Raw genomic sequence first — 72,089 nt, 5'->3', positions numbered from 1 at the left:
CCTTTCTGTTATGTGGAGAGCACTGTCGCCACCTAAGGGTTCTGTAAAATAGGTTAGACACATCCAATAGCTCTCATATTGTAAGAGGCGATGTAAGAGGCTTAGATCGACACCCCACCGTCAAAAAACGCAATTGACGAACATGTCCGTCCTTGGCACTCTACGTTACTATTTGAAATGACGAACATGTCCGTCCATGGCACTCAATGAGTTAAGGACTGGTGAATTTTAGCATATCTGTCAGTGGAATGGTAGATGTTTACGCATGACTGGAGAATGTTATTTGCTTACTTTTGTGATAATAAACTAAACGGAGAAAAGACGGCCGTGTGGTGTTGTTGTTACATAATCTGCTGGTCTTGAGGCACGATTGGGTAAAATGATAAGATGATGTAAATTCATAAAGATGTTTATGTCAGAGATGAATCTGCGAAAGGGAGCTGCCTGGAGCCCAGAGGACGTCAACGGAGAAGAGGAAAATCACCCTTTAGGTTACACCATGCAGCATTTGGATATAATCTAGTATTGGCTCCCATGCCGTTAGTTTGTTTACCCCCTATCTAAAGAAAGTACAAGTGCAAAATCTTAAGCTATGTTCTATCGATAAACCAATTTCTCGAGTAACATCCTGTTATCCTGAGATCTTTAATCTCGCCTGTATAACATAATATGTCACTCGGACACCAACGTGAGTTAACGTGGTTTATTAAACAGCAGCAAACATTCCAATCATAGCAGAATACACTTCAGCTAGCAGTAGGGACAATACATCACACTGATCTTTGCAGTTCTGTGTTGATTAGCTAATATTTCAGTGGCATTTTGATTAACGTTATGATTTATTTCTATTTGGAACAAAAATGATGGTTTAACAGATTGCATGTTTACTGGGCTGTGGTGAGAAGGGCTTTGTGTTTGTGTGACTTGCGTGAATGGCTACTGCTAGCCATTCACTAGCCTACAGCTAGCTGATGGCTGCTATGTTCTCCCAGCCTAGCAACCGTCTGAAGGCTATCTCCCCAAATTCTACAACAATGTCTTGTTTACTAACGTTCATAGTTGATAACGTTACAGCAATACAGTTACGGTTTCGTACTCACTGTAAGATCAAGTGTTTAACGTTTATGTTAGCTTATTGTTTTGAATAGAATGTTTGACTAGCTCACTGGAGCTAGCCTCGGTAGCCGCCGCCATGTTGAATAGTGAAAGAACTACAAACGTCCAGCGCCTCTCGGTGGCGTCACATCCGGTCTCGCAAAGCCCGCCCTTAGCTCACGCTGATTGGTGCGCCTGGGTGGCGGCCGGTTTGAATGCCTCTCTGAGGCCAGGGCCAGACTGAGGTGGATTGTGAATTTGTGGAACAATGCCGCCCCCGTCTGGTGGAGTCAGGCTAGGAAAATAGGGGAGAAGAGGAGAAGTAGCAGAGGGGGGGAGAAGGAGGAGAGAGCAGGAGAAGGGAGGGGGGGCGGTGGGATGTGGGGGAGGAAAGAGCATGGAAAGAGAGGAGGTGGGGGGGGGAGTGGGAAATGTGGGAGAGGGGAGAACAGGAAGGGGGAAGAAGGGAAGAAGCGGGGGAAGGGGGAAAGAGAAAGAGAGGGGGGGGGAGAAGATCAGACAACTGACTACTCTAAGCATTAACCAGAGCTAACTGGGACATAGTATCTAGCTAATCTACAGCCTAATCTGGCCTATCCTACTCTGCTCTAGTCTGATCTTTGCCTGAACAGGTCAGCCTTAGGCTGTAGCTAATCTATCGCCTACCTAAGCTGTTCTAAACCAACCGGCAGCCCTCGACCAGTGATGAAGAGCACTGATGCCCCCCGCCCCGGCCCCCGCCCACATAAGGCGTGGGAGGGAAGGCCAGGCCGGGACACAGCGGCGTCCCCTCACCCCCAGTGAACGCAAGAAAACCTTTCCACCATATGGTGGCAATCCACACATGGATCGCCACATGGATTGCCTCAGTGACTTGGCTGAGGAGGAACCTTGTGAGGTCGTTGTGCTTTAGGGGCCCATTGCTGCGGCCCGGGCGGACCCAGCCCCCACGCGACCCGCTCCCCCAGCCCCCAGCCACCAGCATAGTGACTGAGAACAGGTCTGAGAGCAGGCCACGCGGGGGACAGGCCCACCCAGGCCACAGCAACGGACCCCCATCCGGGGACTCCCCTCCGAGACAGGCCGAGAGATGCCGGGCTAAACCATGTACAGAGTTTCCGATAATGAAACTCTGTGAATGGTTTATTATGGAAATAAAATTTACAAGAGAACAGAAAATTGAAAATGTAAAAAGGAGTCCAAAAGAAGGGATATAAAAATGTAGTTTTTAAATTATCCTAAGATCAGGGAAGGGAGTTGAAAATCTAAAAAGTAGAGTCCAAAAAGAAATAGAAAATGTAGTCTTTAAGTGTTCGTAGGTTTAGAGAATACTAGTTAATTAGCTAGGTGAAAAAGGGGTAACAAGTTGCTGTTGGGCCTTTTTGACAACCGTGGCGGTGTGGCTTTACTTTACTTTACTTTACTTTATTGCATTTAGCAGACGCTTTTATCCAACGCGACGTACAGAACATGATAAGAACATAGAGTAAAAGAACATAGTCAATATAAAAGTGCATAACAGTATACAAAACACGGTGTGCAAACTGCATTAAAATTCAACTATCAAGCCGCACATTCAGCAACATCCAAACAATAACAATGTATAAAAAGTCAGCATCAAGCCATTCATTCCACATCATACAGCGATAACATTCAACCATAACTAATATAATTTCCATTCACATCCTTCTTAATCATCAATTTGATAGTGAACATAAAAGAGATGGGTCTTGAGTCTTTTTTTGAAGATGGGGAACGATTCTGCGGAACGGATGGAGTGGGGCAAATCGTTCCACCACCGGGGAACCACAGAGGAGAACAGACCGCTCCGTGACATGGGACTAGTTGGAGGGGGTAGTACCAGGAGTCTTTCATTAGCGGAGCGAAGTGAGCGGGATGGGGTGTAGAGATGGATGAGTGAGCTCAGGTAGGCAGGTGCTGTATTTGTTGCAATTTTGAAGGCGAGTGTAGAACTTTCCAGTGGGTGAAGATATTGCTCTGTATATATATTATTATGAGTGTTAATGTCATAATTATGTTCTTAATTATTAGTATTGTTTTCTCATATTGATCTATGCAAAAGGCTGGGATATGAGTGTGTTGGGACTGTGTGTGGAGCATGCGCAGTTCGTCACGAAGTGTAGCCACGTTGGGGGCGTAACCCTCTGTTTCATTTTCGTTTCAACTATTGTCAGGACTGGTACGCCTTGTCGGTAAGTGAAGAGCTAAAGTTGCTAATATCTCAAAACTTCGATAAATGTCACATGAATCAGTGCTGTACCAATTTGTGGTTAATGTGGGGCTATGTTTTGTGTTTTTTCTTTCAGGTTTACAACCTAACTAGAGTTACAGCTAGCGTAGCGTAGCTGTGTGAATGTTTACTGTGTGAGAACGTGCAATAAACTTCAAAGAACTCAAGTTGTTTCCGCCGTACTTGTCCTGGTAACCCTTCCTGAGGGGAGTTTACTAAGCTGTAGCAGGCAGTTTAGTGAAGATCTGGACAGTTGTAAACCGCTGCCGGAGCCGTACCTGGAGGTAGACGGGCGCCGAGCGGAGGACAACGCCAGGGATCAGAGGCTGGAAGTCGGGGACGAACGCGCCGACACGGCCGCTGACATCACCACGGCAACGGAGAAGCCGGAGCCAAGAGCTAACGGGGCCGTCAAAGGGCAGTGAGTCACACAAAAAGCAGGATATATTCCACAGTCGTAGATAAGGCTGTGTGGATTGCCCAAGAGCTACAGAGCGAATGAAACGACCGTTTCTGTGCAGGAATGATGCTCAGGAAGGCTATAAGCTAACTCGCTAAGCTAAGCTCACTTGCTATACCAGAAGCTAACGTTGCTACTGAAGAGGCTTATAGACTGTGACATTGCACCTAATGTTGATTAAAGCTATCACGGACAGAACTGTAACTTTGTATCTATAGCAACCAGCTATAGCAACCAGCCAAAGACGTTAATACCAAGTGATGTGGTGTTCGTGGACGAATCTTTCGTTTTGAACGGCTCTTGTGCTGATGTGGTGTTCGTGAACGAATCTTTAGTTGTGAACAACTCTTGTGAAGACCGTGAACGAATCGTTCATTTTGAACAACTCTTTTACTGAACTATTTCTGAAATGACGGACGACAAGCCAGATCTGGAGAGCCTAAGGAAGAGGCGCGCCAATGCGCAACGGGCCTTTACAACGCGAATAAACCGCCTTAATGTCAAGGCTGGCCGTTTACGTGAAGTTGATTTAGCAGAAGAGTTAACAAGATTGAGAGATGATTATAATAGTCTCCTTGATGCCAGTAATGATTATATTGATGCACAGAGGCAAATAGACTCGACAGGCGATGACAGTGAGTTGCAGGACGCCCTGGTGAAGAGAGACACCAATGAGCAAAAATTCCTTGAACTCGAGGACGAGATCTTGGGTATGCTGTGGTCCAAGTATGCAGCGCCGGACATAGATGCCCTTGTTACGCAGTTCAAGTCCACGTTTGATCGGGTTGAGGAACTCGGGAAAGATAAAGTAGTGCCATGGGCGCAGCAAGGGGTCGAGACCAGTAAACTGGATAGAAAACTCCAGGAACTCAGAAGCGCTGTGTATCCTTGGAGAGACTATCGGCCGCACGGAAAGGACAAATGGACACTCCTTTCATCACTGAAAGAGGACAAGGAGCAACTGATGGATGAATGGACGTGCCGACGCGATAATGAGCACATGAGAAGGGACGACAGAGAGAACAATGACAATGATGACGATGACGGAGGTGAGGAGGAAGAAGCGGAAGGTGGTAACGGTGACGGTGGGCCTGTCACACCAGCTAGTGACAGCCTTACGTCCACTGATAACATCACTTTTACCCAAACTGAAACCCTTGCTAGTTCTACCCCACCTGTCAACGTCCAGTCAGCTGGTGTCACTCCGCCCGTTGACGGGCAGGGAATTGTGTACGTCACGAGCCCTCCCCCGTTCATTCCCGCTGACAGGGCAAGCATCATTACCAGCACTCCTCAAATTGCTACCGTCAGTAGTCCACCTCCGAGCAGTTATGTAGCAGCTGCTGTACCCAGTGCATCCCAACAGTCATTACAGCCCACCCTGCGGTCACGACAGCCTGAAGGTGGGCCCATGGTCAGTTTTGCTTGGCCTCCGACCCACGCCAGCACGCCACAACCGCTGGGCGTTCATGCTGCTCTGCCCGCCAACCTCAGCATGGGACAAAGGAGTAACATGCCTTATACCGGCTCCGGTGCGTATGCCAGGGGGGATAACAGCTCTCAGTGGGCCCGACCCAAAATAAGGCTCACACCCATAAGTTTGCCTAAGTTCTCCGGGGATAGGAGAGACTATTGGTGCTGGAAGGCTGAATGGGAGAGTATCCAGGCGCAAGCGGAACCAACAGGGTCACGAGAATGCAAGAAACTTCATCTACTAGATAGCATAGATGAAGCCGTGAAAAATGAACTCAGACTGTTGCGTTGCAGAGATGCAAACGATATCTTCAGAGAACTGGAAAACCGTTATGGTGATAAAGCACAAACAGCAGAAGAGATCGTGTTGGAGCTACAGGCAAGACCTGCTGTAAGGAATTACCAGCCAAGAGAGACGTTAGAGTTGATCCTAGCAGTGGAGAGGGCTGCGTTGGATCTCACGGACCTGGGGTGTGTAGACGCTATACAAAACCAGCTGGTGATTCGGTCTTTAGAAAGCAAACTCCCTGACGTTATGAAAAGAGAGTGGCTCATGTATGTAAGGAACCCCGGCAACAGTGTCCTCCCAGGAAACCGTTTGGACAGTCTCTTGCTGTTCCTGGAGGACCAAAAGTCATTGCTCGTGAGGTTAGAGCAGTTGCTTCCCAGCAAGCCATGGCCTGCTAATGCTCCCGAGAGACCAAGCTACCGGGAGAAGCCGAGCGACAGGTGGAAGGAAAAGAAATCGTTCACCAAGACTACAGCAAGTGAAGTCAAAAGAGACTCCCAGCAGATACCTTGTGCCGTGTGTGGTGGTGGAGAACACGGAGGAAAGCTGTTTCGCTGTAAAACTTTCCGGAAAGCCAACCTGGCGGAGAAGAAAGTTCAGGTGAAAAAGGCAAAGGCATGTATGAAGTGCCTGGATGTTCACGGGGTCGACGGCGCTTGCACTCCAAGATTCCTCTGTCGGAAGGAGGAGTGTAAGAAAGGTGATGCTCCGGCAGATCACCACTATTTCCTCTGCCCTAAGGCACCAACGAAAAAGGATGCTACTAAGAGGGAAGACAAAGCAGAGGGGAAGAAGGGTCCGCGTGGTCCGACAGAGGAGCAAGAGGCTGTGTTCGCCGAGCTGACTTCTCAACAGCTGGAAGCTGTCCGCAGAGCATGCACAAACAAGGCTACGTCGAAAGTGTGTTCCGGCGAGAGTCTGATAGAACGGAGCAGCTTAAAAGAGCACCCAGTCCTCATGATGCTTGTACCTGTCACGACAAAGAGGGGTGACAGCCTTGGAGCCTTGGTTGATCTTGCCTCTGATACCTAACTACATCACGCACCAAGCCGCAGAGAGTCTCGGACTGACCGGTGAACCGATCTCACTTGTCGTGTATGGTGTTGGCAGGATGAGGGTGAAAGTCGATACCAAAAGGTATCTTGTGACGATAAAGGTGTGGACCTCCCGAGGGACCTTGAGGTTCCACGAGATGATCTGCTACGGGATGGAAGACATCGCCAAAGTGGATCGTGTGGCAACATCGGAACGGCTGGAGCAGTTTTTCCCGGAAGTTGAGCCGGGAGAACTGGCCCGCCCAGAGAAGATCGATCTACTCATAAGTACTCGAGAAGGTCGCTTGGCCCCACAAAGACTGCAAAGAGTCGGTGACCTGGTGCTGTGGGACGGTCCTCTGGGCAAGACCGTGAGTGGGGTGCATCCTGACCTCTTTGAGGAAGTAGAGGTGACCACACAACACTCGAAGACGCATTTTCCACGTTCTATGAGGATGGTAGCCGTCAAGGTCGAAGAGCACTTCATGGGGAAAACGGGAGGCCTCTTGGAGCATGAAGGCAGCGTGTAACACAGCGGTCCTCGAGTGGCTAAAATGGGACAGCATTGGAGCTGCTTGTGACCCCGCTTGCGGAGGATGTCGCTGCGGAAAGTGCTCACCGGGGGGAAAGGAGATGTCCCTGGTTGACGAGAAGGAGCTGGAGATAATAAGGGCAGGCCTGACCTTCAGAGAGTGATACTCACAGCAACCAGCCACACTGGGATGCGAAGTACCCCTGGAAGGAGGACCCGGCCTCTCTTCCCGACAATCGGAAAGCTGTGGAAGCAACGTTCCTGAGGATGGAGAAGCGGCTTATGAGAGACCCCATGTGGAAAGAGGCCTACATGAGACAAGTCCACGAGATGGTAGGGAGGGGGGCCGCTGTTAAGCTCACCAAGGACATGATGGCCAGCTGGAAGGGAGCCGCGTGGTGGGTGAGTCACCTAACGGCACCGAACCCCCACTCAGTAACTACGCCGGTGCGCCTCGTCTGGAATAGCAGCCAAGAGTTCAGAGGGGTGAGCATGAACAGCATTTTGCTCAAAGGCCCAGACGTTCTCAATCCCATCAGAGCGGTGCTCCTCAGGTTCCGGGAAGGGGAACATGCAGCCATCGGAGACATCACTAAGATGTATAATTCGGTGTGGCTGGAGGAGCAAGAAGTCCATGTGCATCGTTTCCTGTGGAGAGACTCACCAGAAGCGGAGATGGAAGATTACGCAGTCGTGAGAGTGAACATGGGGACAAACCAGCGGGGTGCATCGCGCAGGTTGCCATGCGGGAAACCGCGAAGTTGCCCCAGTTCTCTGACATGAAGGAGGAGAGAAGAGTCATCGAGGAAGACTCCTATGTCGATGACCTCCTTACATCCCACAACGACCCACAGTACCTGGGCAAGATCCTAGAAGGAGTGGAGAAGATACTGAAGACGGGAGGCTTCTACCTTAAGCCCTGGGTCCGGTCCGGTCAAAGTGGGAGGCGGGACGGGACAGAGTCCAAGCCAGTGACGTTGGTGTTGCCCAACCAGCTGGGGGAGGAAGACAACAAAGCTCTGGGGGTTGGCTACCTCGTGCAAGAGGACAAACTCTTTGTGATGGTCTCCATCAACTTCTCCAAAAGGAAGAAGAACATGAGAACTGAGGTTGACCTCACAGAAGAGGAAGTGGAAGTCAAGACACCAAACCCACTGACTCGTCGTGTTCTACTGAGCCAGATCGCCGGCCTGTATGACCCAATCGGTTTAGCAACACCAGTGAAGCAGAAAGGAGTGGTCCTTGTGAGAAGAGCCTTCCAGGAAGCTGGCAAGCTGACTAAAGACACCTGGGATGAGCCCTTGTCTGATGAGCTCCGTGGAAAGACAATTGGGCTGTTCAAGGAGTACGCCCATCTGAGCAGCATCAAGTTCCACAGAAGCCTCACGCCCTCTGGTTGGAAGGGTAAGCCCTGGGGAATCACGTTTTCTGACGGGAGCTGTGAGTCGTATGGTGCTGTGCTGTACTTGCGGTGGGAGACGTCAGATGGTGTGGTTATCCGGCTGGTGGAGTCTAAGGCCAAGTTGACTCCTCTTGACCAGAAAGGCGACGCGGTCAAGGCTGAGGTCTGCGGGGCTGTCTTCGCAACACGCCTAAAGGGGTATGTGCTGAAGCACGGATGATTGGACGTGGAGAAGTGGTTCCACTTCATTGACAGTCAGACAGTACTGGGAGCCATCCAGAGAGAGAGCTATGGTTTCCAGACGTTCTTTGCAAACAGGGTCGGAGAGATCCAGAAGGCGGGGCCCGTGACTGACTGGTGGTGGATCCCAGGAGAGATCCACATTGCTGATCTAGTCACGAGGGGGTGCTCTCCTGAACGGTTGGATGAAAACTCTGTGTGGCAAAAGGGTCCCGAATTCCTGTCTGGTCCAGTCGAGGAGTGGCCTATGAAGTCCGCCTCAGAAGTGGCAGCCGATGCTAGAGAGACAGTGGGTAAACTCCAGAGAAAGGCCTTCTCAGCTGTCCTCACCAGAGCCCGAGCCAAGGAGGCGTTAACCTGCGGCAGTCTTGATGGTGAAGGTCCAGTAGCCACGGATGGAGGTGGCGGGGCTCCAGGGTCCTTGGGAGATGGGACAAAATTAACCTCAGCTGAGACCAAGGAAACAGAGACGCTGTGGGGAGCCACACTCATAGACCAAGTGGAACCGACAAGGTACAGCTCTCTAGCTAAGCTCTGTGGAGTAGTCGGCTATGTTCGCAGAGCTGTGAAGAAGTGGTTGGCCCGGATAGGAAGGGCCTCTGTGCCAGCAAAGTGGGAGGCAGTGCTGACAGTGAAAGAACTCGAAACAGCGTTCCAAGACCTGTGCCTGGCCACCCAGAAGGGAGTTACGTTTCCTGTAACAACACTGAACAGACTCGTTGTCAGCAGGGATCAAAAATCAGGGCTCCTGCGATGCCATGGTAGGGTCCAGGCCGCTACCCAGGGAGAGACCGGAGTGCCGCTGGTCCCCTACAAAGCGTGGGTCGGCACCCTTCTCGCAAGGGAAGCCCATGAAGCTAACCACGAAGGTGTCGCTGGCACCCTCCTCCGGATGAGGTCTAAGGCATGGGTGATGCAGGGACCAAGGATCGCCAGAAATTAGGGGTGTCACAATATATCGTCCCACGAAATTTCGCGATAGTAAAACGTCACGATATGTATCGTTGAGATGAAATCTCATATCGTGAATTTTTTTTTTTTTTTTTTTTTTTTTTTTTCAAAAGTAGACAAAGAAACGTCTTTGTTTGTTGAAGTTCAATGTGTGGAAAGTAGTTCAGTTGAACAAGTCTCTGAAGAGACACATGAGAAGTTATACAGGAGAGAAACCATTCAATTGAGTTTCTGGCAAAACTGTTTACTTGACAGGAAAAACTGAAGATGCATAAAAAATAGACTAAGAAAAGTCTTGTTGTTTGAGTTTGAAGAAAAACTGAAGATGCATAATGAGAATTTATACTGCTGAGAAACCTTTTAGTTCAAAGTAAATCTAAGTGACGGTGTAACTCATTCTATTTCAAGATAAGCCTTATCTCCAATCTCATGTTTTTTCTAGTTGTTATTGTAATAACAATTTCCCACAACAGCATGTTTTGTATTTGTGCATTTCAAATAAAATACTACTTTTCCAGTCATATATTGTCATTATTCAAGTTTAAAAAAATATTGTTAAAATCGTATCGTATCGTATCGTTATCGTGAACCCAGTATCGTGATACGTATCGTATCGTGAACTGAGTGTATCGTGACACCCCTACCAGAAATGTATGCACTGCCGAAAGACCAGAGCGAGAATGTGTAACCAAGTGATGAGTGAGCTTCCCCTCGAACGCACTGAACCAGCCGTACCCTTTAAGTTTACGGCACTGGACCTCTTCGGCCCCTACGTCATTAGAGACACTGTAAGACGAAGAACGAAGATGAAAGTCTGGGGTGTGGTGTTCAGCTGTATGGCTTCGAGAGCAGTGCATGCAGATATCGTGGAAGACCTGTCGACGGAAGGATTCCTGAAAACGTACCAGCGCTTCACAGCTCTCAGGGGTCACCCGATAAAGCTTTGGTCGGATCAAGGGACCAACTTTGTGGGTGCCAGGCCGGTGTTACAAGAACTTTATGAGTTCCTAGGAAGCATTGACAAGGGTCAGGTCCAGCAAAAGGCGGCAGCAACAGGAAGTGACTGGACATGGGTGTTTCACCCAGCAGACTCTCCCCACCGAAATGGGGCAGCTGAAGCGGCGGTCCGTGTGCTCAAGAGGGCGCTAAGCAGCGTTGGTGAAGAAGGTAACTTGACAGCATTGGAGTTCCAGACCCTCCTCTACCTAGCTGCTAACCTGTCGAACGAGAGGCCTATTGGGGCCAGGGCCCAAGTACAAGACGAGACCGTTGAAGTCATCACTCCCAACTCCCTGCTGCTTGGTCGTGCAGGACCCAGCGGAGACACCCGAGGGTTCGAGTATCCAACCTACCCCGTCGTGCATCTGAGAGCGATCCAGATCGAGGTCGACAAATTCTGGAAGCGGTGGAGCCAGCTGGCGGGTCCGGGCCTTTTCGTCCGACAGAAGTGGTACGCGCCTGCTAGAAACGTCGCGGCAGGAGACCTGGTGTGGTTGGCTGACCAGAACGCGCCGAGAGGCCGGTTTAGGCTGGGTCGAGTCGTGGAGGTGTGTTCTGACGATAAGGGCGTAGTGCGAGACGTGAGGGTGAGGACATGCCTTCCCGTTTTCAGTGGGCAGGCCAAGAGGAGTCAGGGTGCTGAGAAATGCCCCTCCACCACCCTCCACAGGGACGTTAGGAGGCTGGTGGTTCTCCTACCAGTGGAGGAACAATGAAAGACCCTCCCCACCATGGTGTGTTTCGGTAATGGAGTCCCCACCATGGTGTGTTTCGGGTTTGGATCCCCACCACATGGCGTGTTTCGGTTGGGAAAGGACGGTAAGGGATTCCCCGCCATGTGGTGTGTTTCGGAAATGGATCAAGACCCCCCGCCACCATCCTCCTCGGAGGTTGGTGGTGTGTTTCGGTGAAAGATGTTGCAATGTCACCAAGGGGCGATGTGTGGTATTGTGGTCATTAAAACTGTCTAGAACCTATGTTGTTTATATTGTAGGACTTAGCACTTTAATGTTATGTACCTGGTTGTGGGGTGGATTTCATATATACAGTTCTAGCTCTTGAACGGGTTTTGGTGGTCTACTTTGATTTAAGAAATCAGTAGACCAAGTGGGAGGTGTAGAACTTTCCAGTGGGTGAAGATATTGCTCTGTATATATATTATTATGAGTGTTAATGTCATAATTAATTATTAGTATTGTTTTCTCATATTGATCTATGCAAAAGGCTGGGATATGAGTGTGTTGGGACTGTGTGTGGAGCATGCGCAGTTCATCACGAAGTGTAGCCACGTTGGGGGCGTAACCCTCTGTTTCATTTTCGTTTCAACTATTGTCAGGACTGGTACGCCTTGTCGGTAAGTGAAGAGCTAAAGTTGCTAATATCTCAAAACTTCGATAAATGTCACATGAATCAGTGCTGTACCAATTTGTGGTTAATGTGGGGCTATGTTTTGTGTTTTTTCTTTCAGGTTTACAACCTAACTAGAGTTACAGCTAGCGTAGCGTAGCTGTGTGAATGTTTACTGTGTGAGAATGTGCAATAAACTTCAAAGAACTCGAGTTGTTTCCGCCGTACTTGTCCTGGTAACCCTTCTAGAGGGGAGTTTACTAAGCTGTAGCAGGCAGTTTAGTGAAGATCTGGACAGCGAGTGACAGGGCTTTAAATTTGATGCGGGCAGCTACGGGGAGCCAGTGGAGGGAAATGAGCAGGGGTGTGATGTGTGCTCTTTTGGGTTGGTTGAAAACAGTTCGAGCTGCCGTATTTTGGATCAACTGAAGGGGTTTGAATGTACTTGCGGGGAGGCCAGCCAGAAGGGCGTTACAGTAGTCAATACGAGAAAAAACCAGTGCCTGAACCAGAAGTTGACAGGTGTGAATGGATAAATAAGGTCTAATTTTCCTGATATTGTAGAGGGTGAATCTGCATGACCGAGCGATTGAGGCGACATGAGTTTTATGGGAGAGTTGGTTATCGATTATGACACCTAGGTTTCTGGCAGAGTATACAGGTACAAGTTGAGTTGGTCCGAGATTGATGTTGAGTTGCTGATGTATGGAGTGATTGACTGGGATGATGATGAGTTCTGTCTTAGCAAGGTTGAGTTGGAGATGGCGTTTACTCATCCAAGCGGAGATGTCAGCAAGGCAATCAGAGATACGTGTTGAGGCTGTAGGGTCATTGGGTGGAAAGGATAGGAAGAGCTGGGTGTCGTCAGCATAGGAGTGGTAATGGAAACCATGGGAATGGATGATGGAGCTGAGGAAGATGGTGTAAACTGCAAACAGAGGAGGGCCGAGGACTGAGCCTTGAGGTACTCCTGTGTATAAGTCATGGAGTTTGGACATGTCTCCCCTCCAGGAGACTCTAAAGGATCTCCAGGAGAGATATGACTCAAACCAGGAGAGCGCCGCTCCTGAGATGCCAAGCTCTGTCAGTGTGGAGATGAGGAGTTGGTGGTTGACCGTGTCAAATGCTGCCGACAGATCAAGCAGCAGTAATGCTGAGGACTGCCCGGCAGCTCTAGCCAGGCGCAATGATTCTGTGACTGTTAATAGTGCGGTTTCTGTGGAGTGCCCTTGTTTAAATCCCGACTGGTTTGGGTCGTGTAAGTTATTGTCGGAGAGGAATTTGGAGAGCTGGGTGGAGACAGCTCGTTCAAGGACTTTTGATAAAAAGGGCAGTTGACATGGCTGGCCCACGTCAGGTCCTGGTGGATGTTGACTCCCACGTACAGTACTTTAAGCTGTCCACTCTTTCCACCACTGTGCCATTGATGGTGACTGGGGGAGTGGAACAAGGTATTAACTTCAGTTCTTAATAATTCAAGTTCTTTGGCTCAGAATTGTCAAAGTACTGTGATGATTGACACAGACAGCAACCAATTAGTTGGGTCTGAAAAATACATCACAGAATCAGTGGCGGATAGCAGAGCGTCCAGAACCTAATGAAGGATTCATTGGGGCTGCTTACCAGGCTAATGCTCACCTCTATTTCGGTCAAGGCAGCCAGTCCAGCTCTCTCTCCATGCAGGCATGCACTTCGCATCCACAACAAAACAACCTTTCCAGCACCGATTTTTTATTTGTTTTGTTTTCTCCACTAGATAGTCCCCGACCGTAGATCCTGCTTTACAACATGCTTCCTCTAACTTGACCCAGTTGTCGTTGTGGCATTATTGGCCGCTGGTAGGCTTATTGCGAAGTTGGAGCAGCACTCCGCACCGGGCTCGTCGTCCACAACGAGTTGAGAAGTAGATAGTATCACCCAGGGGACGGTAGTACCAGCAAGGCATTGGGTAAGTGGCCTTATGTCATCATTTTGCCAAACTGGGAAAATAAATCTATTTCTGGTTCAAACAGATTGAATGAAGTCTGCAGATTAGATATACTATTTTGTCATCATATTGTATATTTCCACAAATTAAATAATTAAATTCTTGATAGCTTATTAATATTTAAATTATAAAATTTTATTAGTAGGCAACTTCACCCTAGGTCTGATGCAAAAAAGAATCTGGACACCCACGTGAGGGTGCAAAACGAAGGGTTAAGGGCTAAGTGGTAGGGCCAAGGGGGTGAATTAGGATTGGGCCGTAGTGTCGTCTCTCAACCGAGAGAGGCGGGTTCGCCTCCCGACGTTTTAGAGTTTTAACCCCGACCCAACATAACTAAGTTGTTTTAGTTGTCTAACCTTAAAGGGACAGCTCACCCTAAAATCCAAAATACATATTTTTCCTCTCACCTGTATTGCTATTTATCCATCTATCGTTTTGGGATAGTTGCCTGAGTTTTGGAGATATCGGCCGCGGAGATGTCTGCCTTCTCTTGAATACAATGGAACTGGATTGGCTTGTCGTGCTCGAAGCACCAAAAAAATCCATTTGAAAAACTCAACAGCATTGTCTATTTCCAGAAATCACGACCCGGTTACTCAAAATAATGCACAGACTTTGTTGTGAGCAGTTTCATGTACAGGTAGGAACTATTTTCTTTTGCGGTCTCATGTAGGAACCAGCTAGCGGCTGTAGTTCGGTCAAAAGAAAATAGTTCCTCCAGGAAACTGCTCATAATAAGGTCTGTGGATTATTATCTTGAGTAATGGGGTCATGCTTTCTGGAAAGAGACATTTTGTTGAGTTTTTCAAATGTATTTATTTGGCACTTTGAGCACCACAAGCCGAGTGCCATCCAGTTCCATTGTATAGGAGAGAAGGCAGAAACTCTGCGGCCGATATCTACAAAACTCAGGCAACTAACACAAAACGCTATAGATGGATAAATAGTACAGGTGAGAGGGAATATATCTATTTTGGATTTTAGGGTGAGCTGTTCCTTTAACCAAACTGTTTTAGTTGCCTAACCTTAACCGCCAACTTGCTCGCCGATGAGTGGTGGAGAGTCGAGCCATGGCTCGAACCGCTCGGAACCCCTGCAGCACGAAGTAGCCGGGGCGCATCCAATTCCGGTCATATTAAGTCATTTGCATTTCACACATTTTGGAGTCAGTGTAGATGGACTTATTCTGTTGTTTCGGTATGAGGATGTGTTGTTCAAGTACATAGCAGAGGGTGGTGGTCACCTGGAGGATAGAGAAACAGGCTTACGACCAGAAAGCTGCCAGTTTGAATCTCAGGACCAGCTGGGAAAATGTAGGTGGGGAGAGAATGAGTAACTCTCTCCTTTCCCCTAACAGCTACTGTCACATTGCCTTTGAGCAAGACACTGAAGCCCTGACTGCTGCATTGGAGCTGCTCCAGGTTCCATGCGTCTCATATGAACTTATAGACATTATGCTGATATTGACATTTACCACCAGCTGTAAACCAGTGGATTTATACACAGGAGGACCTCACATATTGCCCACGCAAGATCCTAGAAGACTATTATCTCTCCACCATTTGTGAACACAATGTTGTGGGCAAAAGGCAAGGGCCTGGCAGGGGGCGGTGCCCCTATATGCCAAAGCAGGGAGCGTGCCACTTCAGATGTATCTCTCTTCTCACTGCTCTGACCGCACTCTTACTGTCTGACTGTCCTCAGGAGGCTTCTTACTGTCTGACTGTCCTCAGGAGGCTTCTTACTGTCTGACTGTCCTCAGGAGGCTTCTTTGAGTCTGCCGGGCGCTACTGTGAGTTTGCAGCTTTACTACACCTCCTTTCTCACGGGAGGACTATCCCTGCGGAGGGTTCTGAGTGGACTGCTTTCCTAGCGGAAAACTTTAAGCGCCAATTCATGGAAGGAACCATACCTTTCAAAGTTGGAGCGGATTTTCTCCAAGGGGAAAATCCAAAACGCCGAATTGATAAGGGGATCCTCCTTACCCCACTTTATCGTTTCGAAAAAGCTAAAGTAAGCCATGTCCTTATCGACATTTTTAGTACTTTTAGAACGAGTGACGCTAACACATCACTCGTTCGAATTATCGTGTCTGAAGTCCCTCACTCACGAAAATGGCAGAAGCACCGGCGAAAATGAGGAGAAATTAGGCTAAATTAGCGGTCCTTGATATGGAGAAAAAAAAGTGAGAATCACTGCTACAAACAGCTACATTCATATGGAATAAGACTAATAAATAGATCATACATAGATCCATTCAATGTAAGTCAAACTCCTCTCCTCTGCATCTCTCTCTCCCCCCCTCTATCCTGCATCCTTGTCTCCTGAATTTCACCACTGCTCCTGCTGGGACAATCAATCCTTAATCACCCCTCCCCGCGGCCGCCAGCGAGACAACTCAATCGGCGCTAAGATATGCTAATCTTATTCCTCAGATGATTACGCCGTGGAGTCAACATTGATCTTCCATGACCTCCGAAAAACACAGGCCCTCGCGTCAGAAAGACTGATGGTGATGTGGGACAAGGGCGGTGGGGGTTTAACACTGTGGACCACTCTACCACACATCACTGTGTCTTAACACTGTGGACCACTCTACCACAGATCACTGTGTGTTTTAACACTGTGGACCACTCTACCACAGATCACTGTGTTTTAACACTGTGGACCACTCTACCACAGATCACTGTGTTTTAACACTGTGGACCACACTACCACAGATCACTGTGTGTTTTAACACTGTGGACCACTCTACCACAGATCACTGTGTTTTAACACTGTGGACCACTCTACCACACATCACTGTGTCTTAACACTGTGGACCACTCTACCACAGATCACTGTGTTTTAACACTGTGGACCACTCTACCACACATCACTGTGTTTTAACACTGTGTACCACTCTACCACACATCACTGTGTTTTAACACTGTGGACCACTCTACCACACATCACTGTGTCTTAACACTGTGGACCACTCTACCACAGATCACTGTGTGTTTTAACACTGTGGACCACTCTACCACAGATCACTGTGTTTTAACACTGTGGACCACTCTACCACACATCACTGTGTCTTAACACTGTGGACCACTCTACCACAGATCACTGTGTTTTAACACTGTAAACCACTCTACCACATATCACTGTGTTTTAACACTGTGGACCACTCTACCACAGATCACTGTGTTTTAACACTGTGGACCGCTCTACCACAGATCACTGTGTTTTAACACTGTGGACCGCTCTACCACAGATCACTGTATTTTAACACTGTGGACCGCTCTACCACAGATCACTGTGTTTTAACACTGTGGACCACTCCACCACAGATCACTGTGTTTTAACACTGTGGACCACTCTACCACAGATCACTGTGTGTTTTAACACTGTGGACCACTCTACCACAGATCACTGTGTTTTAACACTGTGGACCGCTCTACCACAGATCACTGTGTTTTAACACTGTGGACCACTCTACCACAGATCAATGTGTGTTTTAACACTGTGGACCACTCTACCACAGATCACTGTGTTTTAACACTGTGGACCACTCCACCACAGATCACTGTGTGTTTTAACACTGTGGACCACTCTACCACAGATCACTGTGTTTTAACACTGTGGACCACTCCACCACAGATCACTGTGTTTTAACACTGTGGACCGCTCTACCACAGATCACTGTGTTTTAACACTGTGGACCACTCTACCACAGATCACTGTGTGTTTTAACACTGTGGACCACTCTACCACAGATCACTGTGTTTTAACACTGTGGACCACTCCACCACAGATCACTGTGTGTTTTAACACTGTGGACCGCTCTACCACAGATCACTGTGTTTTAACACTGTGGACCACTCCACCACAGATCACTGTGTTTTAACACTGTGGACCGCTCTACCACAGATCACTGTGTTTTAACACTGTGGACCACTCCACCCCAGATCACTGTGTGTTTTAACACTGTGGACCACTCTACCACAGATCACTGTGTGTTTTAACACTGTGGACCACTCTACCACAGATCACTGTGTTTTAACACTGTGGACCGCTCTACCACAGATCACTGTGTTTTAACACTGTGGACCACTCTACCACAGATCACTGTGTTTTAACACTGTGGACCACTCCACCACAGATCACTGTGTGTTTTAACACTGTGGACCACTCTACCACAGATCACTGTGTTTTAACACTGTGGACCACTCCACCACAGATCACTGTGTTTTAACACTGTGGACCGCTCTACCACAGATCACTGTGTTTTAACACTGTGGACCACTCTACCACAGATCACTGTGTGTTTTAACACTGTGGACCACTCTACCACAGATCACTGTGTTTTAACACTGTGGACCACTCCACCACAGATCACTGTGTGTTTTAACACTGTGGACCACTCTACCACAGATCACTGTGTTTTAACACTGTGGACCACTCCACCACAGATCACTGTGTTTTAACACTGTGGACCGCTCTACCACAGATCACTGTGTTTTAACACTGTGGACCACTCTACCACAGATCACTGTGTTTTAACACTGTGGACCACTCTACCACAGATCACTGTGTGTTTTAACACTGTGGACCACTCTACCACAGATCACTGTGTTTTAACACTGTGGACCACTCTACCACAGATCACTGTGTGTTTTAACACTGTGGACCACTCTACCACAGATCACTGTGTTTTAACACTGTGGACCACTCTACCACAGATCACTGTGTTTAAACACTGTGGATCACTCTACCACACATCACTGTGTTTTAACACTGTGGACCACTCTACCACACATCACTGTGTTTTAACACTGTGGACCACTCTACCACACATCACTGTGTTTTAACACTGTGGACCACTCTACCACAGATCACTGTGTTTTAACACTGTGGACCACTCTACCACAGATCACTGTGTGTTTTAACACTGTGGACCACTCTACCACAGATCACTGTGTGTTTTAACACTGTGGACCACTCTACCACAGATCACTGTGTGTTTTAACACTGTGGACCACTCTACCACAGATCACTGTGTTTTAACACTGTGGACCACTCTACCACAAATCACTGTGTTTTAACACTGTGGACCACTCCACCACAGATCACTGTGTGTTTTAACACTGTGGACCACTCTACCACAGATCACTGTGTTTTAACACTGTGGACCACTCTACCACAGATCACTGTGTGTTTTGGGGTGGCTGAGATGTGCTTCGGAGGAATGATGACGCACCGGACAGGCATGTTGTAGCATTAACAAAGATGTGTCTGTGTATACTAGGGTTCGAATGACATGGAATCTTTAAGGTAGACACCGGTAATTTAGCATTGAAGCTGCCAATGTCATGCCAATCTTTAAATGCGGTCATTTTCATGCCGTATTCACTGTTTTTCTAAACTGATGCTGCCAGATGGTTTGTTTCACAGAACCATCTGGGAGGTTGATCTCGGAAAATTGGCACTTTCAAAAAAATACTTGGTAGGTGATTGGATGAACAATCTGTCCCTCACCGTCTATTCACCTTATTCACCACGCCCACTTTTTCTCTCTTCCGCGTTCAACGCAAACGTATTTGTTCTTCCGGTTCAGCGCTAGTTGCCTTCTGTGGCTAATATTAGCCACTAGTTAGTTATGTTATATGGCAGTAAAATGCCACTGAATGACCAAATTGATATAACTTTTAACCATTTCGAGTAACACTGTTTCCATACGGATCACCAGCGTTAGTTTGTTGTTTATAACGTGGCTATATTCATAACGTTTCTATCTCGGATGCGTTATTTCGAATCGCACATAGGTTATTATGCCAAACCACATGTAACGGCGTTGTGTAGGTGGTACTTGCAGCAACCCATGTTAAGGGCTTGTCCAGGGGTGGATTCGAACTGCCGACCTTCGGCTTGGGAGTCCAGCGTGTTAACCGCAACACCAAGAGAGCTAGCTCCCTTGGCGGAGCTGGTTAACATGCCTTTATACCTGGGGAGTGAGTTTAACCAATCCACTCGCTACCACTCGGGACTCACGAGGAATCCGCGCTGATTCAACTCGGTTACACTCACCCCACACCCACTGGACATCCGGGTTCACGGCATCAATGTAACGGCGTTGTGTAGGTGGTACTTGCAGCAACCCATGTTAAGGGCTTGTCCAGGGGTGGATTCGAACTGCCGACCTTCGGCTTGGGAGTCCAGCGTGTTAACCGCAACACCAAGAGAGCTAGCTCCCTTGGCGGAGCTGGTTAACATGTATGGAGACAGATTTATATCAAAATGGCACGAGCGTATTATATTGTTTCACACGCGCAAATGCATACTCACACTCGCGCAATCTGACATCCCGCGCGCACAAACACTGTACGAGCGAGGACAGAAAAGCATAGAGCGTATTTTGCTGAGCTCTGCGCGCGCAGACCCTCTCTCTCTCCGCCCCCGTGGTCAAGTTCTACGCGCTCGCATTGGAGTAAACTCCAACACGAGCGCGTAGACTGCTGTTGCCCCCCCCCCCTGGTTGTTTTCTACGAGCTCGCGTTGGACTTTTGACAATTGTGGGCGGAAACCAAGGCAGGCCTCTGGCCCTCTAATGATTGGCCACTTTCAACGCCGACCCACCCCCTTAAAAAAAAAACTTTATTGCACCAAGGAGCCTTACACTAGCCTGACTCCACCAGACGGGGGCGGCATTGTTCCACAAATTCACAATCCACCTTGTGAAACAAATGTGAACGAACTTACATCCATCTGGCAGCGTCAGGTTAGCCTTACACTGGTATCACAATCACAAACATGCCAGGGGGATTAATGGTTGATAATAATGACAAAAATAAAGAAAATTAATTGTTATCTTGTAAACACGGACCTCCTCCGGCCTTGATGACAGCTTCCATCAGACAGGAAGCTTGGAGAGTCTGATCTTTATAGTCTTATAAAGTTTCTTAAGCACATGTTACAGTTTCTAATTCATCCAGTAGGCTACAGTAGTTAGAAAGTATTTAGATATGTATTCTGTATGAACTCATCTAAAGTGACTATGCCTTAAAAAGCATACCAATTAGATTGAAAGGCTAGCAATACCTGAAGTACCATTCCAATAGTAGCCTACCTCCTCAAAACCTAAGAATACAGTATTCCCCTTTTTTGCTGGGGACCCCTAGAACATCCTCAATGACCCCCTGGGAGCCTCCTGACCCCAATTTGAGAACCACTGCCCTAACAAATAAAATTGGGATCAACAAATCTGTGTTGCAGATCCCAGTAATGTGACCATCACCATGCCAACGGTTAAGGGCAGTTTGTAGTAAAGCAATTTATGATAGTAGCCACTTGCAATGTTCATGTTCTGTCGTCGTTCCAGCAGGTTAATATACATCCAGCGACAGGTGATGTGTCATCATTGCATTGTCTGATAAAAAAAAGTTAGTTAAATGAACAGACAAGACAACGTTAGGCTGCTGCATTGACTCATAGGAAAAATGTATTTGTATTTTTATACATGAGAGCCATTAGACATTACAATTCACCCTTCGCTAAGTCCTGCTCCCTTGGTTAGTTGCTATGGAAGGCAAGCCACACGTAAAAAAAAATGCCGTTCACAACAATATGAGGTGAGAGACATTCCCAAATAAATAATGGCCAATTTCTAGAGTAACAGCTCCAAATATCGGACAGAAGTATACAGAAACGAGTACAATATGCTTGTGACAGCTACAGTATCACACAATATAATTTGTTGGCTAGACAATACTGTGAATGAAGACAAGATATCATTAAACTTGAAGGAATAGCTATCTGCAAGATAGCTACAAGATGCTCGTCTCGATGTACAACACGTGTGAAATTCTTGAGCTGTGTTGTGTTCCATTACATATCGTCATCATCTGATTTATCCGTAGTCAGACATATTGTTGTGTTAAGTGTTATACAGGGGAAATTATCTGATGAACCGATCTTTGCACCTCTGTGTTGATTAGCTAATGTTTCTGTGGCATTTTAATTAACGTTACGATTTAATTCCTTTTGGAACAAATTATGGTTCAACAGATGAAATTGATTGATTGAAAAGTTTATTTCTATAGGGACAGATACATAAACATAGAGCATTCACAGGAAACATTCTTTGTTATCCATGTACATAGATGTTATAATCTAACTGAAGCATAGCATAGCATTTACTGCACAGCCTGGGTATACTAACGTTAGTCTGACATGCCTTCTTGTTTATGCTGACAGCTAACCTGCTGCCACCTACTGTCATTGTTGGGTATTGTACCAAAATGACACTTCCTCAAAGACAAACAAATTTATAACTCAGCAATTTAAGATTGTTTGTTCCATATGCCAAACAAGAGATGACACTATCTGATGTAAAATAGTTTCAAGAGTCCCGAATGGGACTCCAACATAACAGACTGCATGATTTACAGTATGTTGTAATGGCAGTTGGATCAAAAATTGCAGTTTTAATGGGACATTTTTGTTCTCTTAAATGTCTGAGTGTTTCAAAATTAAAATAAAAAATACATGTCCTTGATAATATATATATATACTGTATATAATGTTATTTATTTTGTAGATGGGTAGCACTTAGAAATGGCTCAGGGCCCACGGGTCCTTGAAACTTTTTGAATTTGAGGAAGAGAAAATTAAGGCCTTGAAAGTTTTTGACAATTAGACATGGGTCATTTGCTTAACAAATCATCAAACATCTGACAAAGCAGCTTCCACATATTCACGACATAGGAGGTAAAGGTTCCTGGTGTCAGCGTCTGCATCATTTTGCTCAATCAGCAACTAAACCTCTGCTAGCTGTTGTTCGTTCAATGGACCGTCAAATTCAGGGACCACCAGCACACCATGTCAGCTGCAACGTCCATCGTTGCTCCACGTCACCATCTTCTCCAGTCAGCTGCAACGTCAACGCCCCAGTCGATGTCCGGCTCGTGAATATCCTGACAGTTAACAAGACAGTAAAATACCACTTTTAGTCATCATTCCATATTTATAGCATATCATGTGATGTAATTGTCACGGGGTGACAAGGGAGATGTGGTGTGCTCCATGAAGCCGTGCAGTTTGTTTATTATTTTGTGTGACTCGGTATTGTGTGCTGTTTCATATAATCTTATGGTGTTCTGTGTATTATTTAAGGCAATTGTGTGCTGTGCCTTATCAAGTTTGACTTTGTTTCTACTATGCGCCAAACCTGTTTAGTGCGGCCACTGGAGGAACGGAGACGGCGATGTGATACGCTTTAAAACGATAAGTAAAAGGAACGTAACCCAGCCGTTCACATCTGTATGAATAGGTTGTTGACTGACGACAAGCCGGACGGTGATTGTGTGTGCGCCTCTGTGCTCTTCTCCACTTAGCGTGACGGTGTCTCCACCTCCACCTGCCGTGAGGACCGTGGGAGGACAGACGAGACGGCGATGTGATACGCTCTAAAACGATAAGTAAAAGGAAGGTAACCCAGCCGTCCACATCTGTATGAATGGTATGTTGACTGCTGACAAGCCGGACGGTGATTGTGTGTGCGCCTCTGTGCTCTCCTCCACTCAGCGTGACGGCGTCTCCACCTCCACCTGCCGTGAGGACCGTGGGCGGACTGTCATAGCCCCTGCCGGGAGGATTGTGGAGGGACAGACGGGACGATGAGACGGCGGCTTGGTACGCGCAGAGAACTGCACGGAGCGGTGGCAGCGAGCCACGGGCGGAGCGACAGGGTCACGGAGGGACCTTGCCCTTTCCCCAGACTCAGACTGGAGCGAGCCCATCGACTGTGCCTGAGGGGGAGAAACCACTCAGCTGCTCAATAGGCTTTTTAACCCTTTTTATCTTTAACTACTGACTGGCCAGTAGCAGGTTTTAATTATTGTTTTTGTACACCCTTTTAGATTATTTTGTAATAAATCATTTTATACCTTAAAGTTACCTGCCTCTTGTGTCTGTGTTGTTGTGGCCCGGGGATTCCTGATACAAACCTGTGATGTAATTTGGCGTTGGTCGGCAGGATCCCTTTACCACACTTCACAGTGCAAGATGGCAGATACTGAGCAAGAGAACGAAGGCTTAGCTGGGCCAGCTGTTGCCCCCACGATGGCCATGCCATGGTTCATGGCTTTACCTTTTATACCAAAATTTTCAGGAAAAGATGGTGATTTCAAATTTGGAGTATGGGTGGAACAAATGGAGTCTATGCTGAGGGCACAGGGCCTAGACACCCAGCAAAAAGTTGATTTTCTGCTTTGGGGATCACAAAAAGAAAAGTGATGCTACTAGAACCAAACCAGCGGGGGTCCTCTACAGCCATTTTAAAATGATTTATTACAAAATAATCTAAAAGGGTGTACAAAAACAATAATTAAAACCTGCTACTGGCCAGTCAGTAGTTAAAGATAAAAAGGGTTAAAAAGCCTATTGAGCAGCTGAGTGGTTTCTCCCCCTCAGGCACAGTCGATGGGCTCGCTCCAGTCTGAGTCTGGGGAAAGGGCAAGGTCCCTCCGTGACCCTGTAGCTCCGCCCGTGGCTCGCTGCCACCGCTCCGTGCAGTTCTCTGCGCGTACCAAGCCGCCGTCTCGTCGTCCCGTCTGTCCTTCCACAATCCTCCCGGCAGGGGCTATGACAGTCCGCCCACGGTCCTCACGGCAGGTGGAGGTGGAGACGCCGTCACGCTGAGTGGAGGAGAGCACAGAGGCGCACACACAATCACCGTCCGGCTTGTCAGCAGTCAACAACCCATTCATACAGATGTGGACGGCTGGGTTACCTTCCTTTTACTTATCGTTTTAGAGCGTATCACATCGCCGTCTCGTCTCGTCTGTCCTCCCACGGTCCTCACGGCAGGTGGAGGTGGAGACACCGTCACGCTAAGTGGAGAAGAGCACAGAGGCGCACACACAATCACCGTCCGGCTTGTCGTCAGTCAACAACCCATTCAAACTGCACGGCTTCATGGAGCACACCACATCTCCCTTGTCACCCCGTGACATAATCAGTTCTTCCAAAAGGTTTTGGCTTTCAGCATTAGATGAATATATCAACCTATGTTTTTTATGCAATGAACAGAGTGCAATGGACTATATTAACATTTTCATCAATTATTGTTTCACCAGTTGAAGATGCATGTTACACTGCCTACAACAGAGGTGCCCAAATTCCTTTCTATGAAGGGCACAAAAATGATCTGGATGGCCAAAAATAAAAGTTGTGTGAAATTACATTACATTAGATAGATTATATTTTAGGGGCGTCCGGGTAGTGTATTGATAGATTTTTCCTGTCTACCAACACGATTGATTGGCTGTGTTTCAACCTCTTGGTAACATGACTAAATATTGGTATGTCATCTTACAAGCAATAGATCCCTTTATTAGCTTGGTAAATTAGATTAGATTAGATTTATTATTGTCCTTTCGGAAATTATTTTAGCATCTGTTGCAGTCATACAAAATATATACAATACATAATACAAAATACAATACAATACAATGTTTGCTCCCAAAGTGTTTCACACCAACCCTGCTGATAAAAAATATTAAATTTAGCAGAGCTATGCTGGATTGTATAAAAGATGTCTGGGCACAGGAGGTCTGCAAGGGTGGTACCCTGTGGGTGAGGGGGGTCCGCAGCAGACACAGGCTGTCATCTGTAGCAGCTCCCGAAACATGTAGGCTATCCATGAATTTGTCTAAAAAATATTTCCACAAGAGTTTCCTCTGTCCTGTTTATAACTACAGTTTTTATTCTTGCTGTGCTGCTCGACATAATGATTTATCAATGTACCTTTATATCAGCCTGGCACAGCTGGTACCTGTTGACTGCTCTCTGTGTTGGCTGGAGAGGAAGCCGTGCCCTCCAGCCCTCTGTGAATCCGTGATAATTATGATAAGCCTGAATTGTGTTATTCGACTGGACTGTCTGCCCTCTGAGCACCGGGTGGTCTGACGAGCAAAGACAGAGAAAGTATGTATGTTGTTAGTTAGATAGTTTGTTCACCCATCACCTTATAACATTTTCATACATCATGTATACTTGTAAACCAGTCATGTTGTCTAGCAGAGGTTCCCAAACTTTTCAGACCAAGTACACTATCAAACCAAATTTCCAAAGTACCACTTAGCACTGCGGCTACCAACTTTTACCCCCATAAAGAATAATTGATTTAACCATGCAATAGCATCAGAAAGGCTAAACAGTAGTAGGCTACTGTTGCGAGTCAGACCCCAAATAACCAACACATAAACAGATGCATGTAAACATCTTATTTGCTGATAGGCAATGGGAATAAATCTGATTGAAACAAACACCAACACATTAGCTAGTTGCTTAACGTTAAGTTAGGTTAGCCGCTTGGAAGCGAGTTGGTACGTTAGCTGAACTTATAGCTACAGAACCAGACTGATAACTTTTCTCTGAAACACGCTGTGATGGAGGAGGCATCACAGTTAGTATAACCTTAGATATAGAAAATGAACATAACAAGCAACCAACCTGGCTTGCATCAGCCAGTTATAGAGCTAAAATAACGTTAGCTAACTTATCCGAGAGCAGAGATATGGTTAACGTTAGCTAAGCTAACGTTAACGTTAGCTACATTAAGTTAGCAGTTTTCAACAGCTAGCCTAACATTAGTTGCATGCAAACCAATATGCAATGTTAAAACAACCTAACATCATCTCGCAAATATAATTTTGTTCACTTAGCGTACCCCATGAATGCTGCTCCAGCTCCCTCTTCAATCGGTTGCTCTCTGACCTATGATGCTCAGACTCTCCAAGCTTCCTGTCTGTGATGGAAGCTGTCATCAAGGCCGGAGGATGTCCGTGTTTACAAGATAACAATTAATTTTCTTTATTTTTGTCGTCATTATTATCAACCATTAATCCCCCTGGCATGTTTGTGATTGTGAAAATTTAGATTAAACTGGTAGCCTAATAGCCAAAGTATTCTTGCTACCAGTGTAAGGCTCCTTGGTACAATAAAGTTTTTTTTTTTTTTTTAAGGGGGTGGGTCGGCGTTGAAAGTGGCCAATCATTAGAGGGCCAGAGGCCTGCCTTGGTTTCCGCCCACAATTGTCAAAAGTCCAAGGCGAGCTCGTAGAAAACAACCAGGGGGGGGGGGGCAACAGCAGTCTACGCGCTCGTGTTGGAGTTTACTCCAATGCGAGCGCGTAGAACTTGACCACGGGGGCGGAGAGAGAGAGAGAGAGAGAGAGAGAGGGTCTGCGCGCGCAGAGCTCAGCAAAATACGCTCTATGCTTTTCTGTCCTCGCTCGTGCAGTGTTTGTGTGCGCGGGATGTCAGATTGCGCGAGTGTGAGTATGTATTTGCGCGTGTGAAACAATATAATACGCTCGTGCCATTTTGATATAAGTCTGTCTCCATAAACATGCCTTTATACCTGGGGAGTGAGTTTAACCAATCCACTCGCTACCACTCGGGACTCACGAGGAATCCGTGCTGATTCAACTCGGTTACACACACATAGGTTACGCCTCGAATGTGGGTTTCAGGACGCAACAGCCTCGACTCCACTAACGTCATCTTTAGAGCACAATATTCCTGGAATGCAAGTTTAACTAAACAGTTACATGTCCTCTGCATTCTACATAAAATTAAGATATTACGGGTTGTTTTATTTTGTATGTTACATACGTATTGGCCAAGATATGTTAGTTTATGGGGGAGTAATTTTGTCACTTTAGGAGCGGAGTGTGCGCGGCCATTTTGCCTGCGGGGTTTTTGGCAAGTCAAAACGGAAATACTATTACGAAATGACGTAATGCGGAAGCGTCCATGTGTGGGCAAAGAATAAGGTGAATATCACAAGCTAACTTCAACGACTTAGGACGGCCCCCTCCTTACTCGGATGCTGATTGCGAACCGATAGATTGGAGCATGACAAGATGGATTTGTCGCGTGATTGTGATCTCATTTTTGCATGATCCAGCTGCCTCACAAGGTTAGTGTTTCCCCCCCTTCTTGTCAGGATGGAAAATCAACTGAAACCACATTCAGACCATTATGGGACACTAAAACGCTCCCCTGAAACATAGACTCATGTGCACGTTTGAGCGGGTGGAAAATATGAGCCGGGGCTTCTGTCTAATATTAAAAGCATATTACAATGCATATAGCAAGACAATCAAACTCATTATATCCACCAATACCAAGAATGGCACATCTTGCATGACATGACCTACTTTAATTCACCAGGTTACCAAACAGCTGCAAACATTTCTCTTCCATAAATTGCATTTCACATAGCTTAGCTCCATGGCCTACAGGGAGCTATATTGGTTTAGCAGCTAAATCAACCCCTGGATGAATTAGTTCTACAATCTATTAAGCGTAAGGGTCCTGGGCTGTCTGTATGAGGGCGGTTGGGATTCCTCAAGCAGCACACGGGGTGCGGTTGTGAACAAGCCTCGGATCCTGTTGCTCCCCATAACAGCCTGCTCCGATTCCGGTAAAACCTTTGAACATGTTCTTATGGGTCCGGACAAGCCTGGTCTTCAGCCGCCCAGCACCGCTCCTTGTGCTGAGGTCGCTCCTGCTTCATGTGTTGGAGTCAAAATAGAATCTAATGATCGGCCCAAAAAGACTAATAGCCTGGTTTGTTTTTTCCATCCACTCTGTGTGTGCGGTATTGCATGCGGCCCAGCACCTGATGATGCCAGAGCCGCCACTAGATGGCAGTATGACTCAAGCCTCCGCTCACCCAACCTTGTCCACCTCTGCTGCTCCCGCTCCAGCCGGGCTCTCCTCCATGTGGAAGCTGCAACCCTCAGCCTCTTTAATGGAATGTGAAGAAATGGCAGCCCGTGTGCTGCGCTGTTTGAAATACTGAGTGACTTTAAACATCCTGCTTCCCCCCCTCCTTGTTCAAAAGCGGCGGCGTCCGTGCGATTGCGAGGGTGTTCCCGGTTCACTTTTAACAACTCCGCCGAACTGCCCCCGAGGCGGTTTTGCAGCGTTGCCGGAGAGAGCGCTGCAACAATTTCCACTCCTCTGCAAGGGGGATGACAAGCGGGATATTCCCTGGAAATATTCGGTGGAGTTAGGGCTTAAGTGGCCATGCTCGGTAAACACTGCCGCAGTGGTAAACCTTCAATGGTTTCAGTCATTAGTCGACAGAGTTAATGTGTATTTGCTCACATACAGTTCCCATAAGCTAAGAAAATAGATCTGGCTGTCAGCTGCTGTTGCTCGTCTCGTCCATCATGTTCCATCACTTTGCCCTTGCCTCGGAGGACAGCGATTTTGGCGAGATTGAGTGTGACCTAACATAATAGTCCTGTCATTGGTGTGAGATATGCACACAGGCTGCTATACTACCACATACACTGTATCTAAATGTACACAGACACAGTCTCTATATCAGATACAGATAGCCCACATATGCATAATATGCATATATATGGGTGCATACACACATGAACACAATCACATTGGAATCCATGTTGATACTGTAGGACACACATTGTCGCTGTCGGGTGAACAACTTGCATCTCCAAGAATACACAGCTTTGATGACAATGCATTTTTGAGTTGATCTGGTGGCTTTTGAAAGAGCTTGATAAGGCCAGGAGGTCGGAGATTTGTCCTGACCCACAAATCACCAAAATGACAGATTTTCACAAGACAGCAGGAAAGTGTGGCCAGCTTCACCTGCTATGAAATCTGTTGTTGAATCTGTTCAGCAATGTGTTGAATGTCAGTGTTTACTATATTTTCTTGCCTCATTCAAATGAATGGGAAGTACAAATCGGAACTCTACAAACTCATCCTGCTGATCTTGGTGAGTATAGTTTACTATTTATATAGAGTATGTTTTAATAGTGGTCAAGTGCAATAACCCCATGCTTAAACTAAATGGAATATTGCTTTAAAGGTTTAATCACTGGGATTAATAAAGTATTTCGTATTGTATCGTATAGCAAACAAACCTCTTGTAAATAATTGCTAATTTAATATTTTAATTAAGTAAGCGACTCTTTACCTATTTCTTTTGGGGGGTTACTACAGTAGCTATTTAGTATGCCTGCTGTTCAGATTTTGCCTTGGTCCAGACCTTCAAATCCGCTCACTCCACCTACAGTAGTTGAGTTTTGGCTGCTTCTTATAAGATCAGGCTAGTTCAGATTATTCTGTGAACCAATCACAAATTCTATTATTTGCTGCATGAAAAAAAGAAGAAGATCCCGACAGTCAATAAAAATCTTCTTCCAAATCTCCATAGTGATAACTTTATGAAATCTCCAGAGGGCATTACAGAGCATGGAGGCATTGTTTCAGAGCCATGCTGAGATTGTCATTGTGACAAGTCCAGGTGGGAATAAAACTCAGTGCTTGGCTTCCTGCTGGATCGATGGCTTCCTTTGTGCAGGGGCGTGTATCTCCCCGGTGTTATCGAGTTTCCCCTGCGGTGGGCTGCAGGGTCTATTGTCTCCCTAACTGCCTGCACTCTGCTATGGGTTAATGGAACAAGCTCTGCTGGAGAGCACCACTGGCCGCATGCTTGACCTCCCTCTGAACTACTGTGTGAGGCTGCAGCTGCTGGGAGATATCTGAATGGATTTATATACCTCGTGCATCGTTCTGAAAGGATGCATCGAGCGTTCCGCTGTCGTTGCCCGTTGCAAATACGCAGTCGGAGGCTTTATATGCCACGTTCATGTCATATTGAAGAAGTGGAAGAAAAGTAGGAGGTAATTCAAACTTGACCATGTGCCTCAGTGTATTCCTAGTTTCCTACACACATTCTTACCTCTCAGATACTGTATAAGACACATACACAAAATACTCTCACATGCACTATTGAAACTCATGAAATGCATTATGCTATAAACCACTGAAACCCCTTCCTTAACACTTCAGATTATGGAACACATTAACTATTAATAAGTTGCTTATTAATAGGCATATTAATACTCTACTGGTTCATTATTAGCCATTACAAACCACTTATTAGCATCTTATTCTACACTATTGTATTCTACAAACAGTCTGGGTATAGATTTGATGGTTTCTATATGTCAATTAACCCATAGTTAATGGCCTATACTTGTAGAATATGATAGTTTACAATAACCATGAGATTGGCACACAATAAGCACCATAAAATCCATTATTCTGGTTGGTGGCACACCAAATAGTCATAACATTTAGACAACTGAAGATAGTTGAACATTGTTTCTATGTGGATGATCAGGAGCGCAATACATCCTTGTGGTGTGGCAAATGCAAAAATACTTTTTGAGTGTTCAATAATGAAGATGATTGTTTGTCTGAGCTCCTCATTTTCACCCTCTTACAGTTTCAGATCAGATATAATGCGGTTTCAGATCAGATATAATGCAGTTTCAGATCAGATATAATGGAGTTTCAGATCAGATATAATGCAAGGGTAAAGAGAGAAGAAGAAGAGAAGTTCAACCCATGATTCAAGTGAAGCATAAATAAATGGAATCTTCCACTGTAAAAGATTTGTATACGGCTCCGGACTCCAAATCCAAGGCAAATAGAATCCATAAAACCAGATACCTAAATGATCGATTCCAAGTAATAGAAAACTGTCCAAATTGATTGATATTGATATTCTAATTTGATGTATTAAGTAATAATAAATAATAACAAAAAAAGTCTGCTAGTTATATCCTCATATTTTATTTGTCTTTTCATTTCACTTGGATTGACAATAAAGGTGCAATAACTACAAATTAATACAAATATTTGTTTGTACCCATAAACACAGAACTACAGTATCAATCAATGCAAGAGACATTCCCATTGAAATACTGAGTTGAAGAATTCCCATGTTATTCCAGTGGCCAAAGACAGAGTAGTGATCATTGAAAAGGCTGAGGCTTAATAGACCGTGACTTTATGGTCCCATACATTTGTCATTTGAGCTATTACACCCCAATGGGTCTTACAAGTATACATATCATTCACGGTTCTGCAAAGCATAGCACATGCTTTCCCAGTCAGAGGCAATGGACTAATACTGTCCTATAGTCCATTCAAAGAGCAGAATGCTATTTGATTTATCTGCCAGAGAAATGTTGATAATGTTGTCATGAAAAGAAACAAGACAGTGGGTGAGACTCAGATTCATGTCCTGAAGCATCAGTTTCTTCATTTTGAAATGTCTAGAATAAAAAAAGAGAAAAAAGTACAAGCGCACCATGCGCTGAGTGTAGGCCACCCAAGTGTCGCAAGGGGCAGGAATGCCACGGTCAAACAGACAGTGCGGTGGATGCCCCGCAGTTTGGTAATGCCCCTTCTAAAATTAACTCTCCACACGGCCAGTTTGGCATTCCCTGTTTTGAACTGGGCACGGTGCCCCCTTAGAAAAAAGTAGTGGAATCGCCTTGTTAAACTAAAGTAAACAAACTCACGTTTCCCTCGGTCACCAGTCACCATGCTGCACATCAGTAGGCTACAGTAGTGCGATATTCCTCCCTGTCCCGCAAATATGTAACGTAGCCTACGTAAATACAGTGTTGTGTAGTGGAAGCGATCATCTTGCTCTATAATGACCAGAACGGGGTGTTGTTGAAACCTGAACATTTATTTCTCCAACATGCTGCAGCAGAAAGGGAGATAAACAGCGGACTTTACGTCCATCTTGCAACACACTATTTCCGTAGTTAAGCTCCTTCCCTGTATAGGGCAGATACTTCCTTCTTCCTTCTTGGAGTTTCAAAATAAAGCGCCTCTGCTCGTAACATGAAATAATTCAGTTAGCTGTTTCATGAACTTCTGTTAACCACAAGCATTTAATTGAAATCCCCATACACATAAATGTACACGTAGGAACTGGAAGTGCTGACATCCAGGTCTTCTGGACTTATTCCCTTATTCCTGCAGTAGTACGGTACTATTGTATTACGGTACTCAGAACTAAAAAGATTGCCACCCAAGCAAATTTCTTTCAAAGTTCTCAGAAGACAGAGGGGTCTTCAAGGACTAGACACAGGCCTCTATCTTCCCAAAAGCGCTAATTTTGCGTTTGCGCTCGTTTAACGCCGTGCGCAATGCAAATTGGGGGCGGACACAAGCGCATGCCTGTGATAATTGTACTGGGCATTGGCTGCCCATGACAAAGCAGGCGTTTCATCGCTAAAATGTGGGATAGATGGCGTTCCCCTATCGTCAGCAGCGCGCAATTACTTTGCACTAAGAGCTTTGAAAAGGACCTCTTATGCGCAAATACCTCTCTGCGCTGGGCGCTGTGCACAGAGATTATGGCTGCGCTCCCAGCGCAGAGAGGTATTTGTGGATTGGAAAGTGGAATTCCTTTTGGATATGTCATTAAGCACAGCCTTGCCACGCCAAGATATCAAATTATGCTGCTAAAATTGGGTATTAGCAGATAATTCAGTGAGGCAATCAACTATAACTCACTGAGAAACTTTTATCACATCGCAAAGAGGGAAATGAATTGAGAACACTTGTGGGACAATGGACATAGGCTATTTACCTAACCTTCATAACCCGAAGGGTCATTGGCACCACAGACGATCTGTCAATAAGCTCCCTCTGTCCTCGCATGATAAGGTGACCAGATTTCTCCAATGAAAATCGGGGACATTTTCTGGTCCGCTAGGGGGGCCCAGGGGGGGCTGTGCCCCCCCGCCTTTTAGAAAATTGTGTACATTTTACAGTAAAATGCATAAATCTGGTGCACTTTGAGAGCAAAAGTAAGAGGCTAGATCTATGAAGAACTTTGTGATTTTGAAACAATTGAAAAAGAAGCAGTTTACAATGGTTACTAGTTATCTGGCACAATTTACCACAAATTAGACAGCCTAGGTAATTCATGGGAAATAGGCTACTGGTGTATTGTGTAGAGTGGCAGGAAGAGAGGGACAACTTCTCTCTTTGACCTCACCAACTGGTGGATAATTTATTTACACAAAACAAAAACATTACAGTAGTGATTTATTACCTCAGTAAACACTTTCCTTGAGTTTAGGGTGTCGCTCACCAGTTTCAAGTATTCAATGGCCACATGACCATATTAACTGCTAATTTAATACTAAATGCTGACAAAATAATTTAAAAAATCATGTTAATACTAAAAGGCAATTTTAATGATTAAAATTGTAATCTAGAGATAAATATGACCTATTGTGTTTAATTTAAACCAGGGGTTATCAAAGTTTTGATGGCTGAAGGCCAATTTAGGGAACAGTAGGCTAATGACTAGATAACAATGATCCATCGCCAATCATGTTAAAAATTGTCATTTTTTTCAATGGAGTTTGGTGTACATAAAAACGTTACTGGCTTCTCTGCAAAAACGTTTTGAGTTAGTTACTGCACTTACTTACCAGATAGTTTTACTGTACTTTTAACTACCGTAAATTCCGGACTATAAGACGCACCGGTGTATAAGCCGCGGGACCAAAATTGACTATTTTTTTCTTCTATAAGCCGCACCGGACTATAAGCCGCGGGTGTTTTGATGTTTAATTACCATATGAAAGGGTTCGTGCACAGAGAGGAATGTCGGGAAAGAGATCGCTGTTTGGGGAAGCTCCCATTTATTAACATTTCAACAAAACAAAACAAAAGTCAGGTCACTAATCCCCAGACAAAATCACACAACAATAGGCTACCGTATATGTGCAGCAAACCTGTAACCAGAGAAGTCAAGTCACTAATCCTCGTCTTCCTCTTCTTCCTGCGTACTGAAACCACCAAAGTCCTCATCTTCAGTGTCGGAAACGAACAGGTTCAGGGTGGCTTCGTCAACCACTCTCCTCTCTCCTTCAGGTGCCATGGCACGAGTCCGATACCTCACGAGTCCGACACCTCACGAGTCCGAAAAAAGAGGCTAACTTCCCCCAGACCCTAACCCAAAACCTAACCTCTCCCACCCCCACGCCTAAACCTAACATCCCCCAGACCCTAACCCAAAACCTAACCTCTCCCACCCCCACGCCTAAACCTAACCTCCCCCAGACCCTAACCCAAAACCATGAGGTGTCGGACTCGTGAGGTATCGGACTCGTGAGGTATCGGACTAGGGGGCAGTCCCCGTGGCGTCATCCTCTTCATCCCGCAGCAGTCCAGCGTTTTGGAACCCGTTGGTAATTGTGGATGTTTTCACACTCCTATAATATTCCGTGATCTTCCTTTGTGTGAATTCGCCGAAGTTTGTGATTTTCTCCTGATAGTCGGGAGGGAGTTGTTCAGTAGTTCTCCCCCGGACGGACAGTCCCTTTTGCCCAGGTTACGCGCGGCTGCTCTGTTTGATCGGCGGCTGCTCTCTTTTAATGCGAGATTGACTGCTTTCAACTTGAAAGCTGCCTCGTGTGAATTTCTGCGTACCTTCCCCATGGTAAGTGAGAGTGTTGCTTCTACTGCTCGTCTTGTTGTGAATATTCCTTGATCTTCCTTTGTGTGAATTCGCCGAAGTTTGTGATTTTCTCCTGGTAGTCGGGGGAGGGAGTTGTTGCCCGAGTGGCCGTTTGCTTACCGTAATTACCATATGTAAGTGGTCACGCACAGAGGGGATTGTCGGGAAGAGATGGCTGTTTGAGGAAGCTCCCATTTACCGTATTACAACATTTCAACAAAACAACATAACACAACACCACCGTTGTTTATTTTTACAGTGCACACAGTGTCCGCGGTGTGGTGAAAAGAGGGCAAGAGAGGAAATTAAAACAGAAGTGGATTTATAGTTAGAAAGAGTGCTAAAAAAGAGAGATTTTTTTTTTTTTTTTTTTTTTTTCTGAAAAAATCCATAGATAAGACGCACCGTTATATAAGCCGCAGGGGCCAAAAAACGGGAAAAAAGCCGCGGCTTATAGTCCGGAATTTACGGTATTCAAAACAACTGGGATGGATAACCCGCTGAATGGGGTCCGGTAAACAAGGACGGTAGCAAAAGCAGCAAGCAGACTCCGCCTCTCGTTCGCCACCTCTGGGGCTTCAGTTGCGTGCGGCTGGGTCCTGGGAAAACCACGGCACGGGCAGAGGGAGGACATCTACTCTGTGATCTACTCTGTCACACACAGGCAGCACTTTGCACAACGTGCACAATGACAGGCTTTTGTGGTGCCGCAAATGCTCTGTTATCGAGTTTCTTGCCAATATTATTATTTGACTTTGTGGCCAAAATCGGGGACATTTTCAGGGACAGCTCCAGCCGGGGACAGAGCCCCGAAATCGGGGACTGTCCCCGAAAATCGGGGACGTCTGGTCACCCTATCGCATGAGTGAGTACACTCCATTACGCATGGAGAGAATTACAGCATATTGCATGCCTCGCGCAAACAACCATTGCGAGACGGGAATCTGATTGCTTTTGATTGACGTAATGCCCAGCCTTGCCTGGCCACGCCTGTGAATAATTCTGGTAGTTAAGACCGCCCAAATCCCGTTTGCGCAGGCATTTTGGGGCGCAGATGATTTTTGGCAGAATTGGCACGGCTCTAATTTGCGCTTGCGACAGGTGCCGTGAACGTTTCCGCATGCCCGCCCAGAATTGCATCCCCAACATATTTCGGGGCTGTTTTAACTTAGAAATCAGGGAGGTCACGTCTACCAGACAATTATATCACTTTGAAACAGTTACATTTCTGTATAAATCATTACAAGTAGCTCCCGTGAGATGGGGATGTTTTTTTTTGCTCCTCGGCGGGGGAGCAAAACTCGGCAGAACACCTGGCAGACGGCGCAAGGCAGAATGCTATCTTCCATGGCTTAAGGCACGCACAAACAGTGCGCAAAGCGCTATTTAGGGATAACGCCTGTCGGAAGATAGAGGCCACAGACAGTAAAGTTGAGGTTACACACTACAAGACTATTCCCCCGATTTTAGCTAGGACTCCCAGTTGGGCTGTCTGTCTTTGTCTACACTAGTCTGCAGTTGTTGTGGGCAGTTGGCGTGGCCAAAATCTGTGTGTATGATGGGTACAGATTCTACTACGGAGGAAGTTCGAACCAATGCAGGTGCCTTTAGCTGGGACATCCGCCTATCATCGCTCATTATTTTCCCTGAGTTTCTCTTTCCGCTTTGGCCAGGTTTTCCAAGCTTGAAGTATAGATTGTATAGATTGTGATGCATTCACAGAATGTAGAAGAGACAGTCTGGCTTGAGAGACTACGGGTCTGTCTGTAACTCAAGTGAGCTCCTATCACCTAGCTACCTAACTAGATACTTGATTAATTAGGTAACTAATTTTAATATAGGTGAATGAAAAATAACTTGTTTCAGACGTCCTCATGCTTGAAGTAGCATTGCACGCGACAGGTCACACTGGTGCTGTTTCCATTGAATATACAAGATTTTTTCTGACCAAGATTGATCAAGTTGAATCCCAAAGCATTTGGCAATACATTTGTATAAAACGGCATGGCTGGGGGCTGTTTTCTCTAACGTTATACTACTTTTATAATCCAGAAAGGTCGAGGCTTCTTAGGCTACCGTGAACACTTTTAATTTGAAGGCGAAAAAGGGAAATGGTACATATGAACTGATAGAATTGACAGACCAGCGTCAATTCAATCTACGAATACACCATTTCCCCTTTCCGCCTTCAAATTAAAAGTGTAAAACCCAGCTAATGAAAATGTTACAAACGCTACAAATGGGAAGTAATGACAGCTTATCATTTAATAAAGCACAGTTAAAACGAACTCCACTTACACTTGAAGGTTTGCAATGGTGCTATCATCCTGGCGGTGTAGTCCTGCTTTGGGGCGTGCGGAGCGAGTTCTCTAACGTTAGTTATATTAGCAACCTAACTAGCTGCTGTCCAGAACACCGTCAGGTAAGATGCTTCCTACTATTGTTCAAAAGTGACTTTCCTGACACTGTACAAACATCTGACTGCACTAAATTTAAGTAAAGGCTGACGTTATTGACTATCCTAGAATAAAAATGAAAAGAAAGTGAAATATGTTTGTTATTTAGCCAACATAGTTTCACTTTTTTCTGATTCTGATTCTGATCGCCATTAGCGGCTCGCTTCGTTCTTCGTCGTCGGTTGTAAGGGTCGCAAGGTATCATGGGATACCCTTTATTCTTCATACAATACCTGTATATTTCTGATACCAAGGCACACGGGAATAAAATACAGGGAAGACTATTACGTTAGCACAGTTGAGCAGCGTCAAACCAGCCAGAATAAAACCGAAACTTCCGGTTATAACCTTCAAAATATTTTTTTTATAAAAATACCATTGTAACGGTTCTTTTGTGATTCGAAATGCCCCAACCAAAGAGGAAATAAACATTTGCAGAGAAACCTGTAAATGAAGATACAATGTTGTGCCTTCGAAAAGCCTATTTTAACCCGTAGTGACTGAGTCATGCAGTAATAAATTAACGTTTTTATTTTGGAAGGTAAAATCGCCGTTACTATTTTCAAAAGTAATATTATTACTTTACTTATTACTCCATGCCAAAAGTAATTCGTTACATACTCGTTATATTACCTTTCCGTTACATTCCACACAAATGGCAATAGGCCTTTTTCACTGCAGCGATTTTGTGTCTAAAAGGCAGGAGGTAACACAGGTGCACCAAGATGTTAATTAGGGCTTCCAACTACCAGTCCATTTAGGTGTTCCAGTGCCGGAGCCCTAATTAGTTAGTTGGTTGCACCTGTGTATACTCTGTCTGCTAGACACAAATGGCCGTTGTGAAAAAGGCCCATAGCGTTTTTCTCATCAAAATGCAGACTTTGCGGTGCGAATGTGTGAACTAGGTCTATTATGTGCAGTTCCATTTAAACTAATCGCTTTGCCAGAGCACAGCTTCCTACAGAGATGCTTGATGAAGAGCACACCTGGCTCAAAGTGATGACAAGATGCAATCTTTTAACCAGCTTCTGTTTTATAGAATGCAGTATAATGCACTGCCAATGCAAACTCAATACGTATACAGTAGGCTACATCTTTGCATAACAAGTTTGTGTCACAAATAACGTTAGCTCTGTAACATTAACATTCACCTGACAATAATAACAGCAATGTTTGATGTCCACCAGCTTGTGAGTTTTTACGTTATCTCTGTATTTTAGTTTTCCGGTTTCTGTTGTGCTGTCCTCTCGTCTCGTAACGTTAACGTTAGGAAGTTTGAGCTCGTGTTTTTCACAGTGGAAAGAGTGTTAGTAACCTACCTGTCCTGGACACCGTTTACATTTGACTTTGATGTTCGTGTCACCTTTCTTCCCGACAAAAACAAAGTCATGGGAATATATCCAGCCACAGATTTTCCTCCTTGGCTCAGCAGGGCAGAGAGGGAGGTGTGCTGTGTTGGTGCTCTGAATGTGCTCTGCGGTGACGTCACCTTGTTTTGGGAGCGTTAACTCATTGAGTGCCAGCCACTTTTGGAGAACGGACGCTCCCAGTGCCAGAGTTTCAGAGCGTTTTCAGTGATTTCTCGAGGCCCACAGAATATTGTGTGATATTACTATGTAAACACCGAACACGTACAAAGAACGATCAGACTCTCTTCTATCATCTGCAAAAAAAGTTTATTGATCCCATTTTCCGTTCTTTAGTTATGAGCCGGAGAAGATAGGCTGTTTTGAGCAAAAAGCCACTTTTCAAATTAGAAGCTGAGTTATTCCGCCTTTTGTGAAATGCAGCATTTCAAGCACATTCACTGAGTCTGAAGATAATATTTTCTGATGTAGTGACGTGGTGTAGTTGTGTGGTGCACTGCGTGCCCCACCCCCCTCTCCCCCCCTCAGCTGCAAACTCCTCCCAACACTAAACACAGCCTCACGCAGTCTATTTTCGGAGCGCTCCGTTTGTGTGCGCCGGGCGGCTCCCAGCGCAACAAGGAAATGCCAACCCGGACTGCAGGGAAAGGTTTGGCCCTTCGGCGTCGGGTGCTGCCTTTCTGGCGGCTAATCGTGTGAAGAAACTATGCAGACAGACAGACAGAGGCAGAGGAGCTCAGTTGTGTGCGCGGATTGACTGCGGTTCGCAAAGCTGCAGACAGAGCAATCTATATGGCTCTGGCTGCAACATGCATCGGTTTCTCTTTGATCACGGCTTTTTCCTCCTGTTTTCCGGACCTTTCTGTAATCTGGAGAGCACTGTCGCCACCTACTGGGACGGTAAAATAGGTTATAGACCTCCAATAGCTACAATATTTGTACAGGAGATGTATCGGGCATTGATCCACGTCCCACGGTCAAAAAACGCAATTGACGACAATCGTCGTCTTTGGCACTCTACGTTAGTATTCGAATTGACGACAACTGTCGTCATTGGCACTCAATGAGTTAAAAGCCATGCTGCTTGTGATCAGTGAATGCCGACTGCGTGTCGTTTTGCAGCGCAGCGGCATCACAGAATGGACTCAACAAAAGATGTAACGAGTTGTTTTATCTTGAAGTAATGGTAATATTATTACTTATATTCTATTAGTAATTCGTTACACTACTCGTTACTTGGAAAAGTAATATTATTACAGTAATGAGTAACTAGTAACTCATTACTTCCCAACACTGCTTAGGTGCTAAAACTGGCGTTAAACGCAAAAAAAACGCGCCTTGCGCCTGCCTCGGGAAAATAGCATCATGGTTTTAGGCCCCAAAATGCGCTTTACGCCGAAGAGGCGTGGCGCAGTGCCAGAATAGGCCAGAATGGGCGTTTCAGCCTTAAATACTGGCCTAACAATATCTTCCCCCTGGTGTTAATTTAGCGCTTAGCGCTTTTCAAAACCAGGCCTTATTCAGTGCGCCGCGGATATTACTGTGCGTATTTACGCACAGCTCTCCTCTGCCGATCTCACACTCTCTCTCTCTCAGTGGCGCCGGAACGAGTTTGCAATATAAGGGGGACACAATTTTTTTTTTTTTTTTTTTTTGTCCGGCGCCCGGACGTTTGTATGGACGTTTGTACGTTTGTATGGACGTTTGGATGATTTTTAGCCATATTTAGATGAATATCTCATTTTAAATTAACATTAGGATTATACTGTAGTGATGTAATTATTCAGTATTTTTCCTTTTCTCACTCACTTGGTGACCTGCTCTCCCTTTAGGTAATTTTATAATTACACTACAACAGACAGCAACACAGGCAGAAACACTGAACTTATTATTATTATTATTATTATTATCACTTCGAAACACAGTGCAAAACTTGTCATCTCAACACAAAAATAAAATAACAATAACCGTATACGATTATAGCAGCAGCCAATGACAGTGAGTGCAGTACAGAGTCCAGGTCTGTCTGTCTCTCAGGTGTAATAATCCCACAACGATCACGGATTTAACACATTCACTGCCAGCCTTTTTTTTTTTTACTGTAGGTAGCTTTTGCCAGAGGGTTTTTTTGAGGATTCTGGCTCATTTTACAAGAGCCAAGGATAATTTTCTGCTTGGAGTTTGTCAACACAAAGTTCACAAAAGTACTAATAGAATGTGTGCTTTCTCTGTCTAAAAGAGTTAGTTTGTAGAGTTAGTAGTTATGTAGATATTAGCCGTTGAGTACAGCATGGTTTCAGCGTCTGAGACAAAAAGCTGAGATAATCGCAGTTTTGTGAAATTCAATATCAAACAGTCACTTTAACCATTTATTTTTGGCATCAGTGAGACATCAGACATAAACAATATAGTTCTGAACAGTAATTTCCTCCATAGCAGCACCCGCACCCCCTCTCCTTACAACTCCTCCCTCCGTGGGCGTGTCTGGTGGATTTCAGCAGCGTTTGTCAGTCACAAGCCAGTCTCTCCTGCCTGTCTGAGCAGTGAGCAGCAACCTCCCTCTCTGGCGGCCCCTCGTCGGCGAGCGTGGATGTGGCTTAATCCGTTCTTGGATTTTCGGTTGAGAGCTTTGACGAAGCCTTGTGTGACTCTAGGCTTTATGCTGCGCGCTTCAAAGTGTGCTTTCCACCCAGTCCACCTTTGGAACCCCCCACCGCCGTGCGCCCGTGTGAAAGGTTTTCGCCTACAGTATGAGAATGAGGCTCGTTCGCTTCTGGGTCCTCGGTTGAGCTCAGCTGGAATGCGTGCGTTTCTGGCCAAACAACACTCAATAGTCTGAGCACCGTCGCCACTCAGTGGGTCGGCGGAATGGATTGCACACGCCCGGCGGCTCTAACAGTATAATAGAAGATGCAAAAGGGCCAGATCAACGATCCACCGTCAAAAAAAAAAAAACGATTTTTTTGACGTATCAATACGTCGCTGGCAGTCAACGGTTGGATTCTGCTTGACGTATCAATACGTCGTTGGCAATGAACGTGTTAACAAGTGTCACAGGCTGTGTAAACAGTGTAAAGTGGGCTCTCTGTAACTTGATCCCTGGGTCTGTCTGTCTCAGGTGTAATAATCCCACAATGATCACGGCTTTAACAAGCATCACAGGCTGTGTAAACAGTGTAAAGTGGGCTCTAAGCGTCAGGGGCAGTTGCCCCCTCAGATTTAAAAAAATAATAATAATAATAATAATTTAGGGGGACCAAATTTTAAGGGGGACAAAATGTCCCCCTTGTTCCGGCGCCAGTGCTCTCTCTCTCTCACTCCCTCTCTCTCGCGCGCGTCAGACAGGCACAAAGACCGATGGAAAAAAGTTGTTATATCGTAGTTTTGAGCCTCTGTCATTCAGAGGCTGTTGAGCCACATGTGAAATCTCCCAGCATGCATTGAGGCTAATACATTTTGACAAGAAATAGCAACCAAATCAGCCTAAATAGGCGAAGTGGTAGATAGAAATAATGTTTATGTTTACACAGCATGCAATTGTAGAACATTTCAATATTGGACAAAATAAAACATAAAAATCAAAACACAACCCTATGTGAAACGAATATGTAATCCAGGTGGTATATATATCCCTTGAGGCTAATACATTTTGACAAGAAAAAGAAACCAAATCAGCCTAGTAGGCTAAGTGGTAGATAGAAATAATATTTATGTTAACACAACATGCAATTCTAGAACATTTCAATATTGGACGATAATTTCACTCCAAAAACGATAATTTTTACCCTCTGGTACGATAATTCAACATTTGCCATCTGGCAACACTGCCCGGACTGGATTGAGTGGATCGGAGCTTCGAAAGGAAGAACGTCATTGCGTAACTGCAGTTCACCAATGACCACAGTTGTGAATACGGTAATTCTATGCCTAAAAGGCGTGGTTAAATGGTAAAGGTAAAGTCCCACTGATTGTCACACAATGTGTGAAATTTGTTCTCCGCATTTGACCCATCCCCTGGGGGAGCGGTGAGCGGCAGCGTGCGCCTCGCTCGGGAATCACATGGTGATTTAACCCCCCAATTCCAACCCTTTGATGCTGAGTGCCAAGCAGGGAGGCAATGGGTCCCATTTTTATAGTCTTTGGTATGACTCGGCCGGGGATCGAACTCACGACCTCCCAGTCTCAGGGCGGACACTCAGACCACAAGGCCACTGAGCTGGTTAAGGCCGGGTTTAGCGCAGAGGGGAAGATAGGGCCCTATAATTCCATGGTTTGGAGGTATGTGTGTTTGTTTATTTGTGCTTTTATAACATAACCGCTGTGAAACTATCAGGAAGAAAAACTTTTAATCCCTGTGTTTCAACGCTTTTCAGGCACTCGCTCTCTCCACTTAAATACAGCCTCGCTCGACCACATAAACACAGAACTGCAAAACAATGTCCAACTATGAAAATACACACAGGGCTCTGCACATAAACACACCACCACACAATTCTAATGGGTGAGAAGTGATGATTTAGACAGAAAACTTTGGCATGAGTATTTTTCAATGAAATAGTTGCATAAAAGACGTGTTTAATTTCCTTCATTCATTTACTGTATACGCTACTACTACTATAGGCTACTGAAGCTGTTTATTTTTTAGTGTTGCAGTTGGTGAACTCATCTAACTCCAGGCCAAAGGAAAGAGCAACCTCAGTCTTCTTTGTCATTTGAACATCATGGTCTTTGAAAATGGCTCTGTGAGAAACATAACCAATCAAAGCACGTGATGTAAGCATGGCTCTGTGAGAAACCTAACCAATCAAAGCAGGTGATGTAAGCATGTACGCATGTTGCATGTAAGCAGCAAACATCTCAACAGTGGAACAACCCTTTTAGATCTAGAGATAGACCTCCCTTTCGACGACGAAACAATTTATTTTGGCGAAGCCACAACATAACGCTCCTTACGGGCAACTTGCTCCTCAGATTCTCCTTGACAATGGGAGACAGCTGTTTATATTGGTCTGGGCACATACGCCCTTGGCACTGTGTTTCATTTCATTGTGGCTGCAGGCAGGTGTGTGTCTGTGGGAGGCTATGCACGATTTATTTAACAGATACGGGACCCTCTGCCTCTTACAGATCAATTGAAACCAATAAAGAAATGCTGGAACCATTTCTCTGATGTTGCTATGGTTAAGAACAGAGTCAATAAAAATGATGAGTATTTGCAGGACAGGAGCACCTTGTAAATGCTTCATGCTTCCTCTGAAGGCATACATTTTTATCGCACGCCATTCATAGTTGATTAATCACGTGTTTCCCTCAAGGGGAGATAGAAATGCTACTGGTGGTCAGGGCGGAAGTGGAGCATGCTGGGACAGGGGTGTGATGGTGGCGAGGGAATTTGAGCGTCCTGATGGAGGAGGAGGATTAAGCTCTTAGTGGCATTTCCACCGTCAAGAGTGATACAGTAAATCACACCAGGGTTACAGCTCAGAGTTACAGAGTGATATATCACACCAGGGTTTCAGCTCAGAGTTACAGAGTGATATATCACACCAGGGTTTCAGCTCAGAGTTACAGAGTGATATATCACACCAGGGTTACAGCTCAGAGTTACAGAGTGATATATCACACCAGGGTTACAGCTCAGAGTTACAGAGTGATATATCACACCAGGGTTGCAGCTCAGAGTTACAGAGTGATATATCACACCAGGGTTACAGCTCAGAGTTACAGAGTGATATATCACACCAGGGTTACAGCTCAGAGTTACAGAGTGATATATCAGGGTTACAGCTCTATAAGGGATTGGAACTCCCAGCTGCAAACTGATAAAACATGTGCAGAGGGACACTGATGATGGACACAGACGATATTTTGTGCTGATATTTAATACCTTTAATCTGACCTTTTGCATGACAATTAAATAGTCAGTTGTTGTTGGGTTTCCCAAATATATCGCAGATTTTAACTGAATTTTCAGAAAATTTGCAAAAGAAAAGGTGGAATTATGCGCCAGTGTAGAATCGATCAGTTGATACATATTTAATGAAACTGCTGATAGATATGATTGAACTATGTGTTGTTGTGAATTGCTAACTGAATCTGGTTATCCGTGTGAGTTTTCTGTTTTGTTTTTTGCTTTGGCCATTAGTGCAATTCTTCACACCATTAAAGCAGCTTCAAATTGAAATGGAGAGAGGAGATAAAAGAAAAATATTAATGTAATTACGTATCGCAGGAAGACAGTAATCAAAACTCACCCATGTGGTTCATCCCTCTTCCTATTTCTGTTTGTCAGCATGCCTATTTGGTTCATTTGCACAAGGACAATGGACAGACAATAATCCATGCTTTTAGCACAGATGCTTATGAGGAGAAAATATTTTGAAGAACTGACCTCTCTCATGCGCGCACGCACCCACGTATACACACACACACACACACACACACACACACACACACACACACACACACACACACACACACACACACACACACACACACACAGAGTTAGCACTTCAACATCTTTTACAGCTTTGGTTTTTAGCATATGGCTGAAGATAGGTGGACATCATCTCAGGATGACCTTGGGAGGAACCTTGCCATGCAAAATTCCTGGTGAAAGCGGGAGCGCGCTGACGGCGCTCACTTTCAGATAAAGAGCATAATGGCAGCCTACTACCTGAGCACTGACTGTGCTCTCTCTCTCATTTCTCTGTCATTGCTCTGTGCTCTCTCTCTCATTTCTCTGTCATTGCTCTGTGCTCTCTCTCTCATTTCTCTGTCATTGCTCTGTGCTCTCTCAGCACTCTCCCTCTCTCTGTCCTGCCAGTTCTCACCGTTTAGCTTGAGAGAGCTACAGGGGTGAAGTGTCATATCTGTGAGGAGTAATGACACATTTTCACTCTCTCACCTTTTTGCCTCTTGGGCAGTTCATCTCACACAAGGTGGACAAGAGAGAGAGAGTGAGAGAGAGACAGACAGAGAGGGAGAGGGATAGAAAGAGAGAGAGAGCGAGAGAGGGAGAGAGAAAGAGAGACAGACAGAGAGAGAGAGAGTCAACTACTGTGTCATCCCCATTATAAATGCGGACTCCTTGGTCATTTTCAAAAAACCCTCAGCCTATAAGCTTGACTGAGAAACATGACATTACAGTACTGCCATTACAGTACCTTTCATATGGACATTTGTTTAGGTTTAGATCAGTCTATCAGTCATTTGCTGATCCTATATTGAACTTTATTCTACTTTATTATCCCAAGGTTTCAATAGATACACACCATGCTAACTTACAGGGAAATATGCATACAATGATGCACACAATATATTGATTCTTTCTTTTTCTCTCAATTTAATGTAATGCTGCAGCTATACAACAATGTGCTTTGGATTTGTATAGAAGGAGCGATCGTTTCTGCGAAACGTCTGCACGACTAAATGCAGGATATAGATGTGACACTGTCGTACAGTAGGATTTTTTTCTAACTTTGAAGCTATTAACAGGATATTTAACGGCAAACTCAGGGTGCAAGGGGTTAAAGCTGTTGTGTTCTTATATGATGGATAGGTTGCAGTTTGATTGATTACATATTTATCATAGAATTGATCATAGAATAAACTACACTGCTTGTCCATAGAGACACTGCATGAAATAAGCCACGCCCATCACGGGGGAAAAGCTCTGTTAATTTCCACACACCAGCGTCATTTTCCTTGAATTTAACATAGCTAAAAGCTGTTGTGTGGTGGGCAGCCCAGACAACAAATGTAAAAAATCGCCAGTTAAAGTTTTTTTGTACTCCCGAGGAAAACAAGGAAGTCATTGAGAATTGGCGAGAAGAAGAATGTGGATGTTGCTGTCAATTAGTGTCGTCGTCGACGAAAACTATGACAAAAAGACTAAGACGAGACGAGACTAAAATGTTCAGACTTTTAGTTTCATTGACTAAGACGAGACTAAAATACTCAAACTTTTAGTCGATTAAAACTTGACGAAACAAAAAGAGGATGAGGTTGACTAAATATGATAAAAACTAACAAGGACATTTGACACAGGACTAAGACTACGACTAAATAAAAAGATAGACGACAAAATTAACACTGCTGTCAATGAAGTAAGTTGGAGTGTTCATCTTCCGTATATACAATCTTTTTGTGCAACACCCGACCATGTACGCGACATAGGAGAACGCCAGGATTGGACAGGAGTTTGTGTTTTCCCCCGTTTTGGGCGTGGTTTCTGAATGATGATGCGCTCCGCAGTGTCTCTATGGGGAGCCCTTCTGAACTGAGTAGCTTAGATGAGTTGGAGTTTTAATTATCACTGTAGGGAAATTGGGTCATTGCAGTAGCAAGTAGTAAATATAGCCGCAAGTGACCATTAGTGGGCTTGATGATTTGACAGGGAGAATAAACTTGATTCATCATTTTGGAAAAGTTCTACATCTCATAGTCAATGTGGTCTGACACATTCAACAATCAACTTCTGTGTCTGTCACAGCCAAATGCTTACAAGTATCAACATTCTGTAACGGAAAGATGATGTAAGCAGTTGAAATTGGTCAAATCAAAGGGCCTATTAGATGATGTGGAGTGCATGGTGTAAACACGCATGCTGGCATCAGGGCATGTCATGTCATGGTGTAAACACGCATGCTGGCATCAGGGCATGTCTATGTAATGGTGTAAACACGCATGCAGGGCATCAGGGCATGATCTGGAGTGCATGGTGTAAACACGCATGCAGGGCATCAGAGCATGATCTGGAGTGCATGGTGTAAACACGCATGCTGGCATCAGGGCATGATCTGGAGTGCATGGTGTAAACACGCATGCTGGCATCAGAGCATGATCTGGAGTGCATGGTGTAAACACGCATGCTGGCATCAGGGCATGATCTGGAGTGCATGGTGTAAACACGCATGCTGGCATCAGAGCATGATCCGGAGTGCATGGTGTAAACACGCATGCTGGCATCAGAGCATGATCTGGAGTGCATGGTGTAAACACGCATGCTGGCATCAGAGCATGATCCGGAGTGCATGGTGTAAACACGCATGCTGGCATCAGAGCATGATCTGGAGTGCATGGTGTAAACACGCATGCTGGCATCAGAGCATGATCTGGAGTGCATGGTGTAAACACACATGCAGGGCATCAGGGCATGATCTGGAGTGCATGGTGTAAACATGCATGCTGGCATCAGAGCATGATCTGGAGTGCATGGTGTAAACACGCATGCTGGCATCAGGGCATGTCCATGTCCACTTTTCATAGTTACAGGATGCACAATCTGAGTGCAAGTTAAGGTTGTATTAGGTCCCCTAATTATTCGTTTTTTTGGGGGGGGATAACATGAACTCAACCAATCAGAGTGTCATCTCCCATTCCCTTTAAAAGCCAGGTGCACTTGCATCATGACACATTTCTATTTAAATGGTGGATTCAGCAAGTCGGAGAAAAGGACATGGTCATATAGAGACTGTCTATGTCTGGGAACGCCCACAAAATGTTAAACCGCTGGCGCGCGAGTGGAGCAAAACCGCCGATATATCTCATGGGCTGACTCACGAAAAGACGGTGCTGTGGCTCTAAACTACAGGTTTGGGGGTTCTAGAGCAGAACACAATGTGCGTTTACTGCGGTGGTTAAATCCCTGATCGTGTCTGCCTGGGCTGGGCTATCAGCTAAATTCTAACTTTGCTGAATGGATAGAACGGGGGTTTTTACCCCACCCTGACCACGCCCCCATCCAGGCTGAGCCAGCTATTGTGGGCGTTCCTAGAGCCTGTATGGGCGTTCCCAGACATGCGGACTGTCTCTATTATGAGATATCATATTATGAGATTGCCAGGTCACCGCCTAAAATTGGTCTGGTGAAAGCATGCAATCAGTGTGAGCTCATGCCAATCAAGCGTCCAAGTAGGGGTGCTCCGATCCGGCTAAGCCACGATCCGATCCGATTCCTGGGGTCATGATCTGATTCCAGAATCGATTCTCGATTCCAACGATTCTCGATTCCAACGATTCTCGATTCCAGAATCTAGAATCGATTCTCAATTATGTAGTTTTATATTGCAATAACACACAAAGGTAAATCTAAGACAAAAAATGACAAGTGTATTAATGCTGAACTTCAAAGTCAACTTCTGTATTACAGTCAGGGCCTAAATTCATTTTGCAAACTAGGGGGGAATTCCCCCCTTATGTTCTTCAGATAAGATGGATTTATAGGCTGGGGGGGATCTGTAGACTTTGAGAAGGATTTATAGATTTTGGGGGGAATACATTAACCAGAGTTCTTAAGTGCAAGAGGTGGTGGCACCGTGGCAGTACAGTACACAAATGACATGAACATTTGGACACTTATTCAGCCGGTATCTTGCATGTTTCGTTCAGGTGCACTGTAAAAAAAATTTTTTTTTTTTTTTTTACGATTTTAAGAATCAATTCTTGGGAGTTTGGAATCGATCCAGGAATCGTGGCATTAAGAATTGCGATCCTTTCAGAATCGATTTTTTGGAGCACCCCTACGTCCGAGGCAACAATTATAAATGCCTCCCATCCACATGTTTATTAGCTAGTATGGCTGCCAACTCATTTACTGTATACAAACTCCAAAACGAATAAGATCCTCATTGTTACGCCCCCACAGCCTCAATCAGTTCTCTCTCTTTCAATCACTGGTGATGGATACATCTTCACATCTCAGTCAGCAGCAGCTGCATCTCCTCTCCTCTGCACAGGCAGGCTACTGTAACCATGGATCACATGCTTATGACCAGAGAGAGAGAGACACACACATCTGAATAATACTTTTTATAAGTAACAGGACAATACTGCGTTAAACTGCACTAGACTTTAGACCTGGTTTTTCTTGGTCAATGCCTCAAGATACCAATGCGCCAACAATGCGTGTGACCACACCTCCAACACACCTACGGGCACACAGATCCATTTGCTATTTAGACGCCATGGGAGATGGCCCTCAGAATGACAACTACATCGGTTGGAAACTAGCAATGACACTTGTGCTGTGTTCTGCGCCAGGTGTAAGATAGGGCTCAAAGTAATCTGTGACATTTTCATCTAAATAAAGATCTGTTTTGCTCCGCGCTATAAAGCTTTTGCATAATGGTATCCTAAATAGACGGTGTCAGGTAGGTCTTTGCGGAGAAAGATCCGGCGGTGCACGGGGAGTGATGCGTTTTACCATTCCTGTTTGGAATAAGTAGAGGACGAGCTGGGTAATTACTATGTGCAGTGATACAGCCAGCATGGCTGAACAGACAAAGAGAAGAAAAACTCAAACTAAGAAAACACTTTTAGGGCTCTATCTTCCCAACGGCGGTAATTTTGCGTTAGCGCCCGTTTTGCGCTGGAATAGCGCAAAGCCCTAATTGTGGGCATGTCGGCCCGTTGCGCTTCACGTCATCTCAGCGCAAACCTCCATAGGCGTATTTATGCCCATAAAGGATTCACAAGGTGAGATCACTCCCCTTAAAAGCCACAGTGTCACCGCCATCACGTCACCAGCTTCTTTCTTGCTGAGAGCAAGCAGAGAAACAGAGAGAGAAAAGAGAGAGGGTGAGAGAGAGAGACAGAGCGAGAGAGAGAGGGGGGGGAGAGAGAACGAGAGAGGGAAGAGAGAGAGGGCTGCCGCGCAATTACGCAGTGATGTCCCAAAGCGTGCACTTACTGTAATTAGACATTTCGTTCATATAGGCTATAACATAGGCCTACACATCTAAAAATATTTGTTTCTTTAACACATTCACTGCCAACAACGTGTAAACACGTTTTCAGAATCCAGCTGTTGACTGCCAACAACGTGTAAACACGTTTTCAGAATCGATTTTTTTTTTTTAACGGGGGGTTGTGCATCTAACCCTTTTACATATCTTATATAAGTATTGGACGTGTACAACGTGTACAACCCATTCCACCGACCCACTAAGTGGCGACAAGGAAGTAGGAAGGCAAGCAAAAAGCAGTGTGATCCATTTCCATTCTCATGAAAATGGATTGGCGGAGGCGCTTTCGTTTTCGCGTTGATTGCTGGCGGTGCGGGATTGCAAACTTGCATCGTGGATTGCGGATGGAGCACACTTTGAGGCACGCAGCGTAAATATGACCAGAGTCGCAGGGGCTTCATCGGAGCTCTCGGCCAGGGCTCCGGGAGGCGGGCGAGTCCAGCCGGGCTTCCTCGGGGAGCGGCCACGCAGACAGGCACAGCCAGGCACAGCGGCAGCGGGGCAGTGAGGCTGGTGACAAGCAGCAGGCCATTTTGCCTTGCAAAATAGCACCAAATTGGAAACAGCCATAAAAGGCTTTTAGAATGGGATTTTCAACCCATTCTTTTTTGTTTCTTTTTTGCTCTAATTTAGAGTAATTTAATTTCTATTCAGAAATTTATTTGAGAGGTCGAGAGTATGAGAAAGTGAATTTGCACAGGTAGGAAAGTGCTTGTTACACGGCGCTGCAGCCAAGAAGAACGCCCACGGAGGGAGGAGTTGAAGCAACTCTCCCTCTCGCTCTCTCCCTCTCTCTCTCTCTCTCTCTCTCGCTCTCTCTCCCTCCCTCCCTCTCTCTCTCTCTCTCTCTCTCCCTCTCCCCCTCTCACTAGGATTAAACCTAGTGCGTCTCCCTCCCGAGAGGGAGAGAGAGAGAGCCAAAAATGAATGGTTAAAGTGACTGTTCTATCCAATTTCACAAAAAGCCGTTTATCTCTGAATATTTTTTCTGACGCTAAAACCATGCTGTATTCAACTGCTAATGCTTACATAACTACTAACTCTACAAACTAACTCTTTTAGACAGAGAAAGTACACATTCTATTAGTACTTTTGAGATATTGTATGTTCACAAAGTCCAAGCTGAAACAAATCCTCGGCTCTTGTAAAATGAGCCAGAATCCTCAAAAAACGGCTTGGCAGAAGCTACCTACAGCAAAAAAAAACGGCTGGCAGTCAATGTGTTAATAGGGTAGGAATGTGTGAGATTTTACTTCTAGCCTATTTCAATGGCCTGTCAGAATTGTCCACTCTGGTTAAGCCATTGACTGCGGTCATGCCATCCGCGCTGTGGAGAAGCTGGTCTTGCATGCGTGCAATTGCAGGGAAAGAGGTTACTCTACTGGCCGGACACTACGGGTCGGTGCCCTGGGTGTTTTGGGCCGGCCAGGGTGGGGAGAGGCAGCTTGGCACAACACCATCACAACTTTCTCAAAAGCAATCTACTGTTACCTCACACCACAAACGTGTATGGTCGGGAATTATGTAGCCTAATAAAACCATGACAAACAAATTCTCATTTTTAAATCAAGGTGTGTTTTTTCTGCAATGCAGGCTATAGTTGAAAATCAACATGGCATTCCGAGGAGAGAAGTGTGTGTGCAGGCGCGAGGAGAGTGACATCCATGCCGTGCGTAAATGCGTTAAAATTGAGAGCACCCAAGGCCCCTTTTTCTAACACATTGCGCTGGAACGCCTATTTTGGAACGAACGGGCAACGCCCAAACCTCTCTTTGCGCTCGGCACATACCGACGGTATCTTCCCCACAGCGCATAAATGACACTTGCGCGAGACACATGATAGGCTAGAGGCCCACCGACATGCCTGGGCCACGCCTACACCTGTGTCATCCCAACGCAAAACTGGACGGTGAAGGCAGACGACAGCTTAAGATGCTGGGAAGATAGCAATAAGATAGCGACGATAGGGCCCTTAGACTTTTACACAGTCCTTTATGTACTGCAGTCACTCTGGTAGACACACTGATGCTGTTACACAGTCCTTTATGTACTGCAGTCACTCTGGTAGAGACACACTGATGCTGTTACACAGTCCTTTATGTACTGCAGTCACTCTGGTAGACACACTGATGCTGTTACACAGTCCTTTATGTACTGCAGTCACTCTGGTAGAGACACACTGATGCTGTTACACAGTCCTTTATGTGCTGGAGTCACTCTGGTAGAGACACACTGATGCTGTTACACAGTCCATTATGTACTGCAGTCACTCTGGTAGACACACTGATGCTGTTACAGTCCTTTATGTACTGCAGTCACTCTGGTAGAGACACCCTGATGCTGTTACACAGTCCTTTATGTACTGCAGTCACTCTGGTAGAGACACACTGATGCTGTTACACAGTCCTTTATGTACTGCAGTCACTCTGGTAGAGACACACTGATGCTGTTACACAGTCCTTTATGTACTGCAGTCACTCTGGTAGAGACACACTGATGCAGTGATGTCTGTGTTGTGGTGATGAGGTGGTGATGGATGTTTACTGTGACTGTTCAGTTTCCCTCAGCCTGCTGTGTGAGTTATGTAGCATCATGGTTGTACCTCTGCATGGCTCTGCATGGCATGAGTGTGGTACCCACAATCACCTTGTACCAAACAGAGAGGTACACTGAGCTATGAGCACACAACAAATTGATAGAAAAGCAAGCTTTTGAGAGAAATATACCAGTTGAAATTAAGCCTCAACATGTATCTATGTATGTAGCCTATGTACTGTATGTACTGTATGTATATATATTAGGGCTGCACGGTTAATCGTAATGAAACCGCGATTGTGATTAATACCTCTATGTGATCTCATTCCTGAATGACAACGATTCTGCTGCATCTTCAAATGATTAGGGACATCCCAATTGTGTTAAAGGATCATTTCGGTTTTTTTCAACCTGGACCTGTCATGGATGCTGGCCAATCCTCTTCCTCTCACTAACCCTTATCTGTTCCCTGTTGTCTGTGGGCGTGTGTTTAGGCTGGTTAGCTGAGTGGAGGCGGCGTTACACCAGGTGTGGCCCATTACCTGGCAGGTCCGCCCATCAATTAGGCGGGCTATATATACCCTCGGGTTCTACAAGATGGCGTCTGGTTATTATTCTGGAAGTCCTGCCTGAGTCTGACGCTACCCTCGGTTTTGGTTTCTACTTTGATCGATTCTGCTATCCTGCTGGTTTTGTGGTTCTCCTTGTTCTGACGTCTCGCTCTCCTCTCTCCTTGCCAGTCTGCCTGAGTCCTGCCGACCTGCCTCTCTCTGCCTGTAGCAGCCCCAGAAGGAAGATGGTCGGACTCTTTGACTGATGTTTCATCGATTTAATCAAATCCATTCACACCGTAAGAGCTGAGAAAAACAGCGAAAGATTTACACATTAACAATGATGTCAAAGTGCTCAGTACATGCCAACAAGGCAAAATAGCTACAAATTGTTGCTGAGGCCATACAGCATTTAAGCTAGTAGACAGTAAGTCATTCAATGAAAAATAACAAACATTAAACAAACCACAGATGACAATAAACATCACATTTACCTTATTCACTCTCCAACTGAGGTGCAAGATCCGTAGTATGAACCTCTTCTTCACAGTAGCAACTCTTTACACATGAAAACAAACCTCCCGTTAGTATAAAGTAACGTTACAGAGTATTTCCTGGTTTGAGGTTGAAATTATGCTAATTTACAATGTGCCTTACCGTGGCCGTGGGCCATGAAAAGTGAAATGATTCACGACACTGATGAGCTTCAGAAACTCTCTAGTTGTCCACTGGTTGTTCACATACAAGAAAACAGTTCAACCTTACACTTTAGCAAGTTAATATTGCTTGGATGCTTTTCTTTGCACGCCAAGCTTCTCCTTCCTTGTGACGTGCCCAGACGCAAACAGACAGAAAAACCCAATGTCCGCTCCTAGCAGCACAACATTTCCTCTGAAGGTTTCAAAAATAAAAGTCTCAATTTCAAAATAAAATGTCCTCTGTAATTTACATGTAAACAATAGAACCATACCATTGCAAGAAATTAGTGCATGTGTAAATGTGCAATGCTGACAAATACAGAATAAACAAATTAAATTACACTAAAATAAGAGGTCCTTTACACTCCCACTAAATCATGAGTGATTAATAAAACAGCAGTGTTCATTGAATTACGAATGATTTATTTACGTTAGATGAAATGAACAGGTCAACAGTGAAATAAAAGAGTATGCATCAACCAATACCAATAAGGACCATTCGTTTTGATTGACCAAAGAAGGCACTTTAAGTATCCTCCAGCAACAGCACCAGTTTCTGAACTGGACGCTCTAGTACAGTAACCTTGTTGCAGCGTTCACCCTTCTTATTAAGGTTACGATCACCAATACACAGTTTGACTTTCCTTACAAGTCCATCTTTATCAACAGTGGCCTCTGTAACTCTACCCAACCTCCACTCATTTCTGGGTAGATCATCACTCTTCTCCAAGTTGACAAGATCATTTTTCCATTGCTCCCACCGTGGCTGAAGTTTGTCAGGTAGAGGGTCATCCCAACCCGTGCCATTTCTGCACATTTCTTGGAGCACTCTTTTTCCTATCAGCAGGAATGGAGCAACAAGACCCAGCGGATCATACAAGGACGCAACTGTGGATAGAACACCACGGCGAGTAGCTGGCTGGTGTTTGAGGTTGATACTGAAACTGAAGCAGTCAGCTTCTATATGCCATTGAATTCCTAGGGTTCTTTCTAATGGCGAGTCATCAAATGTGAGGTTGAGGTCCTTAACATTAGTTGCACGTTCTGATGATGGTATGCTGTCAATGACAGCCTTGTTGTTGGATATGAATTTGTGCAGACGGAGGCCATCTTTGGCACAAAGTTCACGCGCCTCCTGAGCCAGCTGAATGGCACTTTCTGCCTTGTCAACATCATCTTGATCCCATCATCGACGTAGAAATCTCTCATTATGAACTGTGACCCTAAAGGGTAGATGTGCTGGTGCTCCTTAGCCAGATGCTGCAATCCGTAGTTAGCACATCCTGGAGAAGATGCAGCACCAAATAGATGCACATTCATGTGGTACTCCTTTGGTTGTGCACTGAGGTCTCCATCCTTCCACCACCGAAAGCGCAAGTAGTCTCGATCTCGAAGATGATCATTAAGACTGGTCCCCTTGTGCCTAGCAGAGCAGTCAAACACTACCCGCAGTTTCTCTGGCTTACGTGGATGGAAGACACCATGGTGAGGAATGTACCATTTCTCTCCTTCAATTCCATCATCATTAACTTCCTCTGCATCTCCCTTTTCAATGACTCCAGCCATGAACTCAACATACTGTCCCTTGTACCGTTCATCCTTTGACAGTTTTCTTTTGAGATGGTTGAGTCGAACAACAGCGCAGTGTTTGTTGTCTGGCAGGGAAGGTCTCTCCTTAAAGGGAAGGGGCATTTCATAGTGTCTGTTACAGGTTATCCTTATACCTTGTTTAAGCTTATTGAGAAAGAGAATATCATCCGGAGATGCCGTCTTGCCATCTTCACCAGCATCCTTGAAATCAGACTCAAGAACACGAATAGCGTCTGCAGGCGTTACTGGTGGCAGCTCTTTCACAGCAACTCTGTGACACAGACTAGTGCTGCTGGGAGAGTCATGGCATGATGAGGGTCCCACAATGCTCCATCCTAAATTAGTGCGAACAGCATAAGGTTCTTCATCCCCACCTAAAATGACCTGCCTTGGTGCCAAGGCCCTTGAGCAGTTGTACCCTATGAGAAGGCCAACTTCACAATCCTGTAGTGGAGGGATTTCATCTGCCAGCATGTTGAGATGAGCCCACTGCCTTGCTGTTTCACATGTGGGGATGTGCGCACGATTGGCTGGGATAGAGTCTTTAGTGTAGGCATGGGGAAGGTCAATCAGGAGAGTGGAATTATGGCCTCTCACACGAAGCCCTGAAACTCTTTGGCTCTCCACAACTGTGTCCTTTCCCATCATAGTTGTTAACTTCAGCTTTACTGGTACTGTGTCAGCATGTAGAGTGTGGCTCACTTCCTGGTCAACGAAAGCAGTATCACTCTGAGTATCAAGCAGAGCATAAACAAGCTTTTCGGCTCTTGGATTGTTACACGAAGACACCCACACTGGCACGATCATAGATGTGTTAGCAGCTGGTCCTTCTCTTGCTACATTAAGTGAAAGTGCAGTTGTTGACTCGTTTGTGTTACTTGAGGTTGACATGACCTGAGAGGCAGGTTTTTCCCTTTTTACGTAATTAGTGTCATGGAGACATGTCGGATGCTTTCCTTTGCAAGTGTCGCAGGTATGGCGATGACGGCATTCCTTTGCATTGTGGCCGATTTTCATGCATCCGTAGCACAGTCTTTTTTCCTTTACATATTGTCGGCGTTCCTCTAGAGATTTTGCCATGAACTCAGAACAGTTGTATAGCTGATGGTTATTGCTTTGACAAAACATACATTGAGGCTTTGCATTTCCTTTTGTCATTTTTGGACTCTCAGTGCGTGTCACTGTTGTGTTAAGAACACTGGCCTTACTCCTTTTCATGTCTCTTTGATTTTGTTTTTCTGTGGTTATATCAGATGAGCGGAGTGCATGGAAGGATGTTACCGGGTTGCAGGCGACATCCGCTTCAATTGACATAAAGACTGCAAAGTCCTGGAAGCTGGGAAATTCTTGCCTGTGATTCAAAGATTGAGTAACATGGCGGTTCCAGCGAGACGCTAGCCAATCAGGCAATTTTTGAACCAACTTTTGATTCTCTTCACAATCGTTCAATATTTGGAGACCCATCACATGAGGTATGGCCTCTTGGCAGGCATTCAAGAAATCAGAGAAATTCCTGAGTCCTTCCGCATCCTTTGGTTGAAGCTTTGGCCAACTGGCAAGTTTATCTCTGAACGCCCTCTGAATGACGAATGGCTGTCCATATCTGTGATTCAGCTTGTTCCATGCATCCTGATATGCTTCATCATCATTCCTGTAGAACACTCCATCAAGAGTTTTGCGAGCTGTACCACCAACATATTTTTTGAGGTAATAAAGCTTATCAGCAGCAGGAATGTTCCGTTGATCAATGAGTGATATGAAGGATGCCTTCCACTCAATAAAATGAATGGGGTTACCATTAAATACAGATGGCTCTGGTGTAGGTAGTCTGTTGACTGCTATACTGTCTTGAACAGCTTGCGCAAGAAGAGCCACATCTGTACGTGGAGATGGCGCCATGACATTGAGAGAGGGAGTGGCATGTCGAGATGGTGCCATGACATTGAGAGAGGGAGTGGCATGTCGAGATGGTGCCATGACATAGAGGGAGTGGCATGCCAGGATGGTGCCATGACATTGAGAGGACGAGAAGCATGTTGAGATGGTGTCATGACATTGAGAGGAAGAGAAGCATGTTGAGATGGTGCCATGACATTGAGAGGAAGAGCATGTTGAGATGGTGCCATGACATTGAGAGGAGGAAGAGTGGCATGTGGAGACATGTAATTCTGCCCTGTGGTACTACAGAAACCGGGCTCGGTGTAAGACTGTCTTGCTGTCTCCTGGTCATAGGCTTCTAGCCTGGCTCGGGCTGCCTTTAAGTCCTTCTCCGCTTGAATTCGCTCCAACTCACGCCTTTGAGCTTTGAGTTCTGTCCTCTGTTGCTCCTCTAAGTGCTGTATTTTTTCTTTTTGTTTTTCTTCCTCAAGCAGCACCCTATACCCAGCCTCTTTAGCTGCAAGATCGGCTGCTGCCTCTGCACGTTTGGCTGCCACTGATGAGGTCTTGCTATGTTGACTTGTATGTGAGGCAGAGGATCCATATATAGACATAGCATAATCACGATGAAGTAGCTCGTGAAGGCGTTGTTTTTCCTCTTCAAAGTCAAAATCGCCGTTAACGCCCGTTAATCTTTCATAGGCAATTTTTACAATATCCTTTGTCACGGCTTCACATGCATCAATCCGCCGCCTTGTCTCTGTTGATGGTGTGATGCAATCCCTGATTTCAACATACATGCTCAAAAGATTGTCCTTTGCCTTTTCTATTGTGTCAACTAGAGATCCTAGCTGACTTTCCGAAATGTCTGATTTTAGCTCATTTCGTGCTTTGCGGGCTTGTATCTTCCATTGGTCATACAAGGATGAAAGTCTTTTTTCTTTTTTCTGAGCTTCATCCTTTTGAAATTCAACCATTTTTTCAGTAGGATGACGTGAGCGATTTGAACGTCGGAGCTCCTCTTCATTCTCTTGAACTTGGTCTTGAGACTGAATTCCATCTTGAAGGCTATCAACTTGTTTATCTGATTCATCCATTTTTTAGAGCTAAGCCAGCTGGCTCTTCAATTTTCAATTAATAATTGGTTCAGTAATATGTAAGCAAATGTACATGACAGTAGTCAACTTAAATGTCTCAAAGAAAAGTAATTGTAGTTAAAAGATTAGAGAGAGCTGGCATAACCAATCTGGCCTTATTAGACTCAAGTTCACAAAAATATATACTTTGAATGAGCTCAAATACAATCCAACCATACAGTTTTTTTTTGTTTTTTAACACAGTAAATGTGAAAAATCTGTTATGCCTTGATGTGGATGAATTGCAAGAAATTAGTGCATGTGTAAATGTGCAATGCTGACAAATACAGAATAAACAAATTAAATTACACTAAAATAAGAGGTCCTTTACACTGCCTGTCTATCTCGATCTGCCTGGCCGCCCTTGCTCTACATACGCGCCGTTGTGCGCTCCGCCAAAGCGGACGGGACTTCCTGTGCGCTCTGAAGACGCACTGATTATTATTGTGTTCTACGTTTTGGCTTATAGCCTATTTACGTTTAAAAGACTTATTAAATACAATCTCAGTTTAAGCATCAAGACTGTGTCCGTGTCTGGTTTTGGGTTTTCTGTGCTGACCGTGACAGAATAACCAGACCAACATGAACCCGGCCGACGCGGATGCACTACGCCTAGCCCTAACCAACCAGGGGGCTTTGATCGGACAACACGATCAGGCTTTATGTGAGGTATTGGACGGGATGAGGGATTTAAATGCTAATCTTAATAGCCTCCGCGGTGAGATACGTGCATCTAATACACCTCCAGACCAAGACGAGAACAACCGTGAAACAGCTGAGCAGCAAGCTGGATGCGGCTTACCTGCTAGTAGTCATGATTCCCGTGTTCCTATGCCGGAGCGTTATAGTGGGGATCTCGGTTCTTGTGGCTCGTTCCTGCTTCAGTGTTCGCTGGTTTTCGATCTCCAGCCCCGGGCATATCCCACAAAATGATCCCGTATTGCCTTTTTGATCGGCAGTCTCAAGGGCAGAGCGCTTGAATGGGCTCGGCCAGTTTGGGAGATGCAGGCCAGGATATGCAATTCCTATGAAGCATTTTCCCAGGAAATGCGAAAAGTTTTTGACCATCCTGTGAGGGGAGGAGAAGCCTCCAAGCGGCTCCTTTCGCTCCGTCAGGGCCTCCGCAGCGTGGCAGAGTACGCCATTGTTTTCCGCTCCCTCGCCGCGGAGAGTGAATGGAACAACGAACCACTCCAACAGGTTTTCATGCGTGGTTTAAATGAGGAGCTGAAGGACGAGTTGGCTACCCGAGAGGAGGAGGACGACTTAGACTCTTTAATTACGCTCGCTATTAGACTGGACAACCGTCTTCGTGAGCGCCGCAGAGAGAGAGCAGGTCGGTCGGCTTTTCCTACTCGCCGGTCCCCGACACGTGAGTTCCCTAATTTTGCACCTCGGGTCGTTAATACTTCCGGAGATGTCCGAGTGATTCCGAAAAGGTCCGAACCAGAGCCGATGCAAATCGAAGGAGCTCGGGTCACCCTCGATGAGAGAAACCATCGCAGGCGGGATGACTGTTGCTTTTATTGTGGCAAGACGGGCCATTATATTAATGACTGTGTTTTGCGTCCGGGAAAAGCCCAGGCCCCTCTGTAGCACGGAGGATACAGATGGGCCAGACCTCCTGCTCTTCCTCCTTCCGACCAAGAACACAACTACAGGCTTCTGTCGTGTGGCAAGGTAAAACTCACTCATTCCCTGCTTTTATTGATTCGGGTTCAGATGAGAGTTTTATGGATGTATCTGTGGCCGAACAACTTAACATTTCTCTTGTGGATTTAGAGATACCATTGAAGGTTAATGCCCTGAATGGGGATTATTTATTCACTCTCACCAAGACGACTGTGCCGATAAAACTTCACCTGTCGGGAAATCATCAGGAGATCATCAGTTTTTTTGTGGGCTGTTCTCCTGGTACTCCTCTGTTACTGGGCTTCCCTTGGCTTGTGACACATAGCCCACACATTGACTGGGGAACGGGCATTATTCACAGCTGGAGCCCTTTTTGCCATGCACACTGTCTGAAATCTGCCTTGGTGTCTAATGCTGTCTGTCCGCCTTCTCCACTTCCAGCACCAGATCTGACGTTGGTACCAGCTGAATATCACAACCTGGGTGAGGTGTTTAGCAAGCATCGAGCTCTCTCTCTTCCACCTCATCGGCCCTATGATTGTGCCATAGAGTTAAAACCTGGAGAGAGTCTGCCTGGTAGCCGTCTTTATAACATCTCACGTCCAGAGCGGGAAGTTATGGAGGAGTATGTGCAAACGTCTATAGTGGCTGGACTGATTCGCCCCTCTTCTTCACCAGTTGGAGCAGGATTTTTTTTTGTGAAGAAGAAAGATGGCACCCTGCGGCCCTGCAGTGATTACCGGGGGTTAAATGACATAACCATCAAAAATCGTTACCCTCTTCCTCTCATCATTTCGGCCGGGGATCCACTACATGGGGCAACCATTTTCACCAAGCTCGACCTGCGAAATGCTTATCATCTAGTACGCATTCGGGAGGGGGACGAATGGAAGACAGCATTCAATACCCCCAGTGGTCATTTTGAGTACCTCGTCATGCCTTTTGGACTCACCAACGCTCCTGCCGTTTTTCAAGCCATGGTTAATGATGTTCTACGTGACATGTTAAACAAGTTTGCTTTTGTCTACTTAGATGATATTCTGATCTTCTCCAAGTCGCTCCCTGACCACGTCCAGCATGTCCGCCAGGTGTTGCAACGGCTCTTGGAGAACAAGCTGTTTGTCAAAGCTGAGAAGTGTGAGTTCCACGTACCTTCCACTTCCTACCTGGGGTTCATTGTTGCTGAGGGGCAAATGAGTATGGACCCGGCCAAGGTGAGTGCGGTGGCGGAGTGGCCTGAACCCACCAACCGTAAACAACTTCAAAGGTTCCTGGGTTTCTCTAACTTCTATCGACGCTTTGTTCGGAACTACAGCCATGTGGCAGCACCTTTGACGGCACTAACATCTACTTCCTTCCAGTTTCGGTGGACTCCTGAAGCGGCTGCTGCTTTCAGGGACCTGAGGGAACGATTCACGTCGGCTCCTGTCCTGGTGCAGCCTGACTCCTCTCGTCAGTTTGTGGTGGAGGTGGACGCATCTAACGTGGGAGTTGGTGCGGTCCTGTCACAATGATCTGCTGTGGATGAGAAGTTGCACCCCTGTGCATACCTTTCTCACAAGTTGGAGCCCCGTGAGAGAAACTATGACGTGGGAAACCGGGAGCTACTGGCAGTGGTTCTGGCATTGGAGGAGTGGCGGCATTGGCTGGAGGGCGCCGAACAACCGTTCGTGGTTTGGACTGACCATAAGAACTTGACTTATCTAAAAAGTGCCAAACGCTTGAATTCTCGTCAGGCCAGATGGGCGTTGTTCTTTAACCGTTTTGAGTTTATCTTGACTTTTCGACCAGGATCCAAAAATACGAAGGCCGATGCACTGTCTCGCCAGTATGCTGCAGAAGGGGAGGAGACGCCAGTGGTGGAGACCATTCTACCCGCTACTTGTGTGGTCGGAGTTCTGACCTGGGAGGTTGAGTCTGCTGTATTGGAGGCCCAGCGGGCGCAGCCGGACCCTGGTACAGGTCCTCCTGGTTGCCTGTTTGTCCCAGACTCTGTATGTTCCACGGTGCTCCAGTGGTGCCATGCCTCTCGACTCAGCTGTCACCCGGGCCGGAATCGCACCATTGAGCTGCTCCGGCGTCATTTCTGGTGGCCCACTCTGGAGGTGGATGCCCGCAGTTATGTGGCCGCCTGTCTGGTGTGTGCACAACATAAGACTTCGAATCAGCCTAGCGCTGGTCTTCTGCGGCCCCTGCCGGTACCACGTCGTCCCTGGTCACACATTGCTGTGGACTTTGTCACTGGTCTGCCACCATCCAAGGGTAATACAGTCATTTTTACTATCATTGACCGTTTTTCTAAGGCAGCTCATTGTGTTGCTCTCCCCAAGCTTCCCTCTGCCGCAGAAACCGGGGAGATTCTGGTTCTTCATGTTTTCCGACTCCATGGCATTCCAGTGGACATTGTATCTGACCGGGGGCCACAGTTCACCTCAAAGGTATGGAAGGCCTTTTGCACCGCGCTTGGCACGACTAGTAGTCTGTCTTCTGGTTTTCATCCTCAGACGAATGGTCAAGTGGAGCGATGGAACCAGGAGTTGGAGACGACTCTGCGATGTTTGGCTTCCTCTCAACCTTCTACCTGGGCAGCACAGCTTGTTTGGGCGGAATACGCATACAATTCTGCGGTCAGCACAGCCACGGGTATGTCCCCTTTCCAATGTTCGTTGGGTTACCAGCCCCCATTGTTCCCTGAACAGGAAGAGGAGGTAGCAGTCCCATCGGTGGAGGCACACCTCCGACGCTGTCGCAGAGCTTGGAAAACTGCCCGCTCAGCCCTGCTGCGAGCATCCAGTCGCAACCGGCGACAGGCCAATCGTCGGCGTGCTCCAGCTCCAGTATATCGTCCAGGACAGAAGGTTTGGCTTTCAACGGCTCATCTGCCTCTACGTACGGAGTCGCGTAAGCTCTCACCCAAGTTCATTGGACCTTTTGTGATCGAGAGGATTATTAATCCTGCTGTGGTCAGGCTGAAGTTGCCCCGGACCCTTCGTGTGCATCCAGCTTTTCATGTGTCTCATATTAAGCCTGTTGCCACCAGTGATTTGTCCACACCTGTCCCACCCCCCCCCTCCTCCTAGGATGCTGGATGGTGGACCGGTATATACTGTCCACCGGCTCCTTGATGTTCGCCCCCGGGGTCGGGGATTACAGTACCTGGAGGACTGGGAGGGCTACGGCCCGGAGGAACGTTGCTGGGTTCCGCGGCGTCATATCTGCGACTCCGCACTCATCCGAGCGTTTCATCTTCAGTACCCGGATCGGCCTGCTAGGGCGCCTGGAGGCGCCCGTAGAGGGAGGGGTACTGTCATGGATGCTGGCCAATCCTCTTCCTCTCACTAACCCTTATCTGTTCCCTGTTGTCTGTGGGCGTGTGTTTAGGCTGGTTGGCTGAGTGGAGGCGGCGTTACACCAGGTGTGGCCCATTACCTGGCAGGTCCGCCCATCAATTAGGCGGGCTATATATACCCTCGGGTTCTACAAGATGGCGTCTGGTTATTATTCTGGAAGTCCTGCCTGAGTCTGACGCTACCCTCGGTTTTGGTTTGTACTTTGATCGATTCTGCTATCCTGCTGGTTTTGTGGTTCTCCTTGTTCTGACGTCTCGCTCTCCTCTCTCCTTGCCAGTCTGCCTGAGTCCTGCCGACCTGCCTCTCTCTGCCTGTCTATCTCGATCTGCCTGGCCGCCCTTGCTCCACGGAAACCTGACTCTCTCTGCCTGCCTCTCCCGACCTGCCTTGCCGCCCTTGCTCTACATACGCGCCGTTGTGCGCTCCGCCAAAGCGGACAGGACTTCCTGTGCGCTCTGAAGACGCACTCATTATTATTGTGTTCTACGTTTTGGCTTATAGCCTATTTACGTTTAAAAGACTTATTAAATACAATCTCAGTTTAAGCATCAAGACTGTGTCCGTGTCTGGTTTTGGGTTTTCTGTGCTGACCGTGACAGGACCCTATTTTCCACACTGTATGGGCCCTATTCTCCCACAGGCCTTCGGCGCTAAAACAGGCCTTAAACGCAAAAAAACGTGCCTTGCGCCTGCCTCGGGAAGATATCAATATGGCTTTACGCTGCCAAATGCGCTTTAGGCCGAATGGGCGTGGCGCAGTCCCAGAATGGGCGAGACTGGGCGTGTCGGCCTTAAATATCGGCGTAATGATATCTTCCCACCCTGCGTAAATTTAGCGCTTAGCGCTTTTGAAAACCAGGCCTATTCAGTGCGCCAGTTGCGCGGAGCGCTCCCCTCTGGCTATCCTCTGGCTATCCTCTGTCACCCTTCTCTGTGTCACTCTCTCCCTCTCTCCTCAGTCTGACAGGCACAATACGACTGTCTCTCTCTGACTCCCTCGCTCAGACAGACACAACACACGTCCCATAGGAAATAGCAGTTGTAAGTTCACTGCCTGTGAATGTCCCAGCATGCAATGCGGTACTCCATTTCGCTACTAAATAGCAACCAAATGAGCCGAACGATATCTTTCTGGACAAACTTTCACCAATCTATTAATCTCATCATATAGGGATAGGCTATATTTTTCTAGCTGATGCCTTTAGAACATTCTTTTCACTTTGATCTTGCTATAGTGTAGCGTATTTACATGCTTGCAGTATTTAAACTGCAGTTAGATTGGTTTGAGAAGCATAATAATATGGAATAATAGCCTATATATGGAGACAGACAGACTGGATGAAGGGAGGGGGGGGGGCAGAGCGCTTGGCTTTTGTCTGGTTTTGCTGGACCACTGGAATTGGAGCTTAAAAGGCAAGCGTGCGATTCGTTTATTGCACTTATCCAATGAGCATGACGGTGCATAATTTTACGCTTAAAAGGCGTGGTTGTAATGCTTTAGGCTGCGTGTAGCGCCAACACGAAGATATCAAGTGCGCTGGTCCACGCCAAGGGCGTTGTTTTGGTCTCAAAGTTGGTAGGGTCAAGGATGGCATGAGGGGAGGTAGTTTCTGTGGCGCCCGCAAGGGCGCCGCCGAAAGAAATTTGAGGTTTTTGTTTTACCTTTTTTAGCCATATTTAGACGAATATCTCATTTTAAATCAACATTAGGATTATACTGTTGTGATGTCATTATTCAGTATCTTCTCCTTTTCTCAATAACTTTCATGTCACCACCTGCTCAGCTCTCCTGTCAGCATAATTGTAACTAACAAACACAAACTGTAGGTTTAGCCATCTAATCATGTTCTTTCACAAACAGCCGGTTTGGAAAGAAAAAATTGCCACTGAATCCCACACATCATACATCCTACATTTCTTCCTCCTAAGAGTTGCACGGTCTTCAGTCAGATGTCAATTGCCACCATTTGACATGCCAATACACTGTTGTCATCGCGCAAGCACATGGCTACTTAATATGGACGTTAACATCCATATTATAGCCATGTGCTTCAGCTGCGCGCTGTACTTTGCTAAATTAGCATCGATGCTAGCGGGACTTGCCTGCTTGCTGCTGCTTGCACTACTGCACTGCTGCGTCACTGCTGCTTGCTGGTATGTTAATCCCATGTCAGAAAAAGTCTCCAGATTTGTCGCTAGTTAGTCTCTTCTGAGAAAGATTGTCTCCAGAGAAAACTGTGTGTGTGTGTGGGTGGGCGTTTGTTTGGTCATCAGCCAAATGAGCCAATCAAACGTGAGTTTGGGGGGGAAAAATTGGACTGGCCCATTCAGTTGTGAAAAACAGGGGTAAATGTAACTTTGAACATATTGCAAACTAATTTCACTCAATAATGGTCGGGTCAATTCTATCCTTGCAAAATATGGGAAGACAATCTAAATGACCTATATAACTGCACTCCAAAGATAATGCAAATAAGGTTGCTTAAAAGTTGGTAGGGACAATTGGACACCCTGAAATGTTGGTTGGACTTGTCCCAACCAACCCTACCCAAATCGACGCGCTTGGTCCACGCCCACTGATTTGCGCAGCGCCAGGCGCTCGGCCTAGAAACAACGCTGATGCAACGATAGGGGCCTATGTGTCTAATAAACTCATTGTGACAATTTTCCAGTTCCTTTTCCACTTTTCCCTTTGGACATGCAAGAGTCTCCAGCACAGCGCTGTGATGAGAGAGGGGAAATCCTCTGTGGTGGTGACACAGCGCGAGCTTCGCTGTCTTGCTGGTTGTCCCTCTGTCTGCAGCTCCTATCTCTAGCCACTTTCACACAGCCTTCTTCGACTGTGTCATTTCGGGTTCAACTGCTCCACAGCGCCAGATGTATCAGTTCGGTGCTCAGTGGTGCGAGGGCGTAGTGCAGTTTACAATTTAGACCATCGACTGTGCTTCCTTGAATATTGTGGATATAACACTCGATCCAGTTGCTGTAGCCCTTTTTAAAAATCCTGTACACATTCATCTGCCCCATTTATCAATGTGATCAAACGAAATTGGTGTGACAGAACTCAAACTTTTGGTCTACTGCTCCATGTTCAGACAGGGGTTTGGATGAGAGTCTCGTTGTGTTCCCAACCAGCGGGTGACGTCAGCATGAAGCAGACTCATTCACAGCTGACATCTAATGCTAACGTTATAGAATACTTCACGCACACTTCAGACAGGGTTATCCACATGTCCATATTATTGTCTCTGCACATGTTGTCACCATTGCAATTGCGAGGAATGTGCTTGTTAATGCGCTCGTTAACTATAGTTATGTTACTGCAGAGTCCACTGTATAAGGGCAGACAGCTTTGTGTGTGGAAGAGAGGGAGAGAGTGTGTGACTTATTAACATTATATAGTGAATTTCAGCCCAATTATGGCAAATTCTGCAGTATTCCACATTTTACAGTAGATTCCATTTTTATTGGTCAATTCCGTGATTCCGTCCACGATTCTGTTAACGCTGATTTCATATGGCTCTACATTTAGAGTAGTAAAATAGACAATAAGACAGACTACATTTTGGTGTGATTGACAGCTCGTCCAGCTGGCAGATCATGGACCAATAGCAGGTGGTGCTGCAGCTCTTCTTGTCCAAATATGGTCACTTCTCGCTCCAAGAAAACCAAGATGGCGACGGTCACAATGCAGAACTCGGGGGTCCAAAAACAAATGGGTAATGTCACGGTGGCTATGTCCATATTTTTTATACAGTCTATGTTTGAAATGCCTGTGTTACTGACTGGAGAAATGTGGATAAGTAACTATACCCAGCTCACAGTATGAATGTGTGTGTGTGTGTGTGTGTGTGTGTGTGTGTGTGTGTGTGTGTGTGTGTGTGTGTGTGTGTGTGTATGTGTGTTGCTGTAAGAATGCATCACACATACTGTACCAGAAAAGTCCTCCACTTTCTTATCTTCTCATAGTTTTAAATAGTTGCAGTTGCACAAGAAACAGTCTATCCTCCCACACACACACACCCTTTCTTTTACTCTGTCTCTCTCTCTCTCACACACGCACACACACACACACACACACACACACACACACACACACACACACACACACACACACACACACACAAGCCAGGTACAGAGGTCGTTGCAGTATGTGGCTGGTGCTGCTGTGTGTGGGAGAAACCCAACATCTGTTATGTTGCTTGTATAATCAGCGTGGCTGCGTGGGCGGTGAAGACAAGGAGACGTCGGAGGAGACTGGAGAGCGATACCGGGCTCCTTGGTGTTCCATCACATGCACACAGGGCCCGTACGTCCCCGAGCTTCATGACTGTTATCACACAGATGGGGGTACGTAAGGAGGCGGGGCCTGCTTTACGAGCGATAAGAGCAGGAGGCGGGGCCTGCTTTACGAGCGATAAGAGCGCCACGTCCACTGGAAAAACAGCCCTTAATGTCACCGGCGGTTCGCTATCGTCATCACAACCGCATTGCTCCGGTTCCCCACTCCACTCCAGCATTTCATGGGTTTGCATTGAGGCACAGTAATGCCTGCCTTTTCCCTCATGGCTGATACCATTCAACCCATAGAGAGAGAGAGAGAGAGAGAGAGAGAGAGAGAAGGATGAGAGCGAGTGTTTATGAAGTGTGAAGTCGGATGAGCTAAATTAGTTTTTATTTATTATTTATTTATTACACTTTTTGAGTGATGCTAACGGGTATGTGTTTGTGCGAAGGAGTTTGATTTGTTTCTCTGTGCATGTTTGTTGTACTTCTTGACAAGAAGTTCTTGTGAGAACCAGATATTTTGGTTGCTGTTCACATCTTCAAGGGGTTTGTTTAGGGCTAGGACCCGGCTCTAGGGACTACAGCAGGGGTATTCAATTATTCAATAATTCTCACAAATGCCTATGACATCATCAGCGTGTCTGTGTGTGTGTGTGTGTGTGTGTCCGAACTGCAGTCCACCATTTGGTGATGCCTGGTCTACAGGTACCTCGGGGTAAGGTTGGTTTAGGGTTTGGGAATGAACGTAGTCAATGGAAAGCCCTCACAAGTGAGTGTGTGTGTGTGTGTGTGTGTGTGTGTGTGTGTGTGTGTGTGTGTGCGCGTGCGTGTCTGTTTCAGAGTGTAATGGCGCCTGGCCCTCTAGCTACAGGCTACAATCCAAATGAGATCTGAGGAATTGCATGTCAAGCCAGCTATTCGTCAAACGTAACAGCAGTGAGGAGAGAGATTGAATGGTAGAGATAGCATCTTCAATCATCGAGTGTATGAGGCCACTTTGCGGGTTTCATCTCCACAATAAATGACAACCACGACTGTCAAGCGAATATGATAATGTGTGACTATCTTCTATGGACGGAGCTGGCTTAATGGTATTGAAAGGGAATTGCTGCTGCAAAATGACTTCCACAGAGATGTGGCAGGTGTTATGTAGTCTTTAGCATTGTTTACCTACAGAATAAGATACTGGAGCTGGAACTTTGGACCATCGAAGCAGCTTAGTGAATTCAAACATCTCACCTTTACTCACATTACTGATGTATGTGTGTGATCAGAGTGAGCGTTCTCCTGCTGAAACCATAGCGTGTCACAAAAAGACACCCACTGGCTATGTGAAGAGTGTGGAGGTTGTACTGTGTTGACATGTTTTGCAGGTAGAGCAGCCAAAGTGAGGGTTTGGGTTGTCTGCAGATTTGACATAACAGCTGCAACATTTTAAACTTGCTCCTCGCCAGTTTCACAAAGAGGCTCTATACACAATGCTAGATCATATATATGCCCATGAGTTCTTGATCAGCCATCTAACAACTCGGGTGAGGGGAACATGCACCATGGTAATACTGTTGTGATTTTATTCCGCCATTGGGACAGTACAGATTTTACTGCAACAGTAAAATCGCTTGAAATGTAATTTGGTGTAAGGCCAGAGAGATGATCAAACCCCCGCCACTTCAGCACCATGGACAGGGCCGGCAGTCACTGAACTACATGAAAACTGTTCTCCACTTGAATGTGCTGCGTGAGGCTAGTTGCGAGTGAGTAAAGGTGAGCAGGAAAGCCACGGTCAGATGACTGATGGAGGTCAGAGGCAGATTTCCATTTGGCCAATAATGTTGCCATTTATTTACAATTAATTCTGATGTGCTGGAGATAAACAATCAATCAATCAATTTTATATTTGTATAGCACCAAAACATAATGAGTTATTTCAAGGCGCTTTCAACGGAAAGCAGAAAAAAGAGGGAGCGTGTGCATTTTCGGAAAACAATGGGCCTTCGGTCCAACGGGCTATTCATTTTCGGGGTCACAGGCTATCAGACAAACGGACTTTCCCATTAACTCATTGAGTGCCAATGACGTCGATCGACGTCAAAGTAAATAGTGACGTTGAGTGCCAATGACGTCGATCGACGTCAAATGTGTTTTTTGACGGTGGGACGTGGATCAAAGCCTCCTGCATCTCCTGTACAAATATTGTAGCTATTGAAGGTGTATAACCTATTTTACGGACTCATTAGGTGGCGACAGTGCTCTCCAGATTAGAGGAAGGTCAGGAAAACAGCAGGAAAAAGCCCCGTGATGAAAGAGAAACCGCTCATGCTGCAGCCAGAGCCATATAGATTGCTCTGTCTGGAGCTGACGTTGGCTGCGAACAGCAGTCAATCCGCGCCCACAACTGAGCCCCTCTGCCTCTGTCTGTCTGTCTGCATAGTTTCTCCACACAATTAGCCGCCAGAAAAGCAGCACCCGAAGCCGAAGGGCCAAACGATTCTCAGCAGTCCCGTTTGGCTTTTCCGTGTGGCGCTGGGAGCCGGCGCACAAAAACAGAGCACTCCGAAAATAGACGCTGGGTGCGTGAGGCTGTGTGTTAGTGTGGGGAGGAGTTTGCAGCTGAGGGGGGGAGAGGGGGGTGGGGCACGCAGGGCACCACACAACTACACCACGTCACTACATCAGAAAATATTAGCTTCAGACTCAGTGAATGTGCTTGAAATGCTTCATTTCACGAAAGGCGGAATATCTCAGCTTCTAATTTGAAACACATGTTTTTGCTCAAAACAACCTATATTCTCCGGCTCATAACTAAAGAACGGAAAATGGTATCAATAAACTTTTTTTTGCTGATGATACAATAGACTCTCATCGTTCTTTGTGCGTGTTCGGTGTTTACATAGTAATATCACACAATATTCTGTGGGCCTCGAGAAATCACTGAAAACGCTCTGAAACTCTGGCACTGGGAGCGTCCGTTCTCCAAAAGTGGCTGGCACTCAATGAGTTAAAAGATTCGTGAATATGATTTTTTTAAAGGTAGCATTAGCTGGCAACTTTTTAAAATAGTACTCTGGTGGGGAAAGAGTTAATGCTACCCATGGAAGGAGGGCTTACAGTACCATAAACAAGCAAAAAATGATGAGGAAATGCCACAACAACAATCTATTTGTATTTGTTTATACATGTTTTGTGATTTGAATAGTGAATACTGGACATAGGTAAGCTTTATTTTTTAAATTTTTTAATATATTCCTTCCCAGATTTTTTTATCCCCCATTAGTGCTAATTTTAATTTATTTATCCTCCTGGTTGCCGCTCCACTCTTTACCAATCTTGGGAGATCCGAAACTGGCTCCATGCTTCCTCCGAGACATGGGCAGTAGCTAGCCGCTTCTTTTCACCTGAAAGGGGAAGCTTCACCGGTAGGACATAG

The sequence above is a fragment of the Poromitra crassiceps genome (genome assembly GCF_964638095.1).
Source record: "Poromitra crassiceps genome assembly, chromosome: 1".
Classification (NCBI taxonomy): domain Eukaryota; kingdom Metazoa; phylum Chordata; class Actinopteri; order Beryciformes; family Melamphaidae; genus Poromitra; species Poromitra crassiceps.
This window is presented reverse-complemented; position numbering follows the sequence as displayed.